At 42.1% G+C, this 72,089-nt stretch overlaps 1 protein-coding gene across 2 annotated transcripts; it reads left to right on the top strand.

The window, feature by feature from the left end:
• The first annotated feature begins 628 nt into the window (after positions 1 to 628).
• On the top strand, positions 629 to 47,419 carry LOC121458913 (pseudouridylate synthase 7 homolog). 2 transcript variants are annotated; one of them, XM_041668300.1, is made up of 17 exons: positions 629 to 775; positions 4,838 to 5,264; positions 7,385 to 7,469; positions 7,582 to 7,683; positions 12,448 to 12,592; positions 18,514 to 18,531; positions 20,110 to 20,221; positions 22,219 to 22,296; positions 30,726 to 30,854; positions 32,113 to 32,238; positions 36,452 to 36,513; positions 37,198 to 37,358; positions 38,315 to 38,441; positions 39,357 to 39,458; positions 43,998 to 44,127; positions 45,246 to 45,337; positions 45,716 to 47,419. In XM_041668300.1, exons 2-17 carry the CDS (start codon positions 4,870 to 4,872, stop codon positions 45,850 to 45,852), a joined length of 2,001 nt encoding a protein of 666 aa, XP_041524234.1. In that variant the 5' UTR covers positions 629 to 775; positions 4,838 to 4,869; the 3' UTR covers positions 45,853 to 47,419. The 2 variants fall into 2 exon arrangements, with proteins under 2 accessions (XP_041524234.1, XP_041524235.1); XM_041668301.1 differs by lacking the exon at positions 18,514 to 18,531.
• The last annotated feature ends 24,670 nt before the right edge of the window (positions 47,420 to 72,089 follow it).

Here is a 72,089-nt window from a genome sequence, read left to right on the forward strand (position 1 = left end):
TGCTACTTGAAGCGCATAAGAATAAAAATACATTTTATTTTTATTGACCCCAAAGCATAAACCAGCAATGATGGGGTTTCTCTGGCAGTCCGACTAGGGAATTCTCAAATGTAAGAAGTGTCAAAACCAGACTGAAGCAGCAGATTGCCCTGAGTTCCAGGCCTACCTGAATTACAGAGTAAGAATCCTGTCTCAAAGAGGGATTGTGAGAGAATGGTATTCTTAGATATTGTTATGTTTGTAAGTATCAAGTTGTAGAAGAGAAAATAATTCTTTTTTCATTGTTGTTCGCTGAGTGATGGGATGCAACAAGAAAGAGTCATAATGTCTGAACATGACCAAAACACAACACAAGCATCGAATTGATAGGAAACTCATTCAATTAATATGCGCTCTTACCTATAATAAAAGGCGAAAGAAGCTTTCACTCAAGCGCAATTAACAACTAAAAATGCAGTCTCTGGTTTTTTTAAGTCCTAAATAAGCTCAGAGCCCTTTGCCTGTGGCGAGAGACTTCCCAGGCACCGGTGGGCGGAGCGTCCTCCTGGGACCGCGGGTGGGTGAGGCGGGCTCCGCCCCAGGGCGTGGTCTGCGCAGCGCTGCGCCGCACGTGTGCGAGCCCGGCGGCTGGTGGGAGATCTGGTACGAGTGAGTTTCCTCGCGGTGTAGCCTCTGCGGACTGGCGCTGGCTGCGGTCTCCTCCGAGTGGCCGCCGCTCTCCTGCGTCCAGAGCGAGCGCCTTCTTTGCCGCCTGGCCCGCGCCTTCAGGCTCCGGGTAAGTGCTCGGCCAGGCGGCACGGCCCCAGGCCTTCGGAGAAGCACGCGGCCGGGAGGGTGGCTGGCCGCGGTCGCAGCCCGCGCCGTCCCCTGTTTTTCCGCCTCCGGCTCCACATTTCTCGTTCTCCGGTATCTGCTCCAGGCTCCCCGATCCCGGATCCCAGATCCCTAATTCCCGATCGGTGCTCCGGGACCCCGGCTTTTCGCCCTGATCCTGGCTGGTCGTTAGGCGGCGCTGCGTCCCTAACCCCTCTTTGGACGCTGCTCTGTGGACCGGAACCTTTTCCTCTCCTTCCTTGCTTGGAGGTGCCTTAGGCGCTCCCCAAGCTCATTTCCTTCTTAGAAATACAAACCAACCGTTTCCCCAGCCCTGCTCAACCCCCCAAATTGTCCGACCGGCGTGCACGGGTCTGGGCTTAGTGCTGGTGTTGGCCGCAAATGTTTTACGTTCTAGGCCGGCCTCGGGCTGCTGCTCTTCTCACCCTCAAGAAAGCAATCAGGCTTTCTGGGGTCTTTTCTCCAGCCTTTGCTGTGCAGGCTACTTACCCTTTGGTCCTTACCACAAGCCCTAAACTGAGGGGGCTTTAAAAAGCACATGGTTATTGCTGTTAATCAGCGCCTGTCAAGAAAGTAGGGTTGGGAGAGAGTTACAGGCCATTTCTTAAAAAAAATAAAAATAAAAAATGAAATTTAAAAAAAAAACCTAAAATGTAGGTGTTGTTCTGATTTGTTCCCACTCTAAAATTACCACCACCAACAATAACAACAACAACAAATACAAAATCTGTGGCCATCTGTAAATTGGTATACCCCGGTGGCAGGGCAATGTTTTTATTGAAGGAGCTGTCAAAATTCAGACTATTTGCTTTAGTGAGAAAGAGGGAAATCATGTCCAATAATTAGCTAATAGCCAACAGACAGAAACTATTAATTTAACAAGCTTATTTGGACACATAGTTTTGAGACAGGACTTAGACTGTGTAGACCAGGGTGGCCTGAACTAGAGAGCCTCTTGCCTCAGCCCCCCAAGTGCTGGTCTTACAGGAGAAGGACATCCACTGTATCCCCCTCTGAACTTGACTCTCTCTTTTTGTGGAGGAAGGGTTGAGACAGTCTCCCTACTGTATAGCCTTGCTGTCCTGGAAAACTCTGTAGACCAAGCTGGCCTGGAACTCACGGGCTTGGGCCATCAAACTCTACTGTTCAACATTTTTGTTAGAGGATGGGGCAATAGAAGGCACTAATGAAACTGAGATTTTTGCACCCTGGAAAGAAATAACAGACCAGTTGGTCTGTTAGCCTAATTTCTACCTGTGATCTTTACAGGTTCTATTCTGCCCCCGTGGGACTCTCAGGGTCTACTGAGAGTTTTTCAGGTCTACTTTCTTCAAGTCTTTAAAACATCTTTATGGAGGCTTCACACAAAATGACCCTGCCAGTTGGTCTGTTAGCCTAATTTCTACCTGTGATCTTTACAGGTTCTATTCTGCCCCCGTGGGACTCTCAGGGTCTACTGAGAGTTTTTCAGGTCTACTTTCTTCAAGTCTTTAAAACATCTTTATGGAGGCTTCACACAAAATGACCCTTTCTGCTCATCCATCCCTTTCTCTGCTTTTAACTGGCTTACATGTCCTCACACAGGGTTTGTTTAATTGTATTCTGCTTCTGAGAACATCCCCTGCAAATTTATTTTGTTTTTGAATATGTCCACAAGTAGAATGTCATCTGTTTCATTGCAAGAAGTCATCCATTTTCATCCAGTGCCTACACAGGATATATATACTCGCTATATGTTAGAGTAAATTTTTCTTTCTGAATAGGATGTTGGGTGTGCTCTGCCCTTAAAGAAAGTGTCTCTAAGTCATGCATGCTGCTGCAGGCCTCGGCAGGAGGATCACGAGTTCAAAAGCAGCCTGTAAGGGTATTCTAAGCAATTTAGGAAGACCCTGTCTCAAAGTAAAGACAAAGGTCAATGTGGTTCATTGTTAGCACACTTGCTAACATGCACAGCCCTTCATGAGACCCTCCCTGTCTCAGAAAGCAAAAGTATTTAAAGGAACAAACCATGAGTAAGCATCAACAATAGCTCAGGAATCAAAAAGCAGAGCAAAACCAAGTGGGAAGTCCAGAGATAAAGAGAGAGAGTAGGCAGAGTCAAGGAGACACCATGTAGCTGCCAAAGGAGAAGGATGCAGCAAAGGACACCTGCCAGAACCTTACCTTACTGTCTTACCTTACCCGTAGTCCACAACCTCGTAGTGATACACAGATAATTAGAAATGGGTTAATTCACGATGTAAGACCTAGCTAGAAGTATGCCTGAGTTATTGGCCAAATAGTGTTGTAATTAATATAGTTTCAGTGTAATTATTCTGGTCTAAGCTGTCAGGAAATGAAAGACCAGTCTTTGACTACAAGGAGACACCTCACTGACTAAGCCACCATCCCTTGCTGTTTTGGAGTCTGAATCTCTTATAGCTCAGGCTGACCTTGAACTAGTCCTTTAATTTCTGCCTCTCAAGTGCTGAGATTACAGGAGTGTGCCATCATACCCGGCTGATTTCTTAGGTACTACATAACAGTACCCCTCTCGTTAATATGCTGCTGTATTTTACCAGTTTTGGAAAGATAATACACGTGCCTGGGACAAGGTTATAATAAAACAATGGTAGTATTGAGTGAAAGCACAGCTATAGCCACCTAGGTCCTCAACTAGAAGTAACCACCTGTTGCAGTTCCTCGTCACTTGTATCTACATATTATTCAGCCTATTTATATTTAATTTGTCTTACGTGCGTGCATGTGTGTCTACACATCTGTGTGTAAGAACAGAGCTCAGAATCCCCAAGGACTCGCATTGCAGGCAGTTGTAAACCCACTACATGCGGGTGCTGGGAACTGAATGTGGAACTTCTGAAAGAGCAACAAGAACTCTTGACTTCTGAGCCGTCCCTTCATCCCCCGAATTTATATTCTCTTTGGTTTGGGTTTGTTTTGTTTTAATTTTTAAATTTTTTTATGTATGAGAGTTTGGCCTGTGTGTATATAGATACACCACGTATATGTCTGGTTTCTGCAGAAGTCAGAAGAAAGCATCAGATCCCATGAAACAAATTTGGGATAGTTGTGAGCCACCATGTATTAGGAACAAAACCCAGGTCCTCTGCAAGAGCAACAAATGCTATTAACTATTGAGCCATCTTGCCAGCCCCTCTCTAAATTATGTTCTTAAGATAAATCCCTTTTGGGCTGGAGAGATGGATCAGAGGTTAAGAGCATTGCTTGCGCTTCCAAAGGTCCTGAGTTCAGTTCCCAGCAACCACATGGTGGCTCACAACCATCTATAATGGGGTCTGGTGTTCTCTTCTGGCCTGCAGGCATACACACAGACAGAATATTGTATACATAATAAATAAATAAATAAATAAATATTTAAAAAAAGATAAATCCCTTTAAAAAAAAACATTTCTAGCTTAAAACTACATTTAAAGTTTTTTGTTTGTTGGTTTATTGAGGTATAGCCCCGACTGGCCTGAAACTCACAGAAAACCCACCTGACCTGCCTCCCACATGCTGCGATTAAAGGCATGTACCACTGCACCTAGCTGTTCATGAGAATGTTGGTGCAAATTATTGTACTTGTTTTCTGTTTTTATACTTTTGAGTGTGTGCGAATTTCAGAATTACTTACTTTCTCATTAAAAAGATACTTGCATGTTTTGTTTATCTGAATGTGTGTCAGTGAATGCTTCATGCATGTGATTGCCTTAGAAGGCCAGAAGAGAATGTCTAATCTCCTAGAACTGGACTGGCAGGTGGTTATGACCCACCTGATATTAGGTATTAGGAACCACCTGGTATTAGGAACCAAACTTATGTTCTCTGAAAAATCAGCTAGCATTCTTAACCATTGAGCCATCTTTCCATACCCCTGAGAATTATTGTAATAAATGATTTTTTAAAGGACCCTCTGAACAAGGTTCATTGTGCTTCTGTTTGCCAAAAATCAGCTTCTTTATGGGAGATTGTTAACTTCTACTCTTTTCTCCTCTCTAAAAAGGTTCTCGTAAATGTTTTCTTGGAACCTTAAAGATGGAAATGACAAACGTGTCCCTGAAACGTGGGTGCCTTGTTGTGGAAGATAGTGACGGTGTGGCCTCGCAGGAGGAAACAAAGAAACAGAAGGTCTCAGAGTGCTGTCTGATCGACAGTCAGGATGGAGTAGAACATGAAGGTCTGTACAGTAGTAAGGATGAGCCTGGGCCTCCAGAAGCTGGAAGTACAAAGAAAGATGAAAAGAATTCCAGTGCTCATGTGCAAGAGGAGGAAGAGGAGGAAGAAGAGGAAGAAGGCCTTCCAGAGACAGGGGAAGAGGAGGAGCCAGAGAGCTTTGCAGACATGATGAAGCATGGGCTCACAGAGCTTGACGTTGGCATCACCAAGTTTGTGAGCCCTCATGAGGGCTTCTCAGGGATCTTAAAAGAAAGGTGTGTTAGTGAGCATTACGCATGCTAGCCAAGCTCCTCAGCTGCTGAGCTACAGTTCCAGCCCCCAGTTTCCATCTGTCTTTGCTCCCTCTTCCCCTTTTTTCAGTCTTACCCACCTTCTTCTCTTTAAAAAAGATCTTTTTGTTTGTTTTTGAGGCAGTGTCTCTCTAAATAGCCCAGGTAAACTCAGAAGTTGTCTTAAACTTTCAATCCTCAGCCTCTTGAGTGTTAGAAATTTGGGGGTGTGCCTTTACACCCAACTTTCCATTTGGTTTTCTAACCCCAAGAGTTGTTTGCGTTTCTGGTCAGTTTCAGGGACAGTGTGGGAGAGCTGCTTGAGTAGATGGTCTTGGGTTTTAAACGTGTTTGCTTTCTGTGGTCCTGGGCCTTGAACTCAAGGCCTCACGCACACTGGACAGACACTCTTACTATACTGTACCCATTATATTTCTTTTTTTTTTTTTAAGATTTATTTATTTTGTATACAACATTCCTTCCATGTGTGCCTGCAGGCCAAAAGAGGGCACCAGATCTCATTACAGATGGTTGTGAGCCACCACGTGGTTGCTGGGAATTGAACTCAGGACCTCTGGAAGAGCAGCCGTTGCTCTTAACCGCTGAGCCATCTCTCCAGCCCCCCACATTGTATTTCTTGCTTTCTTTCTGTTTCTTTTGCCTTTTCTCTCATTATTTCTTGACAGAATCTTGCTGCTTAACCAGTTTGGTCTTTAATTCTCAATCTTGTCTCATGTTGAACTCTTAGTTCTTATCAAGGACAGACCTATCCCAGAACTGTTTAAATAAATACTGTTTCCCAGTGGTGCAGATTGTTCATGTATGGGGGTGATATTTGTTTTGTTAAATTCTTTTAGACATTTTCAAGGTATTTATTTTTCTGAATTCATCTTATAATCTTAAGCTGTCTCAGATGACTAGACCATATTTTCAGTAGGAAGTTGTTTGGAGCCAGAAAGATTTAGGTATGACTCTGTTTAGATACTTAATAACTGAGTCCTCTGAGCCTCAGTATCCACATCCACAAAATGGGTACCAGTGTCACAGAAAATGTAATGATAGAAACAAATTTTGTGGTAGCTTGTGACAGACTTACTGGGTTCTGATTTAAGTAACTATTTTTTAATTAACTTATTATTATTTAGCTTCAGTTAACTAACTGTATTTACGACTTGATTTAATATGGATTGTATAAGCGTAGGAGTGTATATATGCATGTGTATTTCGAAGCCAGAGGTTAACCTCAGGTGCCCTCCTCCGTAACTCCCCACGTGATTACTTTTAAAGACTGATTTTTATGTGTGTGGTGTGAGTGCCTGCATGTAGTTATCTGCACACATATGTGCAGTGCCCACGGAGGCTACAAAGGGGCACCAGACCCACTGGAACCGAAGTTACAAGCAGTTGAGGGCGGCCATGTAGTTACCTGTGCGCTTAACCATTGACCTCTCTCTTCAGTTCTTCTGCATTGTTTTTCTGAGGCAGTCTCGAAACCCGGGCCTCACCATTTTGTATGGGCTGAGAGCTCCATAATCCTCTTGTCTCTGCCTCCCCAGCAGATTGCAGGCGTGTGATACCATACTTGGCTTTGTCTTATGGGTGCTGAGGTTCAAATTCAAGTCTTCATCCATGCTTGCTCCTCAAGTGCTATACTGATCGAGCCCTAAACATTGGTGAACTTTTACTTTGCATTTGTTAGTATTCTTTTTTTTTAAATTAAAGATTTATTTATTTATTATGTATACAACATTCTGCTTCCATGTATGCCCGCACGCCAGAGGAGGGCGTCAGGTCTTATTACAGATGGTTGTGAGCCACCATGTGGCTTCTGGGAATTGAGCTCAGGATCTCTGGAAGAGCAGCCAGTGCTCTTAACCATGGAGCCATCTCTCCAGCCCCTTGTTAGTATTTTCTATACTAATATTTTAGTCTAGTATAAAACTGTACGTGTTTCAGTATTCATTAAAATAAGAGAAAATTTCTTGGTAATACTTTACAATAGAGATTCTCTTTAAATCTCTTGTTTTGAATGAGTAAACTCTGTCCTAAAATTAGTAAACAGTAAAATATACACTTATTGAAAACTTTGGTTTTCTTTTTACTAGATACTCTGACTTTGTTGTTCACGAAATTGGAAAAGATGGGCGGATCAGCCATTTGGATGACTTATCTGTTCCAGTGGATGAGGAGGTAGAAATCTCTCTAGAAAAATCCATCTTTTGTAAACAATAGCTCTTCCTAAAGATCCTAGAAAGGTACTTGTACTATCTCTGTGTAACTCACGTGCTTTCTGTGGTAAAAGGACCCTCCTGAAGATGCACTCACTGTTCTGACAGCTGAAGACAGACAGCAACTGGAGGAGCTACAGCTTTTCAAAAATAAAGAAACCAACGTTGCCATTGAGGTAAGAGGTGCAAGAGTGAGGTCTAGGGTTTGTGTGATTCCCTCCTGGTGGGTTCATGAGTAACCACAGAACAGCTACCTGGGCTTTAAAAGGATGGCTTGTCCTGTTGCTCTCAAAGGACAGTCTACTAGTTTTTGGTTTTGTTTTGTATAAATCAGGGCAAAAAATCAATTTCAAGATAAATATGTCAGGGAAAATTTGGTTTGTTTTATTTTTGTTGAATAAACAAGAATAAAAGGATCTCATGGTCCAGCCTGGACTTGGATTTTTCCTCCTCCTGTCTCCATCTTGCAAATGCTGAGATTACCATGTATTCCAGCACACCCAGCTTTTGTGTTTTTTGGAGAGTTGGTATCTGTCTATAACTCCCCTCTCCCCTCAACCCCCCATCCCCATCCCCTGATGGGCCTTACATTTTGTCTCAGCATCCACCGTGCCTGACTAGCAAAGCTGTGTTTTTCTAAATTCTGTGGCCAAAATGTATCAAAGAGATGTGTTGTTTAGAACCACAGGATGCGGATCTCTGTGAGTTCGAGGCCAGCCTGGTCTACAAGAGCTAGCTAGCTCCAGGACCCTGTCTCGAAAATTAAAAAAAAAAAAAAGAAAAGAAAAGAAAAAAAATAGAACCACAGGATGATAGTTCCATGGCTGCAAAGGACCATGGTGGTCAGGTGCCTGGTCCTGGCAGGAAACTCTGGCTTTATGGCTTCTTAGTCTGTTGGGATTAAGAGGGAGAGTCTCAGGGGAAAGAAGGGAGGAAGCCGTTACTCAACCTGGATCTACTGCTAGCTGAGAAATAGAGAACTTAGGTGATAGGTGGAATAGCAAAGGCATTGTTCAACTTTCCTATGGCAGTTCTGTTTTTCCAGGTTAGTCCATCTAATGAAATTGTGATGTTAACCAAACGTGGTACTGGGGACAAAGCCAGGGCTTTATATATGCTAATTGTGCATTGTACTATTTCGCTTTTTTGTTTTGAGACAAGATCTCGTGGCCCAGACTGGCTTGGAACTGAACCTCACTGGATAGTCAAGGATAGCTTTGAGCTTCAGACCCTCCTGCCTCTCTCTCACTCCTAAATTCTGGAATTATGGACACCGTACCCGATTTATAAGATACTAGAGATCAAACTCTGGACTCTGCATAAGCCTAGCATTTTACCACTGAGCTACACTCCCAACCCCTTTACCACATTGTAATGAACTAATAAATTTTAGATTGTCTAGAATTTCTCCTTTTATCACTCAGTGTCATAGAGGAGACACTATGACCACGGCATCTCTTACAAAAGAAAGCATTAAATTGGGGACTAGTTTACAGTTCAGAGGTTTTGTCCATTGTCATCATGGTGGGAAGCTTGGTGGCATGCAGGCAGACATGGTGCTGGAGAAGTAGCTGAGAGTTCTACATCTGGATCAGTAGGCAGCAGGAAGAGAGAGTGACACTGGTCTGGCTTGAGCATCTGAAACCTCAGAGAAGCCCCTCCGTGGCACACTTCCTCCAACAAGGCCATGAGTCCTAATAGTGCCACTCCCTGTGAGCCTGTGGGGGCCGTTTTCATTCACACCTCCGCATTCAGTCACTCCAGCTTCTCACAGCTCATTGTCCTCCTCCAGCATCACCACCTGTGTTCCCCACCCTCTCTTCCTGAAGAATACTGAACAATTCACCTGTCGACAAAACCCTTGACTAGGTTGTGGTTTCTCTGTCACTCATCCTTTGTTCTGCTTGTTTGGTTTGACTTTGTGTGTTTTGAAGTAGACTATCACTGTATAGCCTGGGACTCTTGTCCTCAACCTCCCAATTCCTGGGATTATGGGCACTCATCACATGTCCAGCCTTTAAATGTTTAACTGATGTCAGCTGGACTTTATCCCAACTCCTAAAAATAGGGTTTGTTTATTTATTTATTGGTTTTACTTTGCTCAAATTAATTTATTTATTTGGTTTGGTTTAATTTTGGTTTTGGTAATTTTTTTTTTATTTGAGACAAGTTCTCATATAATTGATCCAGTCTCAAACTCTTGATCCTCCTGTCTCTATCTTCCAAGGCAGAGGTTACTCCTGAGTGCTAGGATTAAAGACATGCACCATCACATTTTAAAAAAACAAAACAAAACAAAAAAAAACTTTTAAATTAAATTTAGAAATTTTTTTTAAACTGTCATGAATAATAAGTAGTTTCAAAGCTCAAACCACCAGTTAGCTTCTTCAGCTTCTGGATCCTGCTCCTGTGCCCTCTTCCCTTTCCCCTTCCTCATACTGCCATGGCCAACAGTGACTACCAGAGTCAAGCCACAGATATAGTAAGAAAGGGGTTACCTGTGTTTTTAAGTCTGAATTTAAGAATTGTGTAGAGCAGCAGTTAAGGCTGGAGAGACAGCCAGCAGTTAAGACCCCTTGTTCTTGCAGAGGACCTGAGTTCAGTTCCCAGGACTGGCTCACAACTGTCTGAAATTCCAGTTCCAGGAGATCCAATGCCCTCTTCTGACCTTCTCTGGCAGCAGGCACACGAGTGTTACAAATACATACCTGCAGGCAAACACACACACACATGAAATAAAAATAAATACAGTTTTAAAAAGAAAAAAGAAAGAATTGTCTGTAAGAGCAATTAAAGATAGAGCACACGTTTTCGTGCATGTGTAATAGGGTTGTGTCTTAGGCCCGTGTACATATCCCACGTATGGCAAAACTAGCTCATATTCTGAAAGCTCTGTTGTCGGCTCACAGTTTTAACTTTATTTATTTATTTATTTTTGCTTATGTTTATGGGTGTTTTACCTGCATGTTATATGCCCATGTGCTACGTACGTGCCTGGTGCACAAGGAGGCTAGAAGGGATTACCATCTCCTGGAACTGAAGTTACAGGTAGTTGTGAGCCGCCATGTTGGTGCTGGGAATGAGACCCAGGTCTGGGAAGACATCCAGATCTCCTACCTGCTGAGCTATCTCTACAGCCCCCAGTTTTAACTTTCAAAGGGCATGAATTATGGGCAAGTTACCTTATCTAGTAAATGAAGAGGAAATACTTTGTAGTTTTAGTTTAGTGGTGTTGGTTTGGTTTTTAAACATTTATTTTGTGTATATGCATGTCTATATACCACCTGCATGGCTGGTGCCTAAGGAAGTCAAAAGAGAGTGTCAGATTCCCCTGGAACTGGCATTAGTGATGGTTATAAGCTGTCACTGGTTGCTGGGAACTGACCCAGGTCCTCTGCAAGAGCAGCAGATTCTCTTAGCTGCTGAGCAATCTCTGTAGACTTAGTTTTGTTGCTTTGGTAACCATCTCGTACCCATCATGAAACACACTATGTATGTAGCCCAGCTAGCCTTGAACTTCTGATCGGTGTTGGAAGTATAAGCAGATGCCCTGCCTTGCTAGAACTGGCTAAATTTTCAGTCTAAATATATGTTTATATATGTAAACTGTTATTCCAACTTGATGCTTTCAGCCATTGCTGATCTTGACTCTGTGCTGTGAAGAAATCATTTACCTATGGCTATGAATCATTTTATTTTTTATATCATTTTGTTTTTCTAAGGTCTAGGATCTAGTCTCTGTGTTGATGTTTTCAGCTTTTAGGTTGCAATAACTAAATCAGTCTGTGAAATCAAATTCATAGATCTCACAATCAGCGCTTTTAATTTTTCTTGCTGTCAGAGGTAAGGAAAGTGGCCCAGTTAATGTATTCCTTTATAACTTGAAAACCTTCATAGTGCGTGCACATGTGGACATCAGAGGAAAATTTGTGTGGCTAAGTGCCTTGACCCAGTGAGCCATTTTGCCAACCCCACTATCAACATTTTTAAGAGAGTGAATTAGAAAAATACTTGTTCACTGAGTATAGCATTAATGTGTTTTGTAAAATCTTTTTTTGTTTTTAAAATATGGCATATCCAGCCTTTTGTGATGTTGAATAGAGGTAAAATCTGTTTCTTGGTGTGAAAAACTTCAAAAGCTGACAAAAAGTTGTCTAAATGATAAGTTTAAATAAGTTTAAATGTTCTTTTTTTTTTTTTTTTTTTTTTGGTTTTTCGAGACAGGGTTTCTCTGTGGCTTTGGAGCCTGTCCTGGAACTAGCTCTTGTAGACCAGGCTGGTCTTGAACTCACAGAGATCCGCCTGCCTCTGCCTCCCGAGTGCTGGGATTAAAGGCGTGCACCACCATCGCCCGGCAGTTTAAGTGTTCTTTATGTTGATTTTCTTTATTGTGTTAGATTTTCCCCCATAAAATAACTTAATATAAAATAAAGTCCAGTAGGAGGCAGCTGTGGACTGAGTTGGCAGAAGGATTAACTTTCTGATACCCGGAAGGCTTGGCTCTCAGCATCTTGTTCTGTGACTTCCCCATGCTGTTTATCTGGAAGAGACACCAAAAGCAGCTTCTGGGGGTGATCACAGAGACTACCTGCTTCATGTCAAACCCAGCTCTTGTACCCTGCCATTATGTAACTTCAAACGCATTCTGTCACTCTCCCGAGCCTCCTTCTGACTTCCACATGACACAGTGGTGGGTTAGCAGGGAGCTCGTGGAGAGTGAAGGAGAAGGTGAGTCTGAGGTGCTTGTGAAGCATCTGGAGATGCACTGTCCACAAGCCCATGGCGTTGTCATTATCAGGCAGCCCGAAATGTTTTCTGAAATAATAGCCAAGTGTTCTTGTTGACTTTTGCATAGTTGATAGATTGAGCCATGTCTTCATGTTATCTTCCTATTGATGCTTGTTATAGAGTGTTTGTTACCTGTCTTCTGTTTTCCATAGGTCATTGAGGACACCAAAGAAAAAAGAACCATCATCCATCAAGCTATTAAATCTCTCTTCCCAGGATTGGAGACAAAAACAGAGGATAGAGAAGGAAGGAAATATATCGTAGCTTACCATGCAGCTGGCAAAAAGGCTTTGGCAAGTAAGCATGACATTGGCCCGCTTTTTCCTGTCAGGCGAGCAGGAGGGGCAGGACCTCCCACTCCCACCTCCTTTGCTTTGCTTATTCACGTCTTGCCGTTGTACAAGAGGGTCATGTCACGTCTTCAAAAGGTCAAAAGTCCTTTCAGATGGAGAGCAGCTCTGCACACTCTGTCTGGTGGACTTTCAGTCTTGTATGTGAGTGCAGATTTACAAAAACTACAGTGGTGCCTGAGAGAATCCTGAGAGCAGAGTGAGCTGATTGCCAATTTAATCAGAAAGGGGGGGGGGGGGTTGTTCACTGCATGCTCTTAAAGGAAGAAGAAGCCTTTCAGATGAACAGAAATGCTGACCTCCACCTCCCAGGGACATATGTCCTGTTCAACTTCCCAAACATGGGTATCTTCGTTCACGTACATAAAACATGGGGTTTTAAGAAGTTGACCCTTCATCTGAGTCCTTTTGTTCTCTGTTGTACAGTCAGTGTGAACATACTGTCGGTCACTTTGATGTTTAAGTTCTCATGTGTTCTATACAACCATGAGAATTTCTATTTGCCTAGACCCCTAGAAAAATTAGATATTTCTTGTTTTCCTTATCAAATCAGTACATATGTTTTTCATGAAAACTAAACAGAAGACAGTTATGTCTTGATTTTCTTCCCCTACCAGTATCTGGTGCTGTACGTCTCAAGTTCTCCCTATTAGCAGTCAGTTACTTCAAAGTACATGTGTCACCACAAACCCGCAGGGTGTTGTTGTAAGAGGCTTGGACCCATTCGGACCTGTCAATATCCTCTAAATGAATAGAGGTAGCGTAGTATATGAATGACGATGTTTGTAATGATGCTTCCAGGAAAATGAAAGGGCTTATGAATAGAGATAGCGTAGTATATGAATGACGATTACATGTTTGTAATGATGCTTCCAGGAAAATGAAAGGGCTTAAAAAAAAAAGCCAGGTTGGCCACCTGGAAAAAAAAATCAACCATCAGTGAGAAGTTTTGAGTAATTGGAGGAAAAGGTAGAGACCTGAGGATGCTCAGTTGATACAAAAAAAAAAACAAAGCTGGGCATGGTGTCACGGGCCTGTAATGGAAGGCTGAGGCAGGAGGATCTACTGTTACTGTTTGCTTCTATGTAAAGTAGTATCTCAACATCCCCCTGTCAGCCAGCAATGCAAAGGAGTCCATGCCGGGGGAAGTGATTTCAGTGACTCTGTTCCTGTATTTTCAGTTTTCCCAAGGGCAGTATGTCACTATTCCAGATGAAGGACAAAGGTGACTTATCACATACAATCATGGGCATATTGGGTCTTAATTCTCTCATGGGTACATTTGGGGAGGCTGTAGTTGATCAGCATTTGATTAACAACCACTCTGCCAAGAGGAAAAGCAAGGTCTTATTCTGCTAGTGTGGTCATGAAGTTGCAGATTGTAGAAGGTACAAACTGTGTTTTTGACTGATTGCCTCTTGAAAATGACCTTCATTTCTTGGGCAATACTATATTTTGTGCATGGAGGACATAGCCTTTATAGTTTCCCTTATGTAACAGAGCCACATCTTGTTCTGTTTACATCTAGGATTTCTGTGCTTATGTCATAGCTACCTTTTTTGTTTGTTTTTGAGATGGGGTCTTACTGTGTAGCCCTGGCTGACTTTGAACTTACTAAGTCTGTCTAGTCTCAAACTCAAGCGATCCACTTGTCTCTGCCTTCCAGGTGTTGGAATTAAAGGCCTGTGACACCACACCCTGCTCGTTCTTGCTCTCTCTCTCTCTCTCTCTCTCTCTCTCTCTCTCTCTCTCTCGTGTGTGTATGTGTGTGTGTGTAATTAAGATTTTATAAATGAGTGTGTGTGTGTGTGTAATTAAGATTTTATAAATGAGTTGTGTATACGAAGCACCTCCTCCCCATCTCAGTTTGAACATCCTGAGTAAGGCAGACTATTTTACCTTTTATTTTATTTGTTTTGTTTTGTTTTTCGAGACAGGGTTTCTCTGTAGCTTTGGAGCCTGTCCTGGAGCTAGCTCTTCTAGATCAGGCTGGCCTCGAACTCACAGAGATCCGCCTACCTCTGCCTCCCAAGTGCTGGAATTAAAAGCGTACAGCACTACCGCCCAAGCAGATTGGAATAACATTTTCAGTTTGGACTAGCGTTTTCAGGTGGGGCTAGCATTTCCCCCGAGGCCTGAACCTCTTGGACTTGAGGGTTATGGTATATAGTCAGAGTTGGACTAAATCTCCCTTCTGCGTTCTCTAGCTGAGATGGTCACTTGGGAGTCTGCATTCAACCTTTTCTCATGCAGTTTTCCTGCCCAAACTGAAAGTGGCCTAAAGGAAAAGTCACCAAGAGCTCAGGGAGAACAGGTGTCTGGAAACTGATTCATGGCCCTGAGAATGGAGCCCAGTGCCAATGACAGTTTGTTCTCCTGGGCCTTTTAAAGCTTAGCAATTTGTTTTGAAAGCCATCTACTGCCAAACCCTGGTATAAGGTGTTATTTGTGGATCATATATTATTAAACAAATTTTCAGCATTCCTTTTTTATTTATTTATTTTGGTGTGTCATGTAGCCCAGGCTGGTCTCAAACTCACTATGTAGTAACCTTGAACTCTTGATCCTTCTGGCCCCATTTCTGCTGGGATTATAGTTGTCCACCACCATATCCAATTTTGTTTTGTTTTTCAAGTCAAGATCTCTCTTTGTGCCAGAAGCCAGCCTGGTCTACAAGAGCTAGTTCCAGGATAGGCACCAAAGCTACACAGAGAAACCCTGTCTTGGGAAGGGCGGGAGGGGGTGGACAAGAAAAACCTCTCTTTGTAGCCCTGGCTATCTTGGAACTCGCTGTTTAGACCTGGTTATTGTGGAAACTCACTCTATAGACCAGGCTGGCCTGGAACTCACAGAGATCCTCCTGCCTCTGCCTCCCAAGAGCTGGGATTAAAGGGGTGCCACCACCCAACCAAGACTTACGGAATTTTTATGCTTTCCCCAAATAGAACTGTCCACTGTGAAACATGATATGATAATCCAGTCTAAAAGTGACACATTGCTTTATTTCAATTTGGTAAATTGTATATAATTATTATAACATTATACAAGCAGGTAATAAATTGGTATTTTGAGATTATATGCATCTTAACTGCTTTCAAGCACTTGTTTTTAACCACAGACTTAATAAAAGAAATCTGGGCAGCCATTGTAGCGTACTTGTACCTTCTCAGCATTCAAGAGACGATGAAATCATGAATTTGTGGCTAACCTGAGCTACAGAGTCCAAAAGGGCTATTGCCTCCAGGGAGAAAAAAACCTGTTTTTATGATATATACAAGTTCTTTGTACTTTCTGAAGTAAATGGTTCTCAGGCAGGGTCTCTGCACCTAGAGCTCTACCTACCCAGAATAGAGCGACACTGGTCTTTCTGGGACAGACCACACAAAAGAAGAAATTCCAGAGGCCACAGAGAAAGTGCTCCAGATTTGATGAAACAGGAACTTGAAAATATGCCCATCACTTAGCAACACAAAAAAATGACTAATGTCTATTAATTAAGCTTGGTATTGGACTAATTAGACAGAAATCAGTTTACACAGTAAGTTGAAACAGAAGGCAAGATATACAGTGTGGTTTTTAAATTAAGCAGTAAAGCAAAGGGAGAGGGGAAAATATAGTAAGGAGAAGACATGCTTGACTTTGAAGATTCTAGAGTCATGAATGTATTTATATAGGAAATGAAAGGGCCAGAGAAAGGGGAAGGTGGAAATTTAAGGACAGCAGTAAAGACAATGGATGGAGCAAGATATTGAGAAAGCTGAAAGGTTGGTATATGGGGCACATTAATGAAGATGACTTTGAGGAAGCAGAAAGACTTCTGCCCACCACCCCATCTCATCCTCAGGCTACTTCCATCTTTCTTCACCGGAGCCCCTGCATGGTTTCCCTTGTTAATTCGTTTCCTTCTGTGTAGGTCTGGACGGTGATGCCATGCCTTCAGAAGGTAGAACTAGCCTTCTGGAAGTAGGAAGTGAAATCCCAGCCTTAGAATTCTTTGCGAATATATATTTTGGTTTTTTTCAAGACAGGGTTTCTCTGTGGCTTTGGAGCCTGTCCTGGAACTAGCTCTTTGTAGACCAGGCTGGTCTCGAACTCACAGAGATCCGCCTGCCTCTGCCTCCCAAGTGCTGGGATTAAAGGTGTGCGCCACCACTGCCCAGCTATTCTTTGTGAATATATTATAAATTGGAGTGACTCAAAAATATGTGGAAGTCATCTTTCCCTGAACTTAAGTGTTCTTGGAGGCTGTTTTTATAGAGTTTTCTTTTTTTTTTTTAAATATTTTTTATGGTTTATTTAACTTTATTTTATGTGCATTGGTGTGAAGGTGTCAGATCCCCTGCAACTGGATCTTCAGACAGTTGTGAGCTGCCATGTGGGTGCTGGGAATTGAACCCGGGTCCTCTGGAAGAGCAGTCAGTGCTCTTAACCACTGAGCCATTTCTCCAGCCCCTAGAGTTTTCTTTATAGAGTTTTTGCTTTTGCTTATTCAGAATATTTCTAGTGCAAATGTTTTACTCTTTTATATTTTATATTGAGCATTCTTAGAAAATGAATATTTGTATTTGTTAGTTGCAGAGGTCATTGAATTCATGTTCTGTGCCTAGGTTTCCTAATAGAAAGTGCATGTTTGGGGGCTGGAAAGACAGCTCAGAGGTTAAGAGCACTGGCTGCTCTTCCAAAGGTCCTGAGTTCAATTCCCAGCAACCACATGGTGGCTCACAGCCATCTGTAATGGGGTCTGGTGCCCTCTTCTGGCCTTCAGGCATACACACAGACAGAATATTGTATACATCATAAATAAATAAATATTTAAAAAAAGAAGAAAGAAAGTGCATGCTTGTAAACCAGACTCACTGATTTGTCCTGGTTTCTGCTAAAGGAAAATAACATTTAGGTTTTTAGTCTTGTGGCTGTATTTATTTCTTGCCTTTGTACTTACATGTGACTGTGCTAGAAACCAGAATTTAAAAAATATAGCCACACTTCATCTTGTGTTACACAAGATGATTTTAGCTTTTTATTGTGGACGTTTTAAATTCTGCGTCCAGATAGAGAATGCAGCCCTGCGTATCCGTCCATCACCTTCAAGATGACTGACATTCCTTTATTTCTGTTTAGTCCATTATACCACACACACCACACACACTTTTTTCCTTTTGGGAGCACTTTAAAATAAGTTAACATGACATGTCATTTTACTCATAAATTCTTCAGTGTCTCACAGATCATCTCTTAAATCTTTTAATCTGTAAATTGGTGACTATAGGAAAGTTCTCTCTACTAATCGTTCAACAATGTTCAGTTTTTTGTGAGATTCTTTTGTGTAGGGTAGGGTGGGAGGTTTGTTCTGGAGCTCTCTCTGTAGCCCAGGCTAGCCAAGAGCTCTCGGTGCAGGGAGTACTGGGATTAAAGGCATGCGCAGTCCCCTTGTCCCCCCATTCTCCCCCACCAGCTAATGTGAACGATTTTTGCAGTTCAATGCAGGAAGCACACAAAAGAGGCGTGAAGCAAAGCAGCATCACATTCTCATCACAGCAGCCACCCAGTGTTTCAAACATGTCCTAACATGTTTGCTGAAAACCATCTGTTGAAGCAGACACGCTCAATTTTAGTCTTGAAGGATGAATTGTCCTTTGTGAAGATGCAGAGTCAGGAAGGCTGTGCCTAGCGGGGAGATTCCTGTTTGTTTTCTGTTTGCCTCTACAACATCCCATTGTTGTGTCTGAGTGGCTGTTGACCCCCCACATAGTACCAAGTGCATTCCCTTACCATGCGATCATTTGCATGTTCACCTCTAAAGCACCTTAACGGGATTATAAATTAAACATTCCTCTCTTGTGCTCTTTATGCTGTGCATTTGGACAGAGGTCAGAACTGCAGCAGGTAAGAGCGATTGGTATTTCGTGTAGACAAGATGAAATACCAATGTTGTCCTAATACAGATAACTTTGCTTAAGTGGGAGTGAACTGGAAGGAAAAAACGAGAAAAGGATATTTCATTCATAACCCTAAGGAAATCGTGAGAATGTCACACCAAGAACTAAGGAGATACTTCTAATATTTTTCTATACATGACAGAAAAGACTCACATATTCATCAAGAAAGAAATTGATTTTCTAGGCATGTTTATATTGTGATGGTTTTGTGAAATGGGTTACTGGTTCTCTACGTTGCTTGGTGGTTTTTACATTGTAGATGAAGTCATTAACCTGTTATCAAAAGGTGCTTTTGCTTGACAAAGCCAGATAGTCACTTACCTTCAGTCCCAGGTAGAAGAAGCCTCTGAAGATTCCTAAGTTTGTATGAAAAGATTTTTTAAGGACAATTTTCAAAGCAAGAGGATTCTTTCTAGTTGATTATGCAAAATACTTTCTCATAGGTTTTCTCTCATGGAGTGCTTATATCATGAAACTAGACGCGTTCCTTGAAAACCAGCTCACCTGTTATATAGGACTCATGAACTTTCTGTATCTGCAGACTGTACTTGTAGCTTATTTTTTCCAGAGTCCTGATTTCTTTACTCTGAGACGTTTACATCTAAATCTTGTGTTGTTTAAAATGTGTTTCCAGATTGTATAATTGAAATATTCAATTAAAAGAACAGTTTTAACCATCAGGGTATCCAGGTTATAGATTGTTTATCTATCCCCAAAGAGCTGGGCAGTCATGCTACACTGACTCAGAAGGTAGCATTTAACATGGCTTACGTTTTTACATACACTATAAGAGTCCGGCTTTAAATGCCAGCTACTTGCTCATGTAGATATCTTTGTAGATACTAACTAAACTTTTGTGCTAGAAATGGCCTTTGGAAAATTTACAAAGTCACTAAAACAACTGTCTCCATCTGTGCTATCATGTGTGAATTCCTAGCGGTGAAGCAGGAATAATAGGGTCTATCGTAAAGGTTTTTCCTCTTGAATGAAGAAGATACAGGGCCCCTTGGTTCTGATGTGTGCTGACCCAGGAACCCGCAAAGCCCTGTGGGTTCTATGTATCAGCTGTGAGAAGACAACTGCTGACTCCCGCTCATTTTCCATGGCACTTACACTTCACTTCTCATTTTAAATGTAGGCAGATACTGTCTAAGTGACTAGTTACAGAAACCTTAGTATGTATAGTTCATACGGCTAGTTATGTTTTATGACGTCAGGGTACATCTGATTGGTGTAGACAGATACTAAGTGACTAGTTACAGAAACCTTAGTATGTATAGTTCATGCGGCTAGTTATGCTTTATGATGTCAGGGTACATCTGATTGATGTAGGCAGATACTGTCTAAGTGACTAGTTACAGAAAGCCTAGTATGTATAGTTCATGCGGCTAGTTATGTTTTGTGTCAGGCTACATCTGATTGACTATTGAACGGTTCTGTATCATAAAGTGATCTCCATAGAGTTCATTTTTTTTTAAAAAAAATTATTATGATATATATGACATTTAAGTTTTTTGTTTTTAAGATCCAAGAAAACATTCTTGGCCAAAATCTCGGGGAAGCTACTGCCACTTTGTTCTATACAAGGAAAACAAAGACACCATGGATGCCATCAATGTATTGTCCAAATATTTACGGTTAGTGTCTCATTCTTGTTTTTACACAAAATCAGTAAAATAGGAATGTGTTCTCTCTTTCGGTGCCAGTGGGAAGAGATCAGTAAATGCCAAAAGTACTTCCTAATGGGAATGCTTGTGGGAAATAGATCAATAAACTTTTTATCCCTTTGCTAATAATTCAAGATAAAAGTTCTGGAAGTAAATAATTCACATACAATTACAAGTCAGGGAAAGGGATGAAAATACTGCAGAGATCACAGGTTTGGAGGCTAGGTGAAGTGCTATGATTCTTTGTGTGTTTGTGGTTTTAGAAGAAGTGAAGGGATGGCTCAGCTGTTAAGACCACTGGCTGCTTTTCGATAGCATCTGGGTTTAATTCCCAGCACCCACATCATGGCCTATAACCATCTATACCTCTAGTTCCAAGGAACCCGACACCTTTTTCTGGTCTCCAGGGGCATCAAGCATGCTTGTGGTACACATTTAAATGTATGCAGGCAAACCCTCATACAGAAAAAAATATTTGGAAAAGAAATGTCTGTAGATACCACAGCAAATTTGTATTCTATGAAAATTTAACTCAGGTTAAACATGTCTAAACAGGGCATGTGTTTTCAGATGAGCCAAACAAAGTAACCACTAAGTGGCTTACGTTGCAGAAGTTAGTAATAATTCTCTCCCAGTTCTGTAGCCGGGAAGTTCCAAGATCAGAATATGTAGTTTATTTTCTTTTGTTTTTTGTTTTTTGTTTTTTTTTGTTTTTGTTTTTTTCTTTTTCTTTCTTTTTGTTTGTTTTTCAGACAGGGTCTCTAGCCCTGTCTGTCCTGGAACTCCCTGTGAAGAGTCCATCTGAGAAGCCACATTCTATCCTGGTCATCTCTTTAAAGGCCTTGTTTCCAAATGTTATCTTATGTGATGCTGGGAGCCAAGGCTTCTGCCTAGAAGTTTGAGAGAACGCGGGTCAGCCCTGAATACCACACCTAATTAAATAACATTTCACTTTTTTTATTAGCTTCCTAAAAAAAGTCTGTGGTTTCTTGTTCCATCTTCAAGAGTGTAGACGGCCTCCTAAGGATGTAGACAGGAGGAAACGGTTCCTCTAGGATGTACAGTTGGGAATTCTGGGAGTATGCAAATATTCCTCTGTAGAATTTTGTATATCTCCATACCAGAACTATTTAGCCACTCCTTTAATCCCAGCACTCAGGAGGCAGAGGCAGGTGGATCTCTATGAGTTTGAGACCAGCCTGGTCTACAAAGGGAGTTCTGGAACATCCAGGGCTACACAGAGAAACTCTGTCTTGAAACACACAGACAGACGAGGAAGGTTGGGGGGAAGAACTATCCAGATCCCTGTTTTAGCATTTGACTTTTTTTAAAATACAGAATTGTAGTTTATATTTAAGGTTAAAAAAAAATCACATTACTGTAACTTTTTGAAAACTGAAGATATAAAATGTTCAGAGTGCTACATTATATCTCTGGAATATTTTCCCTTTTATTGTTAACAGTTTTATGCAACTTAACAAATTGTTCTTACTATGGACTTTTGTTTTTGTTAGTTACTGTTTAGCCAAGTCTGAAAGCCAGGTGATTCCCTGACAGCCAGCAAGGCTGGGAATCAAGCCCTGCTAAGAAAGCAGCTGTTGCTGCTTTATTTATTTTATTTTATTTTATTTTTTTTTTTTTGCTTTTTTTTTGGTTTTTCGAGACAGGGTTTCTCTGTGGCTTTGGAGCCTGTCCTGGAACTTGCTCTGTAGACCAGGCTGGTCTCGAACTCACAGAGATCCGCCTGCCTCTGCCTCCAGAGTGCTGGGATTAAAGGCGTGCGCCACCACCGCCCGGCTGTTGCTGCTTTAATTTGCATGTTTATTTAATTTTTTCTCAATAAAATTTTAACTAAAGTTTCTCCTTATTCTCTTAGTATGTTAATAAGTGTATTTTGAAATAAGTTATTAGAAATGTACTTTGGTTAACATATGTAACTTAGGAATGCTTTGATTCTGTCTCAACAGAGTGAAACCAAACATTTTCTCCTATATGGGAACCAAAGACAAAAGGGCCATCACAGTCCAGGAGATTGCTGTCCTCAAGTAAGTAGAGTTCCCTGAGATTGGCTCTGCAGAGGTCCTAGCACTCACTCCCTTCAGAGGCCTCGGGCTTGCTTTATGAAATTGACCACTTTCAACTTTATATGATATCTCTGCCTTTTACAAACATTTTAGACATTTTTTATTGTATTTATTTATCTGTTTATTATATTGTGTGCATATGTATACACACACTGTAGCACATTTGTTGAGGTCAAGGACATCTGGAGACAGTAAGTTCTCTGCTACACTGTGGGTCCCTTGGACTGAACCCTGGTTGGTAGCAGATGCCTCTTATCTGCTAAGTCATCTTGCCAGCCCTGCTTTGCTTTTTTGTAAATAGTGTTTTTCTACTTCATTTTTTTTTTACCCTGAATCTCTGCTTCCTAATCTTATCAAATATATATTTTCTGAGTAATTTTACAAAGCTGTTGGTGATACAGCCAAAAGAATAGGTGAACTGGGGTTGGAGAGATTGCTCAGTGGTTAAAAGCACTGGCTTCTCTTCCAGATAACCTAGTTACAATTCCCAGCACCCACAAGGCAGCTCACGGTTGTCTGTAGCTCTGGTTCTAGGGCACCTGGCATCCTCACACAGACATATGCAAGCAAAACACCAGTGCACATTAAAAAAGAGAGAGAGAAGCCGGGCGGTGGTGGCGCACGCCTTTAATCCCAGCACTCGGGAGGCAGAGGCAGGCGGATCTCTGTGAGTTCGAGACCAGCCTGGTCTACAAGAGCTAGTTCCAGGACAGGCTCCAAAACCACAGAGAAACCCTGTCTCGAAAAACCAAAAAAAAAAAAAAAAAAAAAAAAAAGAGAGAGAGAGATAAGTGCACTGTTGCTTTTATCGGCTGCTTTGTCCCACTGAACTTCCCCTTGGGGAAGGGGACGAGTGGGGGTTGTCAACAGCTCCGTCTCTGGGAGACTGGCTGGCTGTAGCAAGCACAGTTTATTTTAGAAAAGGGAAAACCTTCTATGCCCCCCACCCACCTGAGGGAGGGGAAGCAGCAGCGCTGGTATCAGGAGACTGGTTCGGGTCGTCTTGTCTCATGGCACGGCAGCTGTTGCGGGGGCCCCTTGGCAGACCTAGGTTGGCTTAATTTAGGGAAGTTACATACTGCATGCTCAGATAGTTAGTTTAGTCTGGTTTAAGCCACCTAGGCCCTTTGTGCCTGGGCAGATATCCCCCCCCCCCACACACACACAGTGCACCTTTCTCTCTTGTTTATTAAATATTACAAAACAGTGAATAATATATTTTGTTTGTAACAGACATGCAGATGAAAAAGGTCTCTACTTTTAAAAAAGTTATAGGACAGAAAATAAGTAGGACCCTCCTAGAGTGGGATGAGAGATGAACTAGGGTATGCCTTAGTCTTGATTGCAGACCTGGGACTATGAAGGACAGTCAGGGAAAGTTTGCACAGATGACGGGATGGGATACTGTGGTTTTAATTTAAATAAAGGCATCTCATCTCTACGCTATGTGCTTTTTCAACTGGGAAAGTCTCTGTTGTGGTAACTGGTCCTATTCACTATAAGATATCTACCAGCCTCCCTGATCTCTGTCCTTTCTGTACAACAAGCACATAATAAGTCCCTGCTGCTCATACAGTTGTGAAAATTAAAGCCATCTCCAGACTTGTCAAAGATGCCCTACAGGGGGCAGTGTTGCCTCTGGTAGAGAACTAATAGTGGTCTTGATTCTAGAAGGATGAGATGATTCTTGGGGCATGGAGGTTGTTATTTCCAAGCCAATAAAATAGCTTATGAAGATATTAGAAGGACTTACAAAACACAACACATTTACTACCTGGTAAGCAGTTTTGTGGACATGTAGCAAGAAATAAAGCTTTCTATGTACTCATTTCGATGGCTTATATGCTAAAATTGGAGTCATACAGAAGAGCTAACATAGCATCCACACAAGAAAGACAAATGTTTTGGGGTGTTTGTTATATTTTCAATAAATAGATACTACAGAAGAACATTAGTTATGCAAAATGCCTAAGACTCTGAAAGACAAATATTATACCCCTCCCCATATGTGGACTCTTGGTTTTAAGTGTATTGGTGTGGGGGTATCATGGGAGAGGAAGAAAAGACCTCAAGAGGGAAGAGAGAGAAAAGGGATTGAAAAGGAACATGTGTGGTAAAAAGTGGGGACTATTTCTGAGAATGTTTGGAATCAGCAAGAACTGTGCAGTAGAGAAGGTGGGAAGGATAAATGATGAAACAACATATATCTAAGAAAGTGAATAAGGAAACACATTCACTTTGTATGCTAAACTTAAAAGAATAATAAGAGGAAAAACAAAAGTAGATTAAGACTGGAGGAAGGAAAGGAAAGAGGGTGGCTGAGGGAGGGCAGGATCCAGATCCTGAGGACTGCACAGTTTATGTTGAGGTCCGTGTTACAACTGCTTGTATTCCAGCCCTCTTCTGTGGCCTGAGGCAGTGGCCCCTCTCCATCATGTAGTGTGTGTGTGTGAGTGAAGGTGTTGCTTTGGTTGGAACTGGGTGAGGATGCTAATTTGAGGTTTAAAAACAGGCATTTCACCAGCCAGCAGGTGTCAGACTTGATCAGGGTACTGGTCTACCCTCATAGACCTTTTTTTTTTTTCTCATTTTCCTGTTGACTTTCAGTAATCTCAGCAGGCTTTCTAAATGCTGCCCTTTTGAAAGCACTTTGCACTTATCTCGCGGATACAGGCTGCACCCAGCGTTTGCTCAATGGATCTGTGTGGTAGTCAGATTGGCCTTTCCCACGAGAACTGGTGAATAAGAAAAACCCATTCTGCCACACAGAGATTTTAATTATTCCTGCGTTGATCAATCCTGGGATAAGCAGCATTTCTGTCCACTTTCTTGCAACTCTGAAATACTTGGTAATTTCAAACAGGATCTCCAACTGTCTTATTCAGACTGACTTATTCCTTTTCCTGCCTGTTGCCAGCCTCCTGTCTGAGCTTGGGCCAATATTTCTCCGGCTTTGTTTTTTTTTTTAAAAATATTTATTTATTTATTTATTTATTATGTGTACAATATTCTGTCTGTGTGTATGCCTGCAGGCCAGAAGAGGGCACCAGACTCCATTACAGATGATTGTAAGCCACTATATGGTTGCTGGGAATTGAACTCAGGACCTTTGGAAGAGCAGGCAATGCTCTTAACCTCTGAGCCATCTCTCCAGCCCCTCCGGCTTTGTTTTTAAAGGCTTCTGTGTAGCAGGTGTTTGTTAACCCTTATTGCTTAAAACAAGATTGTCACATGTGAATTTACAACCAAAAATACTTGATCTGCAGTCATTAAAATTGGTGAACAGTATTGTCAATACGCACCTTCACCTTCAAGAACTAAAAAGTAGCTCTGTACTTTTGCCGGATGGATGCAGAAATGACTGTCCATTGTATACTGAGGGAAGAGAATATTATTCAATATAAAAAGAGTGAGATACCGGTATATCTTATAGCATAATAAGCTGTAAGAGTTTTGCGTTGTTGGGCATGTTGGCAAAGTCCATTAATCCTAACACTCTACAGAGTGAAGCAGGAGAATAGCAAGTTTGGAGCCAGCCTGTATACAGGGGGACCCTGACATTTAAAAAATGAAGGGAGGGCTGGAGAAATGGCTCAGAGGTTAAGAGCATTGCCTGCTCTTCCAAAGGTCCTGAGTTCAATTCCCAGCAACCACATGGTGGTTCACAACCATCTGTAATGAGGTCTGGTGCCCTCTTCTGGCCTGCAGGCATAATGCAGAAAGAATATATTGTATACATAATAAATAAATATTTTTTTACCCTGTCTCGAAAAACCAAAAAACAAACAAACAAACAAATATTTTTTTTAAAAGATGGAGAAAGGGAAGAAGAAAATTACACTAAGTAGTTGGCCATTAAAAAATCGCTATTTGATTTCTGTTCACATGAAATGTTCAACATGGGAAAATCTGTAGGCAAAAAGTACATTAACAACTACAGTGGCTGCAGGGAAGGCCAGAGGACATGGAGTCAGGGCTGAGTGGATGAGGGTGGTGATGGAGATGCACTGCACACATTGTGAGTATACACTAAAAACCCTGAAAACAAATAAAATGGTGATTTTTTTCTCTTTTTATGAAAAAAAGTGATTTTTATGTATTCTTCTGTCATGTATGTTGGATTGCCTGACTGAGGGTGTTGAATCCCTTGAAACAGGAGTTATAGACAGTTGTAAACTGCCATGTGGGTGCTGGGGATTGAACCCAAGTCTTCTGGAAGACGCAACCAGTGCTCTTAACCACTGATCCATCTCTCTAGTCCTCCCCCCCCCTGCAAAATGGTGAATTTTATGTTTTTAAAGAAGAACAAGGCTTGGCACTCACCTTTATTCCTTCCCCTCTCCCCCAACACACATACATGCACGCACACTTGAGAGGCAGAGAAAAGCAGATGTCTGAGACCAACCTGATCTACATAGTAAGTACCAGACCAGCAGGGCTACATAGTGAGACACTGTGATGAGGGACAGAGAGACAGAGATGGGGGGGGGGAGAGACACTTTCCTGGCATTGGCTAGAAGCTGTCTCCAAGGGTTGCCAGGACAGCCAGGAGCTTGATTCTTTTTTGCTCCTGTCTTTTTTTTTTTAATATTTATTTATTTATTTATTTATTTATTATGTATACAATATTCTGTCTGTGTGTATGCCTGCAGGCCAGAAGAGGGCACCAGACCTCATTACAGATGGTTGTGAGCCACCATGTGGTTGTTGGAAATTGAACTCAGGACCTTTGGAAGAGCAGGCAATGCTCTTAACCACTGAGCCATCTCTCCAGCCCGTTGCTCCTGTCTTTTGCTTATTTTTATTTTATCTATTTATTTTGCTCCTGTCTCTGAAATATTGTCACTTTCTCTAGCATTGTCTCCTGACTAAAGAACTCCTTTGACTCATCCTCACTTCTTATGCTAACCCAGTGCTGTTTTGAATTATTTGTGGTACAGTTTCTGGACTAACTCATGCCTTTGACTTTCAACATTTTCCCTCTACATCTCAATTCAAGAGCCTGGTGCCCTTTTTTTCCTGCCACTGACTTAGCAACTGGAACACACCTCTCCCCTACTTGAGGTTGGTTTATGTGAGGTCCTCGGGATGCACAGGGAGTAAGGGACCTGAATGTACAGGTTCTCTCCATTTCCTGACTCTGGTGGCTATCTTCCTACCTTTTCTATTACTTTTTTTTTTTTTTAACTTAACAAGGCTGGAGGTGTGAGGCTCTGGGGTTAGTACCTAGCACTGACCAAAAGTGCAGGAGGAGGTTAAGCAATGAAAAGCTTGGGTAGTCTGCTTCCCTACATTTCAGATGAGGAAATAAACAGGCTGATGTCCATCAAGGGGTTGATTGTCTTCAGAGAGTATTGGGGTATTTTTGCTTAAAAATTCCCGAAGAGCTTAAGGGGGTATGCCTGCCTGGCATGTATGAAGCCATGAACTCAATTCCCAACACTGAAATAAAAAGAATTCCAGGAGCTCAGATATTATATAGGTGATTTTTTAAGCTGCGTTTTATTTTTATGTGTATGAATGTTTTTGCAGCTTTTGTGTGTGTGCACTGTATATAGTGAGTGCCCTCGGAAGTCAGAAGAGGTGGTCAGATCTTTTGCAATGGAAGTTAGGGGTGGTTGTGAGCCATGATGAGGGTGCTGAGGATCAAATTTGAGTCCTCTGGCCCTCAGCAATGGTTAAGAGTGCCAAACAGTTCTTAACCATTGAGCCATCTCTCTAGCATGAGGAGAAAGTTTTATTTTTAATCGTGTGTGCACTCTTTGTGGGGCACCTTCAGAGGCCAGAAGAAGCCATCAGATCCCCTAGAGCTAGAGGTGCAGCTCCTTGTTAGCAGCACAGTGTGGGTACTCTTAAATGCTGAGCCATGTCTCTGCCCTATATACATGAATTCTAATTTGCGTAGCTTCACTTTGTGTATATGCAGGGGTGTGTGTGTGTGTGTGTGTGTGTGTGTGTAGAGCAAGAGGGCACCATTACTTTCCCCTGTGTGTTAGAACTTGAGAGGCCTATGGAACAGTTTGATGACTTGAAACTTTGGGGTAGAACTCAGTTGCTGAGGTCCACACCCAGACCTCCTCCAGTCCCATATTCATAGACATAAATATACAAATAGACACACACATACATATACTGTATGTACACAAAACATGAATATACTGGAAGCCACTGGGAGACTCAGGCCAAACTCAACCCCTTGCCTCTGTTACATGACAAAGTAACTGTCTTTTTAAAGGAAACAAGGACATAGGAAAAATTAAAACCATATTCTTAGGCACTGTGATGTGCTGTATGGTACAGTGTTCTGTCTGCATGTATGCCTGCAAGCCAGAAGTAGGCACCAGGTCTTATAGATGGTTGTGAGCCACCATGTGGTTGCTGGAAATTGAACTTTATATTATACTTTGAACTTTGAAAAGTTGTTTTTTTGTTGTTGTTGTTTTGTTTTGTTTTTTGTTTGTTTGATGTGTTGGTTGGTTATCTTTAGGTAGTCTCACTATATTTTTATTTAATTTATATTTTATGTAAGAATGTTCTGCAAATATACCTGCAGGCCAGAAGAGGACACCAGATCTCATTATAAATGGTGCTGGGAATTGAACTCGGGATCTCTGGAAAAGCTGCAGGTGCTTTTAATCTGAACTGTCTCTCCAGCTCTGCAGGGTCTCACTATGTAACCTTGGCTAACTAGGACTGGCTGGCTATATAGCCAAAGATGGCCTCTTTATAGCCCTTAAAGGATTTGGATATTTTGTGTGTCTGTGTGTGTGCTTTGTTTTATTGTTTTTAGATTCATCTTATTTTATGTATGAATATTTTGCGTACATGTGCACCATATGCAGGCTTGGTGCCTGTGGCTGTCATAAGAGAGCAGATGGTCATAAACCACCAGTGGGTACTAGGAATCAAACCCTAGTCCTCCGTAAGAACAGCAAGTATAGCATGAATAATAAAAAACCCAGAGTCAGATATTGAAGTTCAAGCTGAAGATCAGAAAAGCAAAGTGGCTTCCTTTGATCAAAATAAGTGATCCTGCCTCCATGAATCCTCATGAGACTGAGAGTAAGACCTGTCTCTTCCCATCTTATATTCCTCTCTTGGGCTGGGATTAGAGGCATGCACCACCACCACCTGGCCTGTATGACTGACTAGCATAACTGCTGTGGTTAAAGGTGTGTGCCACCACTGCCTGGCATGTATGGCTGACCAATGTAGTTGCTTTTCATTCTGATCTTCAGGCAAGCTTTATTTATGAGCGTGTACTGGATTGGAGAGGAAGTTCAGTGGTTAAGAGCACTGGCTGCTCTTCCAAAGGACCATGGTTCAATTCCCAGCACCCACATGGCAGTTTATAACTGTCTTAATCTTATTTCAAAACTTTTCCAGGCCAGGAGGCAAGAGAATTTGTTCAGCAGTAAAGAGTGTGTGCTGTTCTTGCAGAGGACCTGAGCTTTGGGTGATTTATGACCTCCTGGAACTCTGACTCCAGGGGATCCGGTGACTCTTGCCTCCAGGAGTACCTGCACTTATTTACACAGACAAACGCACACATAATTAAAGTAAACTAAATAAGCCAGGCGATAGTGACGAACGCCTTTAATCCCAGCACTTAGGGGGCAGAGAAAGGTGGATCTCTGTGCGTTTGAGACCAGCCTGGTCTACAGAGCAAGTTCCATGGTAGGCTCCAAAGCTACAGAGAAACCCTGTCTCGAAAAATAATAAATAAAAATAAATAAATACAAAATGAAAAATTAAAAATATTTAAAAGAAAGTGCTGCAAGTCAGGAGAGTTGTAGAGATAAAGAAAGAACAAAGACTTTTCAGTGTGGTATTTGCTGTTCTGTGTAGATTTTCTGTTGAGGAAGATAAAGACTTTCTAATGAAACAATTTAACAGCATGGGAACACTTCTGTAAAATGATAGGAGGATACAGGTTTGTATGATTGTAGGTATATACATCTTCAATATGTTCTGAAAGGATAAGGAAATGCAAAAATCTAATGTTTTTTCAAGGGATGAACCAATGGATTTTCCTTCTTCTCGGTGTTTTTGTGTTTTCCAAGGTTGTCTTTTGGTTATAGGTTTACAATATTTTTTCTTACTGTACCAATTATGACTAAACCTTTTTTAAATGTTAGAACCCACTCTTTACCGTTCTGTGGGATTGCTGTTTGCTACCGTTCCCTTTGTTACCTCCTGCCCACAGAAAGTAGAATCCTCTACATCTCTTCCTTCTGTGTTCCCATTGGTGTTGAAGTCTCTTCATTATAGTACTGGTACCCATAAGACAAATCCAAGGGGGAAGGAAAAGTGCACCTAATGCCTTCTGCGTGTGCCCTTGCCTTCTGCAGGATCTCATGATCCTTTCTCTACTCCTTTTTTCTGTAAAGGATAAGTGCACAAAGACTCGCCCATCTGAATAAATGCTTGATGAACTTTAAGCTAGGGAATTTCAGCTATCAGAAAACCCCTCTGAAATTGGGAGAGCTTCAAGGAAATCACTTCACTGTTGTTCTCAGGTAAGGTACGCAGGTAGGAGTGCAGACCTGGCTGGCTGGGTCTCCGTGGTCTGTTCCTGTGTGTGTTGATAGGTTACAGGATCGCTGGTACAGAGAGAGGGCTGGCTGGGAGAACAAGGACTGTAGAAGTGAGGAACAAATACTGTATAGTGTTTCTCCTGATAAATGGTCTTTGTCCCTCCCTCCAGAGATTCTTACAGCCATCAGAAACACTGTTCTTCAGATCCAGTTTTGAAAGATAAGGAGCCTGTGAATTAATCCGTTTGAGGTGCCTAGAATGGGCATATTCATAGAAAGATTAGGTTACTTTAACAGAGAATTATTTGTTGGTATAAGTTTCAGTTTGGGAGCAGGCATAGTTGTAAATGCCTGTAATCTCAGTAGGCAAAGGCAGGGGATCACGCGACTCTTTCAAGGTCCATCTGGTTTGGTCTCTGTGGTTTGCAGGCTGGCCAGGGCCTATATAGAAGGACTTGCAAAATAAATTTCATTTGTGAGCAGTGAACAATTTTGGTAACTATGTATATAACATTCTGCCTCAATGTATGCCCGCACGCCAGAGGACGGCACCAGATCTCAGTACAGATTGTTGTGAGCCACCATGTGGTTGCTGGGAATTGAACTCAGGACCTCTGGAAGAGCAGCCAGTGCTCTTAACCTCTGAGCCATCTCTCCAGCCCCCCCTTTTTTTAATATTTATTTATTATGTATACAATATTCTGTCTGTGTGTACGCCTGCAGGCCAGCAGAGAGCACCAGACCCCATTACAGATGGTTGTGAACCACCATGTGGTATGTGGTTGCTGGGAATTGAACTCAGGACCTTTGGAAGAGCAGGCAATGCTCTTAACCTCTGAGCCATCTCTCCAGCCCCTCCAATTTTGGTAACTACTTAGTTAAATCTGCACCACATTGCACGTGTGCTTCATTCATCTTTTAATAATTTGTACTTAAAACTGATTAAAATGAGATGGGCATTGGTGGTTCATGTCATTTATCCCAGCACTGAGGGTGAAAGGACAGAGGCAGGGGAGTCTTAGTGAGTTCAAGGCCAGTCTGATCTACAACACAAGTTCCAGGACAGAGAGATCCTGTCTTTAAAAAAAAAAAAAAAACTTGATTAAAATAATAAACCAGCAAAGTCCTCAGAAGGTTAGAAAAGGTTGCAGAGGTGAGATAAAAAAGCCATTGTTATGGTATGCATCAGAAAATGAGATTACTGACCATTTTTTCCTCTGGTCAATTTGGGACCTTGCAGGAATATAACAGGAACTGAAGAACAAGTACAGCAAGCCATGCAATCTCTGAAGGAGACCGGCTTCATTAACTACTATGGCATGCAAAGGTTTGGGACCACAGCTGTCCCTACGTACCAAGTTGGAAGGTATGTAATTGATTAATTGATTTCTAACTTTTAGCTTTTTTTTTTTTTTTTTTTTTTTTTGGAGTTTTGTTGTCTTGGTTTTTTGAGACATTGTCTCACTATGTAGCTCTGGCTGTTCTAGAACTCACTGTGTAGACTAGGCTGGACTTGAGCTTACAGAGAGTGAACTGCCTCTGACTTTTGAGTTCTTTTTTTATCTAAAAGAAGACTCAAAAAGTTTTCGTTGGTCAAAAAGTTTCTATTTAATTTTGTAATTTCTATCTAAAGGATATTTTTATTTATTCTCACATAACAGAGAAGTAAAATTTTTGTTAATGGTGTATTGATTATTTCAGGATTCTGTCATGTTTAGAACAAACGAACTACTGATCCATAAGTTCTTTGTAAGATTTATTTTATTTCAGTTAATGCATACAACAGTATTTTTTTTTTATTTTTTGGTTTTTTTCGAGACAGGGTTTCTCTGTGGTTTTGGAGCCTGTCCTGGAACTAGCTCTTGTAGACCAGGCTGGTCTCAAACTCACAGAGATCCGCCTGCCTCTGCCTCCCGAGTGCTGGGATTAAAGGCGTGCGCCACCACCGCCTGGCAACAGTATGTTTTCTAAAAAAGAAAAAGAGGTCTGGAGAGACAGCTCAATAAATCGCTTGCTACACAAGCATAAGGTCCTAGGTTCAGATCCCACTGCTACTTAAAAGCTGAGCGTGGTAGGACACATCTATAACCCCAGTGTTGGGAAGGTGGAGACAAGCAGATCCCTTACTCTCTCTAGCCAACAAGACTAGCCTATCAGCTAGTGAGGAGGGTGTCTGGCTTCTAGAGGCACATATATAGCACATACATGTGCACAGTTGAAGATGTAACCTAAATAGTAAGTTTTTCCTACCACTCTTCACCGCCCTTTCAAGGGGTCTCTTTTACTTTAGTTTGTTTTTCTTTTTGGTGTTTTTTGTTTTGTTTTTTGAAACAGGGTTTCTCTGTGTAATCCTGTCTGTCCTAGAACTCACTCTGTGTAATGGTAAAAGTAAAATGGCACTGTGCCCCTAGGGGCAACAGATCCCAGGCAGGGAGCCACGCGGCAGGTGAGAGACCTCAGCTGGGCAGCCAGTCCCACGAGAGGATGAGAGACAGACAGATAGACATGCCATGCAGAGTGAGGTTGGATATTTATTTAGTGGATTATGAAGGGAAAATGGGGGAGGGGAGAGATGGAGAGAGAGAGAGAGAGAGAGAGAGAGAGAGAGAGAAATTGGGTGGAGGAGAGGAGCCACAGTAGCAGCTACCTCTTTTGGAGAGAAACAGAAAGGAAGGAACTCAGCCTGGATGCAGAAGATCTTGCCTCAGCAGACTGGGGTGGGCGTAGAGGGGTGAGTGGGCCCGGCTTTTCTCTTAAACAGACAGGACAGACCCTTACAACTCTGTATACCAGGCTGACCTCAAACTCAGAGATCAACCTGCCTCTGCCTCCTGAGTGCCAAGAATAAAGGTGTGTGCCACCACACCTGGGATCTTTTTTACTGTTCAGCAGGTAAGAGGCCAAGTGTAAAAAGCCGGGTAACACAAGCCTAAGGCATGCTCTCCAGAGTAAATTAGAGTAAAAATCTCATCAATAAATACCACTTGGTTTCACAAACATACTGTGAGAATCCTGCTGTCCAGCAGAGACTGCTACGTAAAGTAACTATTCATACAGGATTTAGAGTGATACGGGCTACAAACTGAAGGCTCTCTGAGAACATTTGTTCTTCATTCTGTTTCAGCATCTTGTCCAGTTTTTCAGTATCAAGTTGTATCTGCTTATATGATTTTACAAGAGCCCAGAGATTGGTCTGCTGTGCAGCAGCTCCTTTCCCTCTCGGGCAGTGTTGTAAAGTGAGGACTGGGTTCTGAGCCTCAGACTGCTCCCCTGTGAAGTAGAAATAATGCCAACTCCATGGAAGGCTGGGAATACAGATGGTGTTTATGCAGCACCTGTTTCTAGGCTTAAAATGTGCTAAGTCATTAATAAATAGAAATCTCTCTAAATTAAGGCCAGACAGGCACAGTGGAGTCCAGGACACCTACCTGGGCAGCCGATTAGGACTGTGAAAGGCCAGACCAGCCTGGGCAGCATAGAATGATCTATCTGCTAATTCAGAACAAGAGCAGCAAGAGGAAAGTTTACGACTAGAATGTGGCTCAGAGTCATATGCCACCTTTTTGGGTGACTTATATGTTCCAGGTTAGGGGCGTGAGGTTTAGAAATGTTAGATAGAAAGACCAGAGGTACAGAAGAAACAGAGACACAGGATAGTGACAATTCGGCAAATACTGAATGCTAAATTTTCCCCCACATTTATCTTCCATACACTTTTATACCCCAATACAAAAGACTGCTCTAACAGAACACAAAGGACAACCAGTACAGTTACTTGCTTCAATACTTGAGACTTCAAGCCATTATTTCCTGAGAAAAGTATTTGATGTTTGGGACAGTGAGCACACCCTAGACCAAGTATCCTGCAATCAGCCACTCCCTAAGTCAAACCTCCTATTTCAAAAGAAGGAGCAGAATATTCTGGACTTCTCTGATGTTTGGTCAGGGTGGACCAGCTCTATCTCTATGGACCATCTTAAGGTTCAAAACACCAAGTAACCACACCCTAGGTCAGGATAGCTTGTCTTGTAGCCTACCTGTTATCAACAACTTTGAGCCCAGCCAGCCTTTCATCCCAGCACTCGGGAGGCAGAGGCAAGTGAATCTCTGTGTGTTTGAGGACAGCCTGGTCTACTAAAGCTAGTTCCAGGACAGGCTTGGACAGGCTCCAAAGCTACAAAGAAACCCTGTTTCAAAAAACCACCAAAAGAAGAAAAAAAACTTTGAAAGAGCAAAAATAAGCTCAAATTCTCTGATCTTCACACAAGGTGGAACAGGCTCACATTTTTGGGTTCCCACAGCTCAGCTAATAGAGTGCTTGCCTACCACACACGAAGCCCTAGACCAGATAGATCACCAGCACTGAGGAAGGAAAATCTGAAAAGGAAAATACAGATAAGCACACTACAGATGCTGATTGTTGTAGCACAGATAATTTAAGGAAGGGTTGTATCAATCTTTGCATTTTTAGGTAAAGCAGAAGCCCAGCCATATGACCCTATAGTTTTGTATCCCAGCGAAAATTAGTACAAATAATTGATTAGTAAAATGCTGTTAGATTTATCCAGAAACAGAAGTTGTGTAATGTGCCCAACTTAGTTCCAAACAGTTTATTTTCACAGCATCAGACTGTTTTCTGCCTTCATAGAACTTACAGTATCACCATAGGATTTCCTAAGGGGAAATGCCAAGTCTCAGCATACAGTCAAACAGAAGATGAATCCAGAATATATCAAGATAATAAATGAAAATCTCTTCTACCCCATAGCAAAAGGACAACTGGAACTTTTTTAAATGTTTTTTCTTGGCATGTATTAATTACATACTCCAGTTGGTTTCATTATTTTCGTACCTATTCATTCATATTCTCCCCACACACGCCCTCTTCCTCCCTCCCTCCCTCCTCTAATCACCTGCTCCTTCCCAGCTTTCTCCACATTTACCTACGTGTATCCTAGCTGTGTCCCATTGAGCTTCATTAGAGTTGTTTACAGAAGCATGGGCCATTCCTCACTGAATGTGCACGACCCCACTCCGTTCTGTGACCATGTGTGAGCAGTCACAGCTGCTGTGTGTTCAGGAGTGCGACGGTCATTTCATGCTCAGACGTCAGCTCTCTCCTCAGCCCTGCCTCCTACTTTTACATTCTTCCCACTCCTCTTTTGGTGCTCCCTGCTCTTTGGAGGAGCTGAAATAGTTGTCCCGTGTATGACTGGGCATTCAGATACTGAATCCAGGTCTTCTGCAGAGTTTGTCCTGTGTGGGTTTGTGTGTGCTGAATATAGGGAGGGCAGCAGACCCACTGGAGTCCAGGCAGCTGTGAGCTGCTGGATGTGGGTGCTGGGAACCAAACTCAAGCCCTCTGCAGGAGCAGTAAGCACTCTTGATAAGTGAGCCCTCCTTCCAGCCCCAGAGAAGCCTTTTATGGTAGACGATGGTCACTAAAGTCTGTGTCATCATTTTCCTACATGCTTTTAAATTGAATGAGCTAATAAGTGTTTCTTGTTACCGTCTTAACTATTGAGCATTTAAAGCTTATCTTATGCAAAGATAAGCCAGTAAATCCTGTTTAATTCTAGAGCTATTCTACAGAATGCCTGGACAGAAGTCATGGATTTAATACTGAAACCCCGTTCTGGAGGTGAGAAAAAGATTTGTGTTGAAATAAAGTGCATAGAATGTATAGCTAGATACTCATGGAATTACTTTAAGTAAAAGTAACTGAAGGTTGTTATTTTAAAGTTCTTAGTGGGTTTTTTTTCTAATTTTTAAATGCCATTTCATTTTCACAATTTTACACATGATTTTGAAATTTTAAAAACTATCTCCTGGTTCTAGCTCTTTATTTATCTGATTTATTAATGCATGTTTAAATGTATGTTCATTTCTCTTCAGTCACTACAAATTCTCTGAGTTTATAGATAATGTGAATATATATATGGCTATTTTGTTAAAGCATAGTATAATGACTAAAATTTTTCCAGGAAATATCTCTAAAACTATACTGGAAAAAAGGGATTTCACTGATACTTTATAAAATGTCAAAATATTAATGCTCATTTTAGGTAACTATTTATTTTCAAGCTAAAAAAAATCTGTTTTTAATTTTAAAGCAAGCAGTACAGGGGCAAAGAGAAGGGAAAACCTCCTTAGCTGAGGTGATATGAACTCTTGCTGTTCATGTATGGGGCCCATGGTCTTGCTTTTGGGCAGCTGTGAGCTTCAATGCACATGCATTTCCCCAGTTCTGTGCTCCATATGAGGCACGTGAAGTGATGCACACTTCTGTTGGCCAAGTTTGATCGTAGCTTCTCTTCTCCCATAGCTGAAAAGGGGTACTTGGTGAAATGCAGAGAAGAATGGGCCAAGACCAAAGATCCAGCCTCTGCCCTCAAAAAGCTACCTGTCAAAAGGTGTGTGGAAGGGCAGCTGCTTCGAGGACTTTCAAAATATGGAATGAAGAATATAGTCTCTGCATTTGGCATAGTGAGTGCAATTTGTGAAGTCAGGCAATGACTCGAGGCGGTTAATGCTTTTTAAACATAATCTTTAAAAAACTTGAAAGGGCATCAAGAATCCTTTAGTGGTCTTCAAAGAAATTTATTTGAGTGTACCTCATTCTGACCCTGAAAGGTGATGAGCTGGTAGAGGTGGGGATGTTGGTCGTGTTTATTATCATTGGCACAAGAAAGTGTCTATGGAAAGTATAATTGCTAATTGAATTTAATGTAATTGAATGGGATTTGAAAGTTTTAGAACTCAGTCGGGCGATGGTTGCAGACGCCTTTAATCCCAGAATTTGGGAGGCAGAGGCAGGTAGATCTCTGTGAATCTGAGGGCAGCCTGATCTACAGAGCAAGTTCCAAGACAAACAGACTTCCAAGCTACAAAGAAACCCTGTCGCTGTCGTGAAAAACTGAAAGGGGCGGGGGGGGGGTTCCTACAGTCATGTCTTTTAGAACTTTAATTTGTGTCTGTGCCTATGCAGAGCATGGTCATGGACTTGAGCACACAGGCCAGGACAACCTTCAAGAGTTCATTCTCTCTTTATAGCACGTCTGTCCCCAGAGATCAAATTCAGGTGGTCAGTTCAAGGCAAGTGCCTTTACCTACTGAGCCATCGATATGACCCCATTATAACCATCTGCAAAGGAGCTTTAGATTGCCTCAGGAAGGGAGTTCAACAGGAAGTAGCTAAGTGGTTTCCTGTTAGCATGTTTTCAGTAGAGGTGCCACATTGGTAAGCATAGTTCATATCTGTGTGTAACACAGGACGACACTCTGAAGTGCTTCCTCACTGGGCTGTATTTCCAGCCCCACAGTCAGACCCAGTCTGAGGTTCCTGTGTTGGGGTTACCATTAAATGAGTAAAATATTTGGGAAAATAACACTTTAAATGCTCAAGATTGTTCTGGTTTTGCCTATTTCTCCCTTCTCTGCAGATACCAAGAAACAATCGCTTAATGTATATCCATAGTTATCAGAGCTATGTGTGGAATAACATGGTGAGCAAACGGATAGAGGACTATGGGCTGAAACCTGTCCCAGGGGACCTTGTTCTCAAAGGAGGTATGGCATATATACTCTTGTTATTCAGACAGATTAGGACTCAGATACTTTATAGCAGTGTTTTTGAAATCCATCGTGGCTACTAGGTAAGAAAGAAATGTGTAGTAAGTGGGAGTTGGAAGGTCACATGAGGTCAGGCAGATAGTTTTTAATCACCAGTGAAAAAATACGTATGTGTTTTGAATACACAGCTAAGTCTGGGCAGTATAACAGAATAACCTTTGGGCTACGATTGCCCAAAGCCCTTTACAAGCATGAATCTGGGTCTTCAAAATACGTATATTTGTATGTTTAATATATATTTATATACTTGTGGATGTGTCACAGCATCTCATCATGTCATCGGGCAGTTTCTTTACTAAGTATGTAACAGAATGATCTGAAACATTAACATAAATGTTGATATGGGTCTAGAGCGTTGAGTCGGCTGTAAAGAGCACAGACTGTTCTTCCAGAGGAGCCAGGTTGATTCCCAGCACACATGGTAGCTCACAGCTGTCTGTAACTGCATTTCATGGATACAGTGCCCTCTCCTGGCCACCGGGGACACTTACCACACATGATGCACAAACATACATGCAGGCAAGACATCCTTACACACAAGATTATAAAATAATTTTTAAAGGAAATGCTAATATCCTGTCCGCTATCAAACATTAACTGTGTTTTGGTCTTAACACTAGTCGCTTTCCCTGTGTTGCTCTGTTGTAGCGCTACTGGGAAGTATTCTGATTTTTACAAGATTTAGCGCCTTGCTCAGGATTCGAGCTGATTAAAAAAGGAGGGATTCTAAGCTTCCTGGGCTTCTGCACCTGGACACCTTGTGCTTTCAGCTCACTGAGATATATATAATTTTAGGATCGTGAGTTCATGAAAATGCTTTTTCTTAACTGCTATTTGCTTGTGGATTTGCAGCCACAGCCACCTATATTGAGGAAGATGATGTTAATAACTACTCCATCCATGATGTGGTGATGCCCCTGCCTGGTTTTGATGTTATCTACCCCAAACATAAAAGTAAGTTCCATGTTTGAGCCAAATATTTAAAACAAGTGTTATGTGATTAAGTTATCAGTAACCAAGAGTAAAGCAAGGGAAAAATCAATATTTGAATTATAGTCTTAAAACTTTCTTTATAGCACATGTAATGGCTAATCCCAGCAGAGGCTGGTAGATCTCTGTGAGTTCAAGGGTAGCCTGGCCTACAAAGCTAGTTCCAGACCACCAAGGGCTCTTATATAGAAAGCTCTATATAAAAGTGTGTGTGTATGTGTGTGTAAATTTCTTTAGTTATATATATACTATGTATATACACATAATATACACATTACACACACATATATATATGTATAATATATATAATTTTATGGTCCTGGAAAGGAATGTATTCAGGAGAATAAATTAAAAGCTACCCCTGTGATCCCAAGTGCTGAGGCTGGAGGACTGCTTCAGCCTATAAGTTGGATGCCAATCTGAGAAAAGGAAATGAAAGTTAGAATCCTCTGCCATTACTTCCTATTCTCCAGACTTTTTGTCATTATTTTTGTTAGATTTGTGGATGTCATTGGTGGTAAAGGGGAGGACTTCATTGAAGAGAAGGGAGTGTGGACTGGTATAAGAGAGAATAAGGAAGGTGGGCAGGGAAGAGCATAGTCTGTTTCTCTTGGCAGCAACCAAGGAGAGGGCTCAAGATGCTAAAGCTGTTAGCGGACCATTATGGGGTTAAGGAAAAAACTCATGCCAGGAAAACTCGCAGAAATCCACAAGGATGCCCCAGCTAAGACTTCTAGCAGTAGTGGAAAGGGTGCCTGAATTGATTTATGTCTACCCTAATTGTTATCATAGAGCCTTCATCCAGTAACTGAGGGAATCAGATGCACAGATCCACAGCCAAGCCCTGGACCAAGCTCTAGGAGTCCAGTTGACGAGAGGGAGGAGGGATTATATGAGCAAGGGGTCCAGATGTGATGGAGAAACCCACAGAGACAGCTGATCTGAGCTTTTGGGAGCTCACAGTCTCTGGATGAACGGCTAGGGAGCCGGCATGGGACCAGCCTAGGCCCTCTGCGTGTGGGTGACAGTTGTGTAGCTTGGTCTTCTGTGGGGTCACTAGCAATGGGACCAGTACCTGTCTCTGAGGCATGAACTGGCTCTTTGGAACCTATTCCCTATGGTGGGATGCCTTGTTCAGCCATGATGCAAGGGGAAGGAGATTGGTCCTGCCTCAGATCCCCTGAGAGGTCTTACCCCTTCTGAATGGAGACGGAGCAGGAATAGGTAGGGAAGGAAAGGGGAGGGAACAGGAGAGGAAAGAAGGGAAACTGTGGTGGGTATGTAAATTTAATTAATTAAAAATAATGGAAAAATTCCTATAATGGTAGATATTAACATTCTCACCAATAAAAAATGATCCGTGTCAAAGGTGAAGAAGAAGAAAGAAAGATGCTAAAGCTATCGGTTGCCACATAGCTGCCATGAGGGTCTGTTGGTTCTGCCTCTTTCTGAGGTGTAACTCCCCCTCCCCCCCTTTTTTTTAAATGCAGGCCAGACCACAAGTGTACTTTTTCTGGTAGTTTGGATTTCTTTGCACTTTCTCTGAGCACCCCACCTCACTTGTTTTTGCCGTGTGGCTGACCTCCATGCCTGACTCATGGCATGCTTACTGTATTCTTCTCCATTTCCCTCCTGGACAGCTACTGAGATCTACAGCTTGCCTTCTTTAGAATTTTTCTTTTAAACTCTGAAAAAATTGTCCTCGTGCTTTTAAGAAAAAGAAACATGGGAACCCTTGTTTTAGTCAGGATCCTTCTGGAACAGATAGCATAGAGCTAAGAAAGGGATTTATGAGGCCCTGGCTCACTTGATGATAGCTTCTGGAAAGTCCCAGGCATCTGCCTGCTAGAGAGACAGAGAAGGCATTGTCCTGACTGTCAGTCTGAGCTAGCAGTACAAGAACCTAGAGAGCCAGAGAAGGCATTGTCCTGACTGTCAGTCTGGGGCTAGTAGTACAAGAACCTAGAGAGCCAGGGAAGCCATTGTCCTGACTGTCAGTCTGGGGCTAGTAGTACAAGAACCTAGAGAGCCAGAGAAGGCATTGTTCTAACTATCAGTCTGGGCTAGTAGTACAAGAACCTAGGGTCATGAAGTCCAGGAGCAGGAGAAAGGTAGTGTTCCAGGTCTTTGCCTTTTGGTCTGTTCAGGGCATGTCCACATTAAGAGTGAATCTTCCACACTGGCTCACTCACCAGTCTCTTCCAGAACCACCGTCACTGACACGGCTGTGGTGGACCCCTTAGTTGGTCTGATCAAGAGCAGATCCCCTGGGTTTCCCCATCAGTAGCAGTGGGACAGGCTCAGCAGAAACGTGAGAATAACTAATGTTTACTGGTTTGCTGCCCGAGTGTCCTAGTTTCTGTTCCTGTGATAAAGCACCCTGATCAGAAGCAACCTAGGGAGGAAAAGATATCTTTGGTTCACACAGCCCAATCACACTCAATCGCTGAGAAAAGTCAGGGCAGGAACTGAAGCAGGAGGAGATAAAGGAACTGGAGGAGAGCTGCTTACTGGCTTGCTGCCTCCTTAGGACAATCCAGGACACCCTGTCCAAGGAGAGCACCGCGCGCCCTGGGCTAGACCCTCCTACAGCAACCAGAAATCAGGAATATGTGCCACAGAGACGCCACAGGCCAGTCTGAAGAAGCAGTTCCTTAGTTAGTTGAGCTTCCCTTCTCCCAGGTGACCCTAGTTTGTATCAAGTTAAGGAGAACTGATTGGTACACCACGTCAAGCTGATAGCCATCACAAAAAAAGGCCAAGAATGTTCCCCCCTCTCTCTTATTCCTCTCAGAATCTGGAACTTGGCTGGTTCCAGTAAAAATAAATTTAGCAGAACATTTGACAGTGCCATGGACGAGATAGAAGGGACACTAGGAAGAGTTAAGCATTTGGACCTTTGATAACATGGGCACGTCTAGTACTGTAAGTTCTCGGGAGTGTGGTGAGACTGTCTTCTTTCCTTGTCCCTGTATTTCAAGCATTTGTAATGGCTAGTTTGAATAAAGAAATGAGGTGACTGTGTTCCTAAGTCATCTTATATTTGTAATAATGTAAGATGAAGTTAATGTTAGTAATCGGGAAAAGGCTCCTGAGCTACATAGCAACATTCTAGAGAGATGGTCCTGTGGTCAAGAAAGGTTGTTACTCTTTCAGACAACCTGAATTCAGTTCCCAGCACCCAGGTGGCACACATGAGCCTGAAACTTAAGCCCCAAGGGTTTCCAGGACCACCTTTTGACCTCCCTAGATACCCACATGCACATATACATATATTTACACACAAACATACATACATTTCCATAAATAAAACTGATTTTGTTTAATCATGAAAAGAAAATTAGCTTGATGGTAGCTTATAAAAAAATTAAAGGCCATGAATCCTGTGCGTGGTGACTCAGGAGGTAGAGGCAGGGTAATCACTATGACTTTGAGGCCAACCATGGGTACATAGTGAGGCCTTGTCTCCAAGAAAGAAAAATGTTAAGGGCCAGCAAGATGGGTAAAGGCACTTGCCGTGTGACATTGTATTGCTAGAACACATGTGAAGTCAAGGAAAGGACCAACACAAGTGTTGTCCTCTAACCTCCATATGTGTGCCCTGTCTTCCACACACGCGCCCACACACAGCGTGCTTGTGCTCACTCTCATACACACACACACACACACACAATTAATAAAATGAAAAAAATGAATTAAAAAGTATCTGAGTTGGGTGTGGTGGCCCATGGCTTTAGTCCCAACACTCAGGAGGCAAGGGCAGGTGATTTTCTAAGTTTGAGGCCAGGCTGGCCTACAGAGCTCATTCCAGGCCAGCTACAACTGCACAGGGAAACACTCTCTCAAATAAATAGAAAAGCAACAACAACAAAAATAAAGTATCTGGAGTTACTGTTGAGTCCTGTAACCTGGGGCAGATAACCGAAAACGTTAGAGGAGAGACAGTTGAAAGGACCAAAGTCAAATGAAACAACAACCTATGGCTCCAGTGCTTATGGATGTATGTAGAGGCCAGCTAATCTACCATGTTTCCAAGAAGTCAATAGAGCCCATAAGAAAACAGAACCAGTTTGCAATAGGAGGAACTTTCTCATGTTGTGGCTTGTGTAATAGTCCCCACACAAGTCTCCTACGATGTCACGTGGGAGAACATTAGAGAGTCATGGCCTAGATGGCTTCTAGGGTCTTATGTTTTTGAACATTTAGAGTCACTGTATAAATTGTGTTTAGAAACTCCATGTAGAGTGACCTTTGGGAGTTAGTTTGGGAACTTTATACCACAAGCCCTATAGCTGATTACAGAAATAAAGTCATGGATGACTACACTAAAGCTGGAGGCATCTTCTAGACTAAGTTTTATTCCCTATGGGTTACAAACTAGAGTTAACTAACTTTATTAGGACAGTCTGACGGGACTTACCACATATTATGCCGGTTCTACTATAGTTCAAGCTAACCTGCTGACAGACTGCATTCCAGTTAACTGTTTGTGTTTTGTACCAGTTAGTGAAGCCTACAGGGAAATGCTCACTGCAGACAATCTTGATATTGACAACATGAGACACACAATTCGAGATTACTCTTTATCAGGTGCCTATCGAAAGATCATTATTCGGCCTCAGAATGTCAGCTGGTGAGTACAGAACTGGGACATTTTATAGAACGACGGGTTTTTGCTTTGTGTGTATGTGCTCCGTAGCTGTTGACTGTCCTGATTAGTGCTGTTACTACTGCCACCAGTTGGTATTTTTCAAGTGACCAAGAAATTAGTGTTGACCGAAGTCATATAGTAAAAGTTTCTTCTTTTACATTTTGTTGGTAACCCTGACTTACTGATATACAGAAAATGATCTTTCTTACCTTTATCTGTAAAACTTCCATTTGTTCCTGGAGTTAGAAAGGTGGTTAAACAGTTAAGAACACTGACTGTTCCTCTGGAGGACCAGGGTTCAATTCCCAGCATCAACACGGCAGTTCTGTCTGCAACTCCGGTTCCATGGGATCCACACCCTCTTCTGGCATTCACACATAGTGCACAGATACACTTTCAGGCAAAATACTCATACATACAAAATAAAATTAGAATTATATATATATATATATATATATTAAAGATACTGTTGATATTTTTACTATTTGCTGAAGCTTTTCTGTGAAGCTTTAAAATGAAATCCTGAACTAGTTGCCCATTGCCAGGAAATTTTTTTTCCTCCTCCTCTTTTTCCTCTTGCTCCTCTCCTTCTCCTCCTCCTCCTTATTCTTCCTCTCTTCTTCTTCTTCTTCTTCTTCTTCTTCTTCTTCTTCTTCTTCTCTCTCTTTCTTTCTCTTTTCTTTCCTGACAATGGGCACGGAGTTGGCAAAGTTGGATTTTACCTTCCACACTCTGGAAAGCAGTTCCTCTCATAAGAAGGTGATGGTGGGGGTGGGGTGGAGAATTAAAAAATAAAAATAAAGGTGATGTCAGTGGTGCTCACTGTGGAGGATATGTTAATGTCATGGTTACTTCCAGTTCACCTGTACGAAGTAAAGCCACCATGCTAGGGAAACCTTCCAAGTCATTCCATCACCCGATAGCATTTGTCATCTGTTATGAAGTAATAGAAAGGCAGTCATGCATAGAATCTGGCCTGTTCTGTTCCGGGGGACACCTACTAGTCAACCTGTATGTTTTTCTGGCTCTACAAAGGGGGATAGAGAGCTTTGTGGCGTTTGTGAGTGCTCACATTCATGCTCATCTTTATTATTTTGAAGGGAAGTCATTGCATATGATGATCCTAAAATTCCACTTTTCAACACGGATGTGGACAACCTAGAAGGAAAACCACCACCAGTTTTTGCTACTGGTAAATCAGCAAGATGTGTGTCTGTCTATCTGTCTGTCTTCCTGTCTGTGTATGTCTGTACACATGGCACACATGTATAGATTGGAGGACAACACTATATGGGTCCTAGGGATCATATTCAAGTCATCAGGCTTAGTGACGGGTACTTTGACTTGATGAGCCGTCTTGCCAGCCCTGCCTGCCCTGTTATCATGAGTAAAGTTACCGCATCCACCCAACTCGTTCGTACCCTCCTGTGCTCTCATTTCCGTTATTCTCTGAGGACCGTTGGGGAGAAGAATCCTAAGGAAAGGGTGTAGCTTTGGGGGGAGTCTTGGGATCTCTGGTCAGCCTGCAGCCACAACAGTTTTGACCATGCACTTCTTTCTTGCCTGGCAGAGGGCAAATACCGGGCTCTGAAGATGGATTTCTCTCTTCCTCCTTCTACTTACGCCACCATGGCCATCCGAGAAGTGCTGAAAATGGACACCAGCATCAAGAAGCAGACCCAGCTGAATACACACTGGCTCCGATGAGTAGCTGTTCAGAGAGAGACACAGACAAGTGCCTGCTCGATGACCTGTTCTTTTCTCTTTTAATTATTCACCCATATTTGATTTTTAAAACTTTTATAGTAAAGGATTATTTGTATTTTTTAAAAACTTTTGTCAGCTTAAAGAAATAATTTGCAATATTTGTACACACACAAACCCTGAGGATCCTAATTATAGCTCAGAAGATATAAATTGGTCAGAATATACTTTAGGTACTTAAATCCTAGTACACTATCAGCATTATGATTTTGTAACAATAAAAGGGGGACTTTGGTTTAAAGTAGCAGCTTTAGGTTTTGCTGTGCACCTGAAGTACAGCACCAGGAATTTTTATAAGTCCTTAATTGGAGTACACAGTGGTTCATCTCAAGAGCAATTGTAGCAAACAGATCTCAAGTAGAAATTGGAGTCCATACTTAACCCACTGTACTCATGTTGGTCCAATGGTAACAAAACACCCACAGGTCTATAAATATGACATGGTCTTCACTGTGTGACTGTGTGTCAGATTCAGGTAAGCGTTTCTACATCTTATCTTGAGTGGCTCTCATGTTGATAGTATCAGTGCTTTTCCGGGGAGGTTTTTTCTTGATGGAGAGATGTAGTTTTTTTTAACCAGGCAGTGATGGCACAAGCCTTTAATTCCTGCACTTGGGAGGCAGAAGCAGACGGATATCTGTGAGTTCAAGGCCAACCTGGTCTACAAGTGCTAGTTCCAGGACAGGCTCCAAAACTACAGAGAAACCCTGTCTCAAAAGAGAAAAAAAAATATTATTGGTTAAGGTATAATTTTCCTCTAGGTGCCTTTTACTTTCAGGACTCTTTCCACTGGACTCTAAAGTAATTAGTGATCAAAAAGAAAACATGGAAAACTTACAAGGGCTCCCGTCAGCAATGCTAACCTGTCACCAGCTGCTTCAGCATTTCCATCTTGGGCGCCACCAAAAAAACCTTTCTCCGAAGGAATGGATATGCCTTTGCAAAATTGTATGACATGACTCTACTTATTTCATTTTCTATTATTTCGAGAAACAAATGTAATAAATATTTTTTTGAGAATTCCTTTCTTCTAATTATGTAAATAAATCAAATAAATATTCTAAAACTGAGTGCATGTAAACATCTTGTCCCAGACTAAAGGAAAGTAAGGCACTCAGTGAGTGAAGGATCCTTGGCCGAGGTGACATGCAGTGTCTTGATGAGCTGTGGAATGTGAGAATCACTGGGGATGGCATGGCCTGGGCTCACGGCATCCCTCCCAGTGTGCTTTCTGGGGTGTAGAGAAATGACTGGGGAAGAGTGACTGGCGTGTGACCTAGAGCTGACCCTGAAACACCCCTGAGAACCTTTCTTCATATTGGCCTGTGCTCCTGCTAAGACGGCAGAGGAGTGAGAAACAGAACCAATAACTTATGAGAAGACTTGGTCTCCTGTTGGAAGTGTTTGCAGTGCTACATGTAAATTAACATTTAAACAAAGAAGCTCAGCTTACAGTCCTCATCTGGGAAATACTTTGAGGCCTGTGTGCAGAGTTAATTTTCCTGGTCATGTCAGCCAATTTCACCAATTTGTTTATGTCTCTTTGTCTTTTTAAAATTACATTTTATTGTATGTGTGTGCATGCCTGTTTGTGTGTTCACGTACACGTCTCACAGCATACATGTGGATGTCGGAGAACAATTGCAGGAGTCAGTTATCTCCTTCCATCATGGAGTCTCAGAACCAAACCCAGTCATCAGTCTTGGCACCAAGCACCTCTGTCCACTGAACCATCTCATTGGCTCCCTGTATGGGCATCATTTTAAATATTAACGAAAAAAATAATGATATGAGTCAGATTCTTCAAGCTATTTTGAGATTTTTTTTATAACAAGATACTTTTTTAAAAAAATATTTATTTATTTGTCATGTATACAATATTCTACAAGCCAGAAGAGGGCACCAGACCTCATTACAGATGGTTGTGAGCCACCATGTGGTTGCCGGGAATTGAACTCAGGACCTTTGGAAGAGCAGGCAATGCTCTTAACCACTGAACTATCTCTCCAGCCCGCTATTTTGAGATTTGAGAATATATGTTTAGCTATAGAAATATGATGTTGGATAAGCCATCGCCTTGGCATGGAAGTCAGAACACTTCCCTTGATGTTAACAGTAGGAAAAGGACAAACTGGAAAGTTTCCTAACGCAAAAGTACGGTGAAGCTTAGTGTGGTGACCCGTGGTCAGCAGTAGGGAGGCTGAGGCCGGCTTGCCGTGAGTGTGAGGCCAGGTGTACACTTGAGAGATGCATAAGTGAGTTTTAAAGAGGCAGGGCTTGGTGGCTCGTGCTTTAATCCCAGCATGCTAGGCAGAGGCAAGCGGAACTCAGTGAGCTAGAGACCAGCCAGGGCTACACAGTGAGACTTGCTCACAAAGAAAAGAAATTTCTTTTGACAGTTTTTATTTGGTCAGCCTTAGAGATTTGGTTTGATTTTCAAACGAACAAATTCTAGCCAAGGCTACCTTGGAACTCACTATGTAGCCAAATCTAGCCTTAAACTCCACAGTCCTAGCTGGATTTCCCAAGCCCAAGAGTACAGGCATGAGCTACGTACCTGAGCTACATGCCTGGCTCCTATGAAATGTTTTATTTTTAGTTTTCATATTACAGACAACTATAGTACTAGGTAGCCGTTATTAACTGTAGGGTGATCCTTCCATAAGCTCTGACTGTATGTTGCTCTCATTGGTTAAATAGTAAAGCTGCTGTCTGATGGTGGTGGCTCAGGCCTTTAATCCCAGAGGTAAAGGCTTAAAGGTAGGATTTCTAAATTCAAGGTCAGCCTGGTCTACAGAGTGAGTTCCAGAACAGCCAAGGCTACACAGAGAAACCCTGTCTTGAAAAAACAAATACATAAATAAACAAGTGATAAAAGCTGCTTTGGCCTATAGCCAGGCAGAGCACAGGTAAAGCCACGAGACACATGACAAAACATAGATTGATAGAAATGGGTTAATTTAAAAGTAAGAGCCGGTTAGTAATAAGCCTGAGCTGTTTGGCCAAGAATTTTGAGTGATTACTTAAAAGTGGCTGTGGGACAGGTTGGAACAGAGAAACCTCTATTTACAATTAACAGACCCAAACAAGAAACAAAACTCCTAGTTCTCCAAGGCTTAGCGATTATTTAATTATCATTATCAAAGGGAAGGCAGGGAGAATATAAGAACCAGAAGATGAGGAGAAGGTCTATGAGGTTCTATCTTCTGGAATGGCATGGTCATTACAACCATAAATCACATAGCAACTGTGTATGTCAAGGGCCAGTCATGCAGTGCGAAGAGATTCACAGGTGGAAGGGTGACCAGAGATTGATCTACGAAGTAGTGAGAGTAATTGATGCATTTTTATGTATGTGAAATTGTCAAACAGCAAATTTAATTCAAGTGTTTTAAAGATGGTTGATTTCAAATATTCATATAGGTGGCCATTAATCTAAAAAAAAAAACAATTCCTAGCAGATATGGGAATTTCTGTAGTTGAGGTACTGAGAAATTGAGGCAAGAGAATTGAGAAATTGAGCAAGAAATTGAGCAAGAAAATTGCTTAATTACAGGAGTTTGGAGCCAGCCCAGGCAACAATAGTGAGCAAAACCCCAGCTCAAATAAATGGATAAATAAATGAGCCAGTTGATTCCTAGATCAACCAGAATTTGGCCTCAGCTGCAATAGTACATGTAGTATTTATATTAGGATAGATTCTGTGGCCAATTTGAATGAAAAGAATGCGCAAAAACTAAGTGAAATAAGAGTTTCCCAAGTACTGCATATAAATGTGATCTGGGTGCCAGACTATGCTGGTTTGAGGTTTTGTTTTATCTTGGTATTTTGAAACAGGGCCTCATTAACTTGTGCCCTAGGCTGTTGTTAAACACAGTTTCCTTCTGCCATAACTTCCCAAGTGCTAGAATAAAAAGTGTGTACCACCATGCCTGATTGTGTATGTGCTTTTTATTTGTTTTTCTGAGACAGGGTCCCTGGTTACACTTGAACTCGTAGCAATCCTCCTGCACCACCCCGCAAGTGTGGGGATTAAAAGCATGTGTTACCATGCCCAGATTTAGTATGTACGTTTTTGAAACATGAAAATGAGTTAAGACCAGGGCTGAGAATATGACTCAGGTGTGGGGGGCTCGCTGAACATACAAGAAGTCCCAGGTTCCGTTCTCAGCACCACTTAAAACTGGGTCATGTTGGGTAGAGGCAGGCAGATCAGAGGTTCAGGGTTATCCTAGGCTGCGTGGTGAATTCTAAGCCAGCCCACGCTAGATGTGACCCTGTCTCAAATGAAAATAAAAGCGGTCAGGAACATGAACCATGTCTTGTTTCAGACATCAGAAGTGAGATGGGAGCAGAGTTCCCAAGCTGTGTGGCCAAGGTCTGACCTGTTTATTGAAAGGGATTTGTGGAACTGGCAGGGTAATTCATCTGGCAAGACATTTGTTACCAAAATGGCATGAATTCCGTCCCCAGAACCCACATGGTGGAATGCAAGAACTGCCCTCCACAAGCTGTCTTCCAGCCTAACACACACACACACACACACAGTAAAAGCTGTAAGGAAAAAAAGAATTTGTTTACATAATGAAGGATAACAAAGCTTTTTCTTTATTCAGTGAAACCACCTTTCTCACTTCATGGTGCTGCGTTCCCACAGGATAGGAGTTTTTGTTTGTGATCATGAACTCTTTGGAAAATCTGGTGAGAAGAATGATACACTGTCTCCAGAGAAGAATGAGAGAGGCTTGCTTTTGTATTTCTGCCGACTTTAGCTCCTCCGTCCCAGCAGCAACAATTCAGCCCTTCACAACCAGATATGTAGGCAGCGACTCCATATTGGAAAGTAGTGCCCTAGTTAACAAACAATCGGCCAAGACACATTTCTACTCAGGGCAGGTCTTACCTGTGATGCGGATGACTAAAGGCAAGTGCACTGAGTTCCAGTACGGCGCTGTGCAAGTGGGATTCAATTGCAATTAGATACTAAGGCTCAGGATCTCTCACTTGAAATAGAGCTTGCTTAAATTTCAGCACTAAGGAAGCAGAGGCAGGCAGATCTCTGAGTTCCAGGGCAGCCAGGGCTACACAGAGAAACCCTGTCTTGGAAAACCAAAAAATAAAAGAAAGAAATAGACCCCAGCAGGGCATGATATTGCACACCTTTAATCCCAGCATTTGGAAGGCAGAGTCAGGTGTATCTCTGTGAGTTAGGGGCCAGCCTGGCCTACAGAGTGAGTTCCAGGATAGCCAGAGCTGGCTGTTACATAGAGAAACACTATCTGGGAAAAAACAAAAGACGAAGGAAGGAAGGGAGGGGGGGGAAGAAAGGAAAGAAGGAAGGGACCTCACTTGAGGAGTCTCCCTTTAACACACCTTGCTTCCAGGCTGCTTTTCTGACTTCCTCTAGGATCACCTGTTAACCCTTCTGTCCACCCTCCCCACTAGATACCAACATCCACAGGTTTAGTCAAAGCAGATTTAAAGCTGGGTTGTTTTGTTCTGTACTGAAAATGTATTCTCCAGAAAATCTGAACTATTGAAATTCAGAACTTCTCCCCCTAGCCAGGCATAATGGAGGCAGAGGTAAGAGGATGGATGCCTGAGGTGCAGGCCAGCCTGGTCTATATAATGCATTCCAGGATAGCCACAGCCAGGACCACATTGAAAGACCCTGTCTCAAAACAGAAATGATAGAAACTTCTTCTTTCACTGCAGTTGGAAACTGTGTCTAGACTCTAGGTCAATGGTTCTCATAATGCAGCGACCCTTTAATACAGTCCCTCATGTTGTGACACCCAACCATAAAATTTGCATTGTGACTTCATAGCTAATTTTGCTACTGTTTTGAATCGCAATCTAAATTTGTTATTTCTGATGGTATGTGACCCTGTGAAGGGGTCATTCAACCCACATAGGGGTCGAGACCCACAGGTTGAGAACTGCCATGCACAGGGACCATGTTATGGTGGTGTCTTGGGAGACTGTGGTGCTGGCTTTGTGTTGTGACTTTTCCACCTGTGCTAAAGACTCCTGGGAACTCACCAGTATGTGAAAAGAGACAACCGGAAACTGTAACCTTTGATTCCTGGTATATATTTACCACCCCACTGAAAAACATACACTTCTTTAAGCCGGCTCTCCCCAAGAGAGATGGAATGTGAGCCACATGCAGTACCATCCGCAGGAGGATGATCCCTGACCCTGAGCCTTGGATGGCAGTGACCCTAGACACAGTGGGTTTTTTCTTATCCAAACATAAGGCCATAATTAGATTAGAAATAAGAGAATGGAACAATTTTAACAATATTACAAGATTTGGATGCATGTGCTCTTTCCTCCCCCAGCATCTTACTGCACTGGACTGGACTTTCAGATAACAGTTGGTTTCAAATAACTGGAACCCAAGCTGAAGAAGAGGGGCTGCATAACTGAGTTTTCCAGTAACCACATGAGAAGTGAAATTAATTGCATGTAATTTGCTCAGCATATCCAAAATGTCATTTTAACTCGTAATTGATATAAAGAACTAAACATTTTACCTTGTCTTTTTTGTTGTTTTTGGACAAAGTCCTCAAAACCTAGTGTGTATTATAATTAAAGTGCATGCTGGGCTGGGGAAACGACTCACTGAATCAAGGGCTTACTATGCCAGAATGAGGACTAGAGCTCAGATCCCTAGAACACATGTAAAAGCCAAGCAGTTGCAGCGCTACCTATAGTCCCAGCATTCAGGGAGACAGACAGGATCCCAGGGCAAGCTGGACAACTAAGCTAGGAAGAATTGGAGAGTTTAGGTTCTGCAAGAGCACCTGATGAAGACAAACGATGTGTACTTTGGCTTCCAGCTGCACATCCACAGAGGTGCAGCCACCCTCGTGTAAACACAAGGATACATACACAACACATACAAGAAACAAGACAATGAACCAATAAATCTTAATTTGGGCCTGTCCTAGTTCCAGTGCTCAGTAGCAATATGACCAGTGGCTGCCATATTTGCTTATCAACTTCAGAAAGATCACTTGTTCTTGTCACGTGTCACCAGTGTAAAGGTAAATTATCTTGAGTATTGAAGTTTAATTTGAGGTCTGGAGAGATAGCCCAGAGGTTAAGAGCACTGATTGCTCTTCCAGAAGACTTAGGTTCAATTCCCAGCACCCACAAAGCAGCTCACAACTGTCTGTTACTCCAGCTCCAGGGAATCCAACACCCTCACACACAGACATACATGCAAACAAAACACCAATGCATATAAAATATTTTTAACATTTTTAATATTTAATATTAAAAATAAAAATTTTAAAAATAAAGTTTAATTATTAAAACTTGGAATATATAAATTGGAAGTCAGGCTAGGTAAATGTGAAGCTTTTTGTTGTGGTGGTGGTCGTGTTTGTTTTGTTTTAAACCTGGGTTTCACTATGTAACCGTAGTGTCTGAAATGCACTATGTAGACCAGGCTAACCTCAAACTCAAAGATAACTACCTCCTCTGTCTTCTGAGTGCTTGGGGTTATAGGTTTGAGCCACCACACCAGACCTAAAACTTTTAAATTATAATTTGTGTGTGTGTGTGTGTGTGTGTGTGTGTGTAGGTGCAGGTATAAGTGTAAATGCATGAATGGGTGTAGAGGTCAAAGAAATTTTGGGAGTCAGTTCTCTCCTTCAGTTATGTTGAACTCAGGGATCAAACCGTGATTTCGGGCATGGCAACAAGGGCCCTTACTCACTGAGCCATGAATGTGGTTTCTTTAATCTGTGTACATACATACATTTATGTATGATGTGTGCTCACATTTGTTGTGTGAATGATGACTTATGTGGAGGTCAGAGGACAACCCTTGGTGTTGATGCTCTTTTTCTACTGGTTTTTGCTACTATTTATTGCAGGCTAGCTGGCCCGTAAGCTTCCGGTGGATTCTCATTTCTCCACCTCCCACCACACCATAGGAACCCTGAGATTACAGAAATGTGCTGTCTGCCTTTCCATGGATTCTGGGGATCCAAACTTGGGTTCTCATGCTTGCACAGTAAGCTCTTTACCTTTTGAGCCATATCCCCAGTCCTAAATGTAATTTTGAAATGCTTAATGGATTATTGAGATTTATTGTGTCTGGGATTAAATAAATTTGCTGTCAGAACACATAAACAAACATGGTTGCTAATTGGTTCTGAAATATTTTAGGAGGCTTCAATTCCTGTTCTATAAACAATACTAAGTTAATCCTCAGCACAACTTGTTTAGATTTTAGATTACGGATTCACAGACTATGAATTGAGGTTTGGGAGGATGAAAATGAGGACAGTATGAAATAATAAAATTGTGTGAATGGCTAATAAAGCTAATAACTCAGGCTAAACACAATGATAAAACTATTGGAGACTGAAGTGTTCATCTATTTGGTAATTACACCTTTAATTCATGTGCCCACAACTCCCAGATTTAAAATATAATGCTTAAATATGTTTAGTGATTTGGAGTTCTACAGCCGTTGTCATAATCATTATTACTATAGTTTTATCACATCCCTAGAAGGACCTCCGTACTCCACTCACTTCAAACCCCCAAACATGGAAACCAATGCTTTCTTGGCAGGAATTCCTTAAGTCTGTAGAGTTGTATAGTCATAAATGAAAATATGTGATATTTGGAACTAGAGAGATGGCTCACGAGTTAAGAGCATTGGCTGCTCTCTCAGATGACCCGGGTTCAATTCCCAGCACCCACATGGCAGTTCACAACGGTCTGTATCTCCAGTCCCAGGAGATCCAGTACCCTCTTCTGGCCTCTGTGGGAATCAGGCATATACATGGTATACATACCTAAATGCAGGCAAAATGCCCATACACATAAAATAATAAAATAAAAATGTCTCAAAAATGTAAGTGCTTCCTTCCTGAGCATCTCAGCTTCGTTAGGGTCCTGCACAGTAATTAGGAGAAAGTTCCAAAAGTGGAAATTTGAAATTAGGTAAGCTTCTTTAAATATAGCTCAAGTTATTGATATATCTATTTAGCTTCCATTTTTAAAAAAAGGCATGCATTACTCATCCCGTAAACATTTGCTGCATTCCTCATTTGTGGAAAGCACTGTGCACAAGAGGTAGAGGCAAGAGGACCATCACCAATTCAAGGCTAGCATGATCTCCACAGTGAGATGCAGGTTGGAACAGGCTACATAATGAAAGTGTTTCAGAAAAAAGGCACTGTATTCATATCTATAGGTACATCTCATCTCAGGGACTCCTGAAATGAATGTTTAACACTCGCTGGCATACACCAACTGATGACGGGAGAAAATCAGTTTGAAGGCTATTGACAAACCAGACAGGAAAGCCTGACGGTATAAGAGATTTCATTCATGAGTCACTAAGAATGGAGATTAGTTTGAATGAGAAAGTAAGTTAAGAATGTAGCTCTCAAGTGTGTTAGATAGTTTTGTCAGTTTGACACAATGCAGAATTACCTAGAAGAAAGACCACTGAGAAAGCCTGTGAGAGATTAATTATATTAATTAATGTGGCAGAATCTGCCCACTATGGGCACAGCATTCCCTGTGCTTGGGGTCCAGGAATGTATACAAATAAAGAAAGCTTAAAATATTAAAGGGGGGTTGTTGAGGACATGGCATGTTTTGCTCTTGTTCAGTTTCTAGCTCTCAAGTTAAGCAGCTCACTCTTCCAACTCAGAGGGATCTAATGTCCAAGGGCATCTTCACTCATGTGAGAATGCCTACGTAGACACACACACACTTAAAAATAATGAAGAAAGATGTCTGAGCACCAGCAAGTTGTATGAATCCCCTGTTCTCTGCTCTTGCCTGTGATGTAATATGGCAGCTGATTCCAGTGCCTGCCTCCCTGACTTCCCTACAATAAAGAACTGTAACCTGAGGTTGTGAACCAAATGAAGCCTTTCTCCCTTTGTTCGGGTATTTTGTCTCAGTAACTAATGAGAAAGGAAACTGACCCCTCCAGTCCGACCTATTGGTGCACTCCTTTAACACCAGGACTTGAGAGGTGAAGGCAGGAAGATTGGGAGTACACCCCGTGCTGCGTGAGAACCTGTCTTAACAAAAGAAGCTTTGGGGACAAAGATGGGAGGGCTCTGTTTTGTCTGATCCAGTTCTGACTCACTACGGTTTGCTAAGACCAGTGGAGCAGGTACTGGTGGTACAACCAGGCCTACAAAGTGAGACAGTGTCTCACAAACAAAATCAAGCATTTGCTTTGGTAGCATAAATACTAGAACTGGAACAAAACAAAGAAGTTGGGCTTTTATGTTGGTGTACCAAAGAGTTCCACAATAGCTTGTAATGAAGTATAACAAAGGTTATTTTATTTATTTATCTGGGGATAAACTCACAGAGTTAATGATCCACAGTCTTCTGCGTGTGCAGCCAAGAAGCCAAGAGACCTGTGCATGCTTTTCATCTGCATTTATAGTACATGCGACCACATCCAAAGTTGGCCCGTATCTTAAAGGCTATTGACTGATGGAGTTCTTACAGCACCTCCCCCTTTTGTCTAAATAAGAGACTTCTGAGCCTAAAATTATATACAATAAGGACATGTATCAAGCATTGTCTAGGAAAAAGAAGAGGCAGAACCATATATAAAAATCAGAATTGCTGAGCGGTGGTGGCGCACACCTTTAATCCCAGCACTCAGGAGGCAGAGGCAGGCGAATCTTTGTGAGTTCGAGGCCAGCCTGGGCTACAAGAGCTAGTTCCAAAACAGACTCCAAAGCTACAGAGAAACCCTGCCTCAAAAACCCAAAAGAAAAAAAAAACGGTTTGGCTCAGTCATTCATTCATTTCATAATTCTTTGTGTCCATTTGAGTACTGAGTATTTGGGGGGAAAGTCAGAGAACCTCTGACTCTGAGAGGTACTCACGATGCTACGTCCTTTGCCTGTACTGCCTCTCCTTGCTTATCAGTTTCAAATCTTTTTATCGCTATCTTTTGTAAAGCCTGAATCTCTTGACCTGTGAATATTTGTAATGATTTCATCAAATAAATTAATTTATGGTTCTCATTCTGCACATGTGATTCCAAGTTTTTAAATCTTTCCATTAATGATATCTTCTCATCCTTAGCTATTATTTGGATGGCATGTGGATTGCCTTCCTGGAGGGATGTTCTGTCTGATAGCTTATAACTTTTTAGCAGATTTTTTAAAAATATTTATTTATTTATTATGTATACAACATTCCTTCCATGCCTGCCTGCAGGCCAGAAGAGGGCACCAGATCTCATTATAGATGGTTGTGAGCCACCATGTGGTTGCTGGGAATTGAACTCAGGACCTTTGGAAGAGCAGGCAATGCTCTTAACCTCTGAGCCATCTCTCCAGCCCTTTTTAGCAAATTTTGATTGTCTATTTCAACAGTATGAATCCCTTCAGATACTCTCTCAGTACCATTTTGTAAGGTTTCATAACCCATTGACATGGATTGAATTTTGCCTGTCAAATTCAGGTTATCATTTTCAATAGTATCCTTCAGCTAAATAAATAGAATCCTTTCAGCTAAAGACTGTACCATTCCTAAAAAGTTCTCACTCATGACTCTGTTATTAAACCATTTCTTTAAGGATATAATATGGGCCAGGCAGTGGTGGCACACGCCTTTAATCCCAGCACTCGGGAGGCAGAGGCAGACGGATCTCTTTGAGTTCGAGGCCAGCCTGGTCTACAAGAGCTAATTCCAGCACAGGCTCCAAAGCCACAGAGAAACCATGTCTCGAAAAATCAAAAAAAAAAAGGATATAATATGAAGAACAAAGCCACCATCGTCACAAAAATATATGCACAAGGTAGCTCATATAGCTTTTACAGAATTCCATCCATAGTAGAAAAAAGGTTGTTAAATTCCTGGATGGTGATATTACCTGCATTATATTGGTGTTGGTGTACAATTTTCAAATTGATTTATTAATCAAATTAACTTCCGCTATAATTTTCAGGAAATTATTGTAAGTGTAATAATCGTGATTGGCCAGCAGGTGTCGCAGTTTCGGCACTAAGGCAGGTCCTAGATTAGTACCTGAGACTTAGAAATACTAACAAATTTAGTTAATTACTTAAGAGCAACAAGTCTGCATACTGAAGTTTTAATATCATACTGAGGGCAGAATATCAAGGAACCCAGAGCTTGCAGGCAGTAAAGAGCTACGAAGTTAATGGCCAAAGTTCACGTCAGGCATTCGCAGATCTAAACTGGGAATGCAAGCCTGTGTTCCAGGTACATGGTTAGAACCCCTATTCCAGAGTCAGAGCTCGGCCTTATTAGAACAGGCCTGGCAGAAGCCAGAGAAGCTGTAGAAATCAGCGAGGTGGCAGTAGCAGGCTGGACCAATGCAGGCCATAGGCAGCAGTAGGTGGGACCAAGCTATGTGGACTTGTGCTGGCAGGAAATTGCCAATTCACCACGGTGAGCCAGCCGAACCAACCCTTGCACAGCTGCCCAGAGGGGTAGTTACCAGCTGCAGAGGGGTAGTTCAGCCGCGTGGTGTGGGAGAAGGTCGTGGGGGCCTGAGCAGGACCGAGCAGTGGCATGGATTCAGACCACATTGGCACCAATTCGTTGGCGAACAGAAGAGTTCCACAATACCCCAGAATGAGTAGCGATCCACAGCCCTCTGTGAGTGCTGGGAACTGGAACCGAACCCAGCAGCCAAGAGACCCAGGCACGCTTTGCATCTGCATTTATAGTACATGAGACCATGCCCAAAGTTGGCCAGTATCTTAAAGGCTATTGGCTGAAGGAGTTCCCACTACACCCGTATTAAACAAAGATGACACACAAATTCGCAACATGTTCAATAATTTTGAAAGTCATTATTCCAGATTTTTTACAAGTATCCTTTAAAATTAATATTAGCATGGAAAATAATGAATTTCATTAAAACATTTTCCCTTTACAATTTTTCCTTGTTATTTTAAATTATATGCATACGAGTGTATGTGCACAGGAGTGCTGATGCGCTCAGAGGCCAGAGATACTGGATCCACCGAAGCTAGAGTTAGAGGTAGTTGTGGCCCACCTTACTTACAATAGGTTGCAGGATTCAAACTCGGTCCTCTCAAGAGCAGTATGCACCCTTAACCACCAGCCCCCTCTCCAGCTCCTCATATGGCATTTCCATATCGCTGTGTCTTATTTATATTTGCTCACCTCTGAGTCCCAGCCCTCCTCCTCCTCACCCCCTTTACACTGCCCAGCTCCCTAGTGGCACGGGGTCCTTATAGTCACATTCCCAAGCCCTTTCTGCTGTGTATTACAACTCCCCAACCTGATGTTACTCTCATAACTCGGAATAGTTACATAATAGACTAACTGCCAATAAGAAATTAAGGGAACTACTTTAAGTCATGGCTTCTTCCGCGTGTTTGTTTCTTACTGCGTGCACTTTCAAGTTTCTGGCAAACATCGTGTTCCTTTTTCATGAGGAGCACAGCATTACTTAGGTGACATGGGAGGGCTACATATGGGCACTTTCTTCCCTGAGTCAGATACGACTCTGCCTGGCTTGAGCATGGGGAGCATGGCTTGCCTAATTAACATGTCCAATCAAACTATGCATCCTAGCCCATTCTAACACCGATCTCCCCCTTTTTTCTCTTCTTAAAAAAAATTACACCTACAAGGTCTTTTGCTACTGTTTTTCCACCTGAATCAGAAAAGACCCACTCTAACTTTTTCCCATGATAAATAAAGGATCACTCTGTGAAAACAGGTGTTTGGGGTGCTGGAGAAAACCCCCACTGTGTAGGGTTGGTGGGGGTGCTCCTTCAAGATAAAACACTGGTTAAGTTTTTGCCCTGTTGAATAGAGCCTTTGTTATAGAGAATATTTAAGTATATTTTAAAATACTCTTTAGTTCTTCCATTGCAGAATTATGGTGTTTCTTGCCTTCTCAAAGTGAGAAGCCAGTCAAATTCCTGTATCTAAAAATACAACTCTACCTAGTATCCACTGTGGATAAGATAATTGTTTCACAAATGGTCTTTATTTTTACAATGGACACTAGAGCCTTGTTTCAAGGATCAAGCAGCTCACAATACTTTTATGCAGAATCCATTGATTCCAAGGGTTTGATGATGCCATCCTTTATCATGGATGCACTGGGGTTGACAACACACTTCAAGAAGTGAGTTTCAGGAGTCCTGATCAAAGAAATCAATCAAAATTCCAATTTCCTTCATGGTAGTGTTGGATCTTGTCATTGAATAACAGTGGGAAAGAAAGTATTGAACAAAACAAGATGCATCTCTTTGTAACCTATTCTCACAATTTTTGAGGAGAAAGCACAACTGCGGCAATTACCCAGGGTCAAACACACAGAAGTCTTCGCCTTAAGTCCAAGCATAGAGGAATTCTCCCAGATGGCAAAAAAAGAATACAATGGAGAAATACAGCTACAGCACTAAATACAAAGAAATAAAATAGAAAAATAAGAAAAGAAAACTCTCTAGGTGTGACCCCTAGAGAGCCTGTCAGGCAGAGTGAAATTTATCTCTTTTCAGCTAAGCCAGTCCAAATGCTTATCAAAATCTTTTAATTCTGCTTGCTACAAAACAAACACTGCATCTTTTGAAGACCCAAGTTCCTCATTTTTGTGTGGAGATGAGAGTTCTTACATCTTGACTCAGAAGCAACAGTAAGTGGTCTGGGTCACTGGGTGTGGTTTAAGCATATATGAGACCACAAAGCCTGTCCCCACAGTGACACACTTCCTCCAAAAAGACCATACCTACTCCAGCAAAGCCACACCTCCTAATAGTACCACTCCCTTTGGGGGCCATTTTTTCAAACCACCACAGTTTCCTTCCCTTCCTTTTCATCATTTCTTCTGTTAGTAAATACTTGTGGAGCACAGCAAAGTACTAGGCACTGCTGCAAGCGCTTCTGCCTGCAAAGGGTTCTCTAAAGATGGGCAGGTGGCTAGGGAAGACTTGCCCCCTCCAAAGAGAAGCTCACACCAGCTGAAGAAAGTCAAACTGACCTCGAGACCTGCTGTGGGACAATGATCTTGTACCCTGTAAAGATTTGTCAGTTGTATTGCTTTAATAAAATCCTGATTGGCCAATAGCCAGGCAGGAAGTATAGGCAGGGCAGTGAGAACAGGAGAATTCTCAGAAGAGGAAAGGCTGAGTCTGCATTCAGATGCAGAAGAAGCAAGATGAGAATGCCTCATTGATATTATGAACTAATATAAATTATGAGTTAATAAGAAGTTTGAGCTAATAGGCCAACCAGTTTATGATTAATATAGACATCTGTGTGTTTCTTTGGGACTGAATGACTGCAGGACCATGCGGGACAGAAACCTGTCAATAGAGACCCAGCCCCAAGTGGGAAATGCAACTATGCTTTCCAGAAAAACACACAGGACCCCTTCCATCCATAGTATGGCCCTCCTTAATTTAGCAACTATGGGGCTTCTCAGCTGCTATGGGCTTCCTGCTCCACACACTGTTCACTTGGTGAGCCATACAGCTTCTACCTACATGGAAATGCCAAGCTCTCCCCATTCAGGCTACCTGCTGAAGAATAGACCTTTTCCAAAGAAATTCACAGTCACTTTGTCCCAAACTAGCCAATCTTTGAGAGTATGAAGTTCACTTTGAGCCTATGTTGTGTATCTGTCTCCTCCAATATTGAAACTTTCCATCTTGTAGGAAAGTTCCTTAATCAAGACAGTAAACAACTCAAAAGCTTCAGGATGTCCCTGAAACTAATAAGATTCACTAGGCCCCTCCCTGCCAAAGTAAGCATTAGAAGCAGAACTTCCAGGAAGACTCAGACAAGCTGAGCTGCAAAGAAGACTCTGAGGCTAGATCAGCTGCTTGGAAGAGGCAGAAACCAAGCTTCTTGGAAGAGTTTTAGAAAAGGGCTGGAGAGATGGCTCAGTGGTTAAGAGGATTGATTGCTCTTCCAAAGGTCCTGAGTTCAATTCCCAGCAACCACATGGTGGCTCACAACCATCTGTAATGAGATCTGGTGCCCTCTTCTGACCTTCAGGCATATACACAGACAGAACATTGTATACATAATAAATAATTTTTTTTTTAAAAAAAAAAGAGTTTTAGAATAGAGTCACTTCAACCTGTTGAACTGTCTGCAGTCTGAGCAGTAGGCTCAAGGTTCCCAGCTTTGTGAGCTGTCACTCATGCTGGGGTGGGCTTTTGTGATGCAGCTGTCTTTGAGTTTCTGGTCCTGTAGATAACCTCTCACCCATATTTCTGCAAATGACTGCAATAAAACTCATTGGCTCACCAAGTTGGACTGTGGTGGTATGTTTACTTTGGTCTGTTGTGAGATCCCTATCTGGGATGAGTTGATGTGTGCAGCATCCATACCATAAAAGTTTAGGCACACAACAGCCCGAGTATCAAGGCACACCAGACAGAAGGAAGAAAAGATGAGCACAGAAATAACAGGACCTCATAGGCAATCAGACAACTCATGAAGAAATGTCCAGTCTTCAAACTCATAAGAAGAAAATTTAGAGCCAACAATTCTAACACTTAAGAACCCTCTGGAAAAAAAAAAGAAAAGTTAAAAAAGCCAGGCATGGGCCTTTAATCCTAGGAGGAAGAGGCAGGTGGAGGCCAGCCTTGGTCTACAAGAGCTAGTTCCAGGACAGGCTCCAAAGCCACAGAGAAACCCCGTCTTGAAACACCCCCCCCCCAAAAAAAAAAAGGAAAAGAAAACCTCTAATGGGGTAGAGCGCTTGCCTAGCAAGCACAAAGCCCTGGCCCTTGGGTTCAGTCCTCCACTGGAGGGGGATCCCTCTGATGCACTCTGGGAGTACACTGGTGTACCCTGGTGTCGTTGGTAGGCTGGAGCTGCAGTGGTGAGGAATGAATCACAGAACTCAACAAACACATGTGGGAGTTAATTAGGAAAAGACGGGTAAGGGGGAGGAAGTGTGGCCAGCTGGGAGGGAGTGGAGAAAGGACTAATTCGCGGGGGAGCTGACCTGAGGAGCTTTATTGGGCGAGGGGAAGGGAGTGGGAAAAGGAAGGGAGAAGGGAGAGAGGGGAAGATAAGAGAGAGACAGAGAATGAGAAAAGAGAAGAAGCAGGAAAAGTACTCGCCTGCAGAGCCTTAGGCAGCCAGCATGACTTAGCAATGTGCGTTGGTTGGTCGCAGAGCCCCTGGGCTGACTGGGTGTTTGCCTGAATCCCGGTAGGCTGCCGGCCCAGCCGAAAGGGACAGAGTAATGCTGGAATACTAACAAGTGGGGCATCGCAAGAGCTCCCCGAAAATTATGTCCAGCCACCACTTGGCCCAGAAATCAAAAGGAAAACCAATAGTGGAGAGGAAGGACAGGAGTTTAATCATATAACCTTACTGAGGAGACAGAAGATTAAGCATGCCACCTTCACCTTGGAGGGGAAGGCTAACTCAACACTCATATTGTCCAGGGAGGGGATGGAAAGGGGGTATGCCTAATTAAGGAGTCTTGGTCCAACTGTGGTTTGGTTTATCATTATCTCAGGACTGGTCGTTATATCAGGACCCTGTCCTGATAAGGGTCATTGCTGCCTAAGGAGAAGAAGATAAGACTGTTCACACAAGATGTTTATTCTTCAGATCTGTTGGGAGGATGACTAAGAACGAGGTGAGCAGATGCAAAATGAAGACAGAGATACCAAGGGTTTTTCCCAATTTTAGTTAATTAGATCTAAGTGGAAAATCAGTGCCTTTGTCAAACGTTGCCTTCAAGTTCTTGTGAGAAACTCACACCAACCAAGCCCTGACTTCCCCAGTATCTTACAGTATAATTCTAACTGTCCACAGAGAGCTGGTGCCAACACTGATGGCTCCTGTTCCAACAGCACCACGAGCCCAGCTTTCTTACTTCTTACCAACTTGTTTTCATTTGTTTGTTTTTTTTTGTTTTTGTTTTTCAAGACAGGGTTTCTCTGTAGCTTTGGTGCCTGTCCCGGAACTAGCTCTTGTAGACCAGGCTGGCCTCGAACTCCCAGAGATCCGCCTGCCTCTGCCTCCTGAGTGCTGGGATTAAAGGCGTGTGCCACCACCGCCCTACCAACTTGTTTTCAATCAGGAATTCCTATGACTCCCACCCTCAGACGAAAAGTGTGCAGGAGCAGCTCACAGCACTGACAGGTTTATTACACAGGACATGCTTCAAGGATAGCCGGACTGAAGAGATGCTTCAGTGAAGTTACAGGGAGCAGAAGAATAGAATTTCCAGGCAGATCAGCCCTTCAGTGTCGTCACTGAGTCCAACAGTCTACAGCAGTCCTGTCAGAGGGGCATGGATGATTAAATTAATGATGTTGGGTTAAGTCAGCCCTTCTTAAGTGAAGACAGTCTAAAACTCCAGCCCTCCACTCCAACCCTGGCTGGTTTCCCTGACAACAACCCAAATGCTGTGGTTGTCTAAGAACCCAGAAGAGCCTTATTTTGAATAACTATCTTTTTATTTGTTTTTCATTCATGTCTGTAAGTGTTTTGCCTGCATGGATATCTGCGCTTCACCTGTATGCAGTGCCCATGGAGGCCAGATGAGGGAGACAGAGCCTCTGAAAGTGGAGTTGAAGGCAGCTGTGTACTATCAAGTGGGTGCTGGAAACTAAATCCAGATCCTCCGGAAGAACAGCTAGTGCTCTTAACAACTGAGCCATCTCCCCAGCCTCCAATAGCTGTTTCTTGTCACTTAGGAAATTCATAGTTTTTAGGAACACTGTGCCAGAGTTGAAAAAGACCAAATACACAGTTTCATGGTGAATTATGTCACAAATATATAGTTTTGAATCATGATAAATGCGTGAGGAAAATTCAACAAGTAACGGAGGAAGTGGGTGGGAGGAAGGGTGCCCTCCCCGCTGATATGAGAACCAAATGAGAGCACGAGCCATGAAGAGGTGAGGCAGAGCCCTGGGAGAAGAGTGCACAGCCTGATGAGGTGGCGAGAAAATTAAGGTTTTAGGTTTATCCAGGTGCTTCTGTAGGTAAAGGCACTTGCCACCGAGCTTGATGACTGGAGTTTGATTCTTCGGACCCACACAGTGGAAGGAGAGAACCAGTTCCTGCAGGTGTCTCCTGATTGCCACATGTAAGGCAGGGCAAGTAAAATCATGAACGTGAGCATGGGCATGCACGTGTGCGCACACACACACACACACACACACACACACACAATTGAATTTAAAAATAAATAGTATAAATGTATAAAAAGCGTATAGTTGTAGCATGAATAATAAAAACCCAGAGACAGATATTGGAGTTCAACCTGAATATCAGAAAAGCAAGGCAGCCAGGCCACTAGAGAGCTCTTACCTCTATGAAATCCTCAAACTGAAGCATCTTGAGTTCCTGTCTCATCCCAGTTTATATTCCTCTCTAGTGCTGGGATTAAAGGTGTAAGCCACCACTACCTGAATCTCTTTCTGCATTGATCTTGTGTAGCCCAGGGTGGCCAGAGAACTCACAAAGATCTCTCTGCCTTTGTCTCCCAAGTGCTGGGATTACTATGTGTCACCACTATCTGTCTCTAGTGGCTTAGTTTTACCTTCTGGTCTTCAGGCGAGCTATATTCATAAAACATAAATAAAATATCATTTTATATATAATGTTTTGTCCTGATAAAGTAGCATGATACCATTATTATTCCCAAGTTTCTGGTCCCCAGATGAATTCAGAGTCAGATTTCGGATGCAAATTACATAAGGGTTTTTTTTTTTAAAAATATTTAAACTCAAGTTTGGACCAACATCTTTCCAGCACCCCAACATGGTGGGTGCAGAAAGTGTGGCAGGGGCAGTTTGGTCCAGGGGGTGGAGTTGGATTGTAGAGTCTGTGACCCAAATAAAAAACACAAACCAGGGGTTGCATGCTCTCTTGGAAGGTGGACAAATTGGCAATAAGCCACTGAAGCAAAAACAGCTCACAGCTTGGTTCCTCATCCTCTTGGGGATGAGGAGGTCCCAGTGGTGACAGGAATGGAGATGGTCTATCAGCTGGATCTGATTGGCAGAGCAACTTTGTTCTGTCTTGTGAGTGTAATACACTGATTTTATCTGTTCAGAAACTGTAGTGTGACCCCTTTGACTTCCTTCATTAAACTGTCAGATTAATTTAGCAAAAGTGGAAAATATTTGTTTTGGTCCAGATTGCTATATCTGAATACCATAGAGTATAGCATAGAGCGAATGTAGGAGCAGCTAGGGGTGGGAAACAAACTGTTAAGCTCTTACAAAGGCAGTAATCCCTTTATCTGGACTCCACCCTCATGACCCAATTACCTCCCAAAGACCCCAACACACAGTTTAGAGAACATACATGCTCAGTCTATAATACTTAATAGAAAATCTGAAGTTAGCATAACATTAATGTTTAAAACATATTTAATCTATAACAGATTCTAGTCATCAAAAGGTTGATGATCTGCTGAATAAGCCTTGAAATTCCATCAGTTCTGTCTTAGTTAGGGTTTAGTCCATTACCATCATGGCAGGAAGCACCACATCTGCCTGCACGCATAAATGTGCTCCCCACAAATTCTTTCCTTGGAGGTAGTTATCCACTACAGATGTCTGAGAAAATGAGCTTTATCATTCCAATCAAAATCTCTGACATCTGTTAGTTTCGTTTGAAGTATGAGCTGCTTTTCTAAAATTGTTGCGGATAATGAGTACCTGAAGACAGAGCTTGCCGAGTGTGCATGTGTACATTAGTGTTCCTGGGTGTGCAATGGCAACTGAGACTGACAACCCCTGCATCTCCCTAACCCTCCCCAACTGTTGACATTTAACAAATGCTCATTGGCCAGTAGTGGGAGACAATGGCTGTCCACCCTTAGCTTTGCTCAGCCAGCAATCAGTAAGATATACCAGATAGCAGGTAAGCATTGAGAAGATCCTAGAAATTGCACAGACTAACTTCTCGGATGAAGAAAATGAAAGCCAGAGCCCAGAAGAGGTTGGGGCCGGAGTGAGCGCCTCCTGTTCTCTCCGACTCCTTTCTGCCTGGGCTCTACGAAGGGCCAACGCTGTCCTCTCAGTGCCTTGCATGTGTGCTGGGGAATGATGAGGTAATATTAGTCTTTCTCCATTTCTCATACTGTCTTCTGTTAGGAGGGGTATCATCTAGTAGCCCAAGCTGGCCTTGAACTTGTTACGTGGGTGTGAATGATCTTGGTCTTCAGTCTTTCTGCCCTACTTCTCCAGTGCTGAGATTACAGGTAAATGCCACCGCACTTAGTCTATGCAGTGCTAGGAATTGAACCCAGTGCTTCATGAATGCTAGACAATCATTCTACTAAGTGAGCCACATCCCCAGCCCATTGTGTCTTGGAACATGTGAGTCCTCTAGGCCTCTACACTCAATGCTAATCCTTGTTGGATCTGCATCCCCTATTTTTAGGAACAAGTGGATGTCCTATTAGAAAGAATTGCTTTCTTCATGAGTCTCCTTACTCTGAGATGTTATCTGACCTCCCTGACCTGCTTCAGCAAGAAGCCTGTAAAGTCAGTTTGGTCAGATACTTATTCCTGGTAGTTTCTCTGGTCAATTTCCTATCCATTGACTGCCTATTCTGCTTCCTGGCTTTGCATCGCACATACAACCCCCTCTATAGCAGGATTCACTGTGTAGTCCAGGCTGGTACAACTCCTAATGCTCCAGCCTCAGCTTCCCAAGTCCTGGGGATAGAGCTATGTATCACAGCACCAGCTTGAAATATCTCTTGTATGTAACTGAATTCAAAGTTCAGCCCAACCTCTCCTGTAGAAGGAAGTTTTGGTAGCACAGCTGTTCAGAGGCTTATATTACTTATAAACTGTTTGACCTTTTAGCTCAGGCTTATTATTAACTAGATCTTACAAGCTAAATTAACCCACAATTCTTGTCTATGTTTAGCCATGTGGTTTGGTGCTTTTTCTTAGTAAGGTATTCTCATTTGCTTCCTCAGCTTCTGGATGACGACTACATCTCTAACTTTCCTCGTCCCAGAATTCTCCTAGTCTGGTTGCCCTGCCTATACTTCCTGTCTTTCTACTGGCCAATCAGCATCTTATTAAACCAATATAAGTGACAAATCTTTACAGCGTACAAGAGCATTTTCCCACAGCATTTTCCCCTACTAAAAACTCTACAACATTCCTTTGAATAAAGTTCTCCTTACTGATGTCTTTAACAACTTTCACCTACTTTTTTCTTTGATGATGTCCCTGAGCAAATCATGAATTTGGATCCCTGCTTCACACCTTTTGTAAGACAAAAGAAAAACAAAATATGAAACAAAAATATTAAAATTCTTAGACAAAATCAAGAACGGTGGTGCATATTGTTAGCCAGACTGAGTTACAGAGTAAGGTCTATCAAAACCAAAACAAAGAAGGTCCCAAGTGATCAAAAAATGAAATCCTATCATGTCTTTGACTTACCAAGTTGGAGGAAATTATAGGTACCAGATTAAACAAGACTTCCCAAATATGGATAATGTAGAATCTAAATAACGGTAACATGGGAGTTTTATGAGACAAATACCTATCTATCTATCTCTATCTATCTATCTATCTATCTATCTATCTATCTATCTAGATATAGGTATATACATTTATATAAATAAATATATAGATAGATTAGATAGATAGATCTATAAATTAGAGCCATTTATTTCTTCTATACATATTTATATAATACATATTTGGGTTGTTTTTCTTTCAAGATTTATTTTTATTTTCAATTATATAACTGTGTGTGGCTATGTTCACACGTGAAGGTGCTTATGCTGGTCAGAGAAGATGTCAGATTCCCTTGGAGACAGAGCCACAGTAGTTGTGAGAGGAACAATGGAGGGGCTGGAAACCAAACTCCAGTCCTCCACTCGAGCAGTACTGTTAAATGCTGAGCCCCTTTTTAGGCCCTGGGTGTCAGCGTTTATTTATTTATTTATTTATTTATTATGTATACAATATTCTGTCTGTGTGTATGTCTGCAGGCCAGAAGAGGACACCAGACCTCATTACAGATGGTTGTGAGCCACCATGTGGTTGCTGGGAATTGAACTCAGGACCTTTGGAAGAGCAGGCAGTGCTCTTAACCACTGAGCCATCTCTCCAGCCCCCAGCGTTTTGTTGATAGTGAAGTTTTTCTGATAATTTCAAGAAAGGTTATATTGGGAAGAGTGGCCTCTGTTCCTTCCACCCTTTCCTGAACGCTGGTCTCCATCATGGCACCTGCTTTTCATTAGGAGCAGAACGGCAGGATCTAGGACATGTGGGGCTTCCCTTCACCAATACTCACAAATATCTGTGTTGATGTATTATTGGATGCACTGCTTTAAAAATAAAAACAGAGCCTGTGGCATATGTATTTTAAACTTCCTTTTTAACTTACCCAAAAATCTTACAAAAATACATGAGGGCTCTCTCCAGTGACTAGGAGGAGAAAAGGTAATCTGGTCTTTGCTGATCAGGTACAAGTTTCATTAATAATAATAAGAAACTGAGCCAAGCTATAAAATACCTGCACAGACCAAGTGACTATGACAAAATGTTGTTTTCAGAAAACTTAAAATATGGCTCACAGAAATGTCAATTTATTAAAGAGGGAATGATGATACTGGTTCAAACTAGCTATTGTCCTTGAAAAGGAGATAGTTCCTTTAGGTTTTCTCCTCCCTCCCTCCTTCTTCCCTCCCTCCTTTCTCTGACCCCTTTTGCCTGTCTTTTCCCACTCTCTCCTCCCTCCTTTCTCCTCTTCTTCTTCCTTCTTTTCCTCTATCCCTTCAAAAGTTGTCTTGATATATAGCCCAGATTGGCCTTCAACCATGGGCCTACTTAGCCTTCTGAGTAGAAAATCAGGCATGTACCACTGTGACCAGTCTAGAAAAAAAAATTTCAAGAAAAAATACTTTATTTTTCAACTACATGAATTTCTAGAGAATTATTTTGTGTGAACAGAACAAATTCCAAAAGGTTATACCCATACAATTCACTTAAATTTTGTTCGAGACGGTCTTACTGTGTACCCCTAACTGACCTCCAGCTCATGGAAGTCTGCCTGCCTCTGCCTCCCGAGTGCTCGATATATATGGAATATGACAGTAGCCAGAACTTTTGATGTTACATTTCTACCAGGCAGAAATTACTTGTACCTCTACTAGACAAAAATCTATAAATTCACACATAATTTCATAAATTCTAAGTCTTAACTTCTTGTGGTCAGTGATTTAAACAAAGGAAAGTCTGAATGGGTCAACAAAGCTCCATCCAAAAGTCAGACTCAGACACTGACCTGGTTGGTTAAGTTAAAATATTAAAGGCAGGAGGATTTCTGTGAGTTTGAAGCTAACCTCTTCAAAAAGAGAAACCAAGCAAAGTGCAAGAAAATGTACATGCTTATACCATGGTGGGATTCAGCTAGGAGGTCCCTTGCCACAACCAGTATGTGCTGTTTGGACTGCTAGCCTCTGAGTCTGTGAGGGAATAAATCTTTTTCTTTTCTTCTTCTTCTTGGGAGGTGTCATGTTCCATTCTGAGGCCTAGGATAAGCTTGAACTCATGGCAATCCTTTTGCTTTAGCCTCGCTTTCTGAGAGGTGAGTGTTAAAATCCCAGGCAAGAGCCTGAGCTTAATTAGGGGAAGGGAAGATGATAGATAAGGAGGACCATAGTTTATCAAGGCACTAAGACAGGAGAATTACTGTGAGTTAAAGGTCGACCTGTGACCCTCCGTGAGTCAGGGGAATCAGACATGTTAGGTGTACCTGTAGTGCCAAGCACTTGGGAAGGAGAAGATTGTTGGGAGTCAAAGTCAGCTTTGGTTACATAACAATATTGAGAACAGCCTCTGAGAGACCTTGTTGGTTAACAAAAGGGGAGTAGGATGGGGTGGACTGGGAAGAAAGTTGAGTAGTAGAGTGCTTGCCTAGTATTTTTAAGGCCTTAGACTCAACCCCCAGCACCCCAAAAAGAAGCAGAAGTTTTGTTTTGCTCTTCTTTTGAGCACACTGTATTGCTTCTGATGTATAGAATGTGGCAGGAATAATGGATTGTGACTTCTGAGGGTAGGTCATAAAAGGCATTGTAGTTTCTTTCTTCCTTGTTCCCTCTTGGGTCACTCACTATGGGGAAAGTCAACCAGTTCAGCAGCCCTATGGAGAGACCTAGGTTGTGAGAAGGAGACAGAGCCTGTTAGGGTCTGAAGTCTATTCACAGTCATGTGAATGAGCCATCTTAGGAACAGAGTTCCCAGCCTCTGTCAAGTCTAGAAGACTGTAGCCCCCAGCAACATCTCTTCTCATCAGCTGAGCTGTCCTGCACTCCCAGACCACAGAATCTGTGAGATGATAAAGTGTTTACTGTTTTATTTTTAGGATTTTTTGGGGGTGGGGGTCGGTGTGTGTTACTGGAGTTCAAACTGAGGGTCTTGCATACATTCAACCTTTGAGCTCTACACTGAACCCTAAATATTTGTTGTTTAAAATAATAAATTTGGAAGAGATGTATGTAGGAATAGATACATCCCATAATGCCTATGCGAAAATGTATAAGATTAGCTTATAGTTACTGAATGCATAGACACATCCTGAAAGCTTTGTATGCACTGATTCAACATTCACAGCAAACATGATTAGATACTCCTCCAAGTTTTTGTTGTTGTGAAAGTTGGTTGGTTGGTTCATTGGTTTGATGTGCACACCAGGCTAGCCGAGAAAGTACTTATCTCTCTGCCTCAGTCCTCCCAAGTGCTGGGGTTATAGGTAAGTACCACCACACCCAGTGTTCTTCAAGTGGAGTTTTAGTGTATATATGAATTAATTCATTATCAGATTTACAGGTAGATAACAGTGCTGTCTGCAGCCAACAGGTTAGGAAACTAAGGCACAAATATCTTAGTCCAGCCTTCTTCAGTTGCTAGAGGGAGAAGCAGCATGAAAATTGGTGGCCCGCCTCTGCTGTCTCCACACTGACATCTGTCTGTCACATTGCTGCTCTTATGGTGTCAGCGTTACTGGGAAATTCTCTCCAATGAAGTAATAGTTCCAGGAAAGCCAAGGCCACAGAGAAACCCTGTCTCTGTAGCAGGCTTTCTCGGACCACCAGCCCCCAAATCATGATACGGAGACTTATAGTTATGAATGCTCAACTTATCTAATGCTTGCCCCACTAACTCTTATAACTGAATTTAATCTGT

This window comes from Microtus oregoni, unplaced genomic scaffold, assembly GCF_018167655.1.
Source record: "Microtus oregoni isolate MIOR12 unplaced genomic scaffold, Mior012 000018F_ref0000195, whole genome shotgun sequence".
NCBI classification, from domain to species: Eukaryota; Metazoa; Chordata; class Mammalia; order Rodentia; family Cricetidae; genus Microtus; species Microtus oregoni.

Excerpts from the sequence above, each read along its gene's own strand:
- LOC121458913 (XM_041668300.1), top strand. The coding sequence starts at position 4,870 with ATGGAAATGACAAACGTGTCCCTGAAACGTGGGTGCCTTGTTGTGGAA. Across the intron at positions 30,855-32,112 it reads CACTTCACTGTTGTTCTCAG|GAATATAACAGGAACTGAAG; the intron begins GTAAGGTACGCA and ends GGGACCTTGCAG. Across the intron at positions 36,514-37,197 it reads ACTGAAACCCCGTTCTGGAG|CTGAAAAGGGGTACTTGGTG; the intron begins GTGAGAAAAAGA and ends CTTCTCCCATAG.